The 72,089-nt window shown below is 40.6% G+C and overlaps 1 pseudogene; it reads left to right on the top strand.

The window, feature by feature from the left end:
- The first annotated feature begins 25,735 nt into the window (after positions 1 to 25,735).
- Positions 25,736 to 27,671, top strand: LOC149011473 (putative xyloglucan galactosyltransferase GT17 pseudogene; annotated as a pseudogene).
- The last annotated feature ends 44,418 nt before the right edge of the window (positions 27,672 to 72,089 follow it).

Here is a 72,089-nt window from a genome sequence, read left to right as displayed (position 1 = left end):
TTTGTACTATCTTATCATACTATCATACTACCATATCATATCATATCATACTACTATATAAAAGGAAAACCTCAAACACTTGTGGCATGTATTTTCTTAGACCAAAATACCCCTCCTAAATAGACATCAACCTTTTCGAAAAACCCGGTATCAAACGACCGCACCCCTTAAAAATCATACCTTCTCTAACAGTCACATACCTTTTGGAAAGCACCCCTTAAAAATCATACCTTCTCTAACAGTCACATACCTTTTCGACAGCACCCCTTAAAAATCATACCTTCTCTAACAGTCACATACATTTTCGACATTAACAATATCTTTCCAAACCCCCAAGCACCTGTTCCCGCTTAACGAACAGGCTAAGCAGCCCAAACGTCTCCTCCAAAACTCCCACAACGAAACCCCACGTAGGAAGCCCAAGCGACACCCTACAGAAGGCCTTGGAGGAGAGCCCAACGTGCCAACTACGCAAGATTTGATCATAGGGCGCCTTCTAGCCAAGAGAAGAATAGAATCATAGGGCGCCCATTCTACGTGCTTGAGACTACAAAATTCATCTTTGTTTGGAGTACCTTAGAAGACAGTGAGAATTATAGTCTTTTAATGGGATACACGCATGCTTCGTGCGTTAGTTTCAGTCCATCTCTGTCACTGTGTTCTTATAGTAGAGGCAATGAACTTAGTTTTCGCTCTTCATTCACAGGATTTCGTCACCATTTTTCTTCAAGGATTTCTTTTACCAGTGGAGGTTTCATAGAATTTCGCCATAGAAAGATTCTCTACTCTCAGGAGAAGCAGACGGGAAGCAACAAATTAATTGGGCTTCGGCTTCGGGCTTCAAGCGAGCAAATCCCATTCGTCTCCCGATAACCGAAGAATTATTGTTGCCTCTGCGGTAACGGTGGTTTTAGCTATTGCGAACTGCATTCTTTACAAGCTTGCCCTGGTTCCTTGAAGCAGTATCCTTTCTTCCTCGCTCAGGTCCCGACTTTTGGGTAATTGGCTTGATTCTTACTCTTTTTTGGATTCATTCTTATTTATGTTTCGTTCAATATTGCTTGCTTTATTGGTGGGTTTTGTAATGTAAATTCACAGGTATGTGGCAATTTATTTCTCTATCCTCTTAGCAAGATATAGTGCTGGGAATGTGACTGATGAAATGCTAGCAGTCCCCAAGAGCCGTTTCATGGCCACTGGAATTTTAGAAGCACTTGGAGTTACTGCTGGGATGTCTTCTGGAGGTATGTTCAACTTGTTATCTTATTACTCTTCCATTAATGTGCTCGGTGGCCATTCTAAAGGGAAATCACAACAAAATAAATTAAGAATTGTGTAGATACAAACATTCGAAAGTATGTCAGTGGGTTCTTTTATTTGATTCTCATAATCCCTTGTAACATTCGTTAAAAGTTTTTCAGTCTAGGTTTTGATAATTATTCCATTAATGTGATTTTTAGGCCATATATTAGAATAAGTTCCATATTCATCCATGATGAGGTTCTTTATTTGTCTCCCCATGTTTACGTTGCTTCAGATTTGAGTATAGATGTTGCTAACTGTTTATGCTTATTGGGACCTGAAAATCAATCCCAATTTCCTTCCCAAGAAGCTATTCTCAAGTACGCAGAGTGGACCACACCGCAACGCTGCTCCATTATGACTTAGCGGTTGATGGGTCAAGTCAAGAAACAGTTTCTTTGCGAAGAAGGTTAAGACTGAACATTATGACTGTCCTTCCCCAGTCCTGCACAGGGTACAACCTTTGTTGCGCATAAGCACACGACTAATTGATATGTGCAAATATTTTGCCTTTCTTACAGGCTTGAATAGAGTTCCAGAAATCCAGAATTTTTTTAATAGGAAACAGAGCATGATGTATTTATGACAAAGAAAGTAGCAATGCTAAACTCTTTATTGCAGCAATGCTTTCAGGACCCGCTATTCCTATTTTAAATCAGGTAATCCCATCAGTAAAATTAAGTGCAAGTCAGCAAAGGTTTCAATTTGTTTATGGCTATTTATTAGCTTTATTATTTATGATTTATTAATTTTTTTAAAAAATTTTTTTTTTTCTCATTGGCTTTGATTTATGTGTTGTTTTTTTTGGGGCCTTTTTTTTTGGGGGTGGGTTGTTTTTGGGGGGGGGGGGGAGGGGGGGGGGGTGTTTTTGAGGGCGGGGATTTTTTTTTTTTTTTTTATTAAAATAATCTAAACAATGACGTCCAACTCTGTAAAAGCAGCTTTTTGGGAGCGGGTCGGTCCAATGACGCTAAACCGGTTCGAGTTGGGCGGTTTGGGTTATCTTATGTAAGCTGAAGTATTGGTATTTCATACAAGTTTGGTTAATACGTTTTAAAAACACAAAATACCACCTGACTTGGTATATCACGAATTCAAAAACCAAAAGGAGCGCGGTTCAATTTTGCTTTTCAAAATGTTTTGAAAATACCCAAAACCCATGGCAATCACCTCGCCCAACTCATTTTACGATTTGGAGCTACGAAAATGCTGGAGAAGAACAGACAAGCCCTCTCGCTCTTGAGAGAACGAACTCGCTTCCGTTGATCGAAAACGAGTTGCTCATCTTGAGAATGAACTCGCTCGTTGATCGCATCTTGGAGAAGCATCTGTTTCATTTCAAAATCAAAAGCACGACAACTCTAAACACGAACTTGTAGAGAGAGAGAAGACGAAGACGAACTTGGGGCTTTCGGGTCGACGAGGCGAACTTGCGGAAGGAGAAATTTTGGACGAACTTGCGAAGAGAGAAGGCGAAGACGAAGACGAAGGCGAACTTGGGGCTATCGGGTCGACGAAGGCGAACTTGCATGTTCATAGTTTTAGAATCTCCAAGCTTTTTCTTGGTTTGAAGATATATGTAAATTTTCACCCATTCCATTGTACCACAAAGCTATTTGTGCGAAAGGATAGAAAAGCGAGAAGTGTGAGCGGGGATTCCGGATATTTCGTTTGTGATGATTGCGAGAGAAGCAGCCGAAGAGGAGGTGTGGAAGACAAAGATGATGAGAAGACGAGAGGAGAGAGATAAAGACGGGCCGTCAAAAGCCTGCAACCGAAATGAGTGGCACTGCACCAGGAGTAATGCTCTGTATCTGCTTGTTTTTATTCTTGTGTGGCTTCGGGCTCTTCTACCTTCTGGCTTTATTAATAAATCCATCATTCTTTGGTCAGGTTCTATGGAGGAAATTACATATTAGTTGGTGGCGCTTATTGATATGAGCAGAATGTAGCATTGAGTCAAAAATCAAGATGACGTTTGGCATGTCTATGTTCCTATTATATGGTTGCTCTGTTTATCGATGAGTACGTTGGTGTATTTGCTTTCATTTTTCTAGCATTTGATCTTTTTCTGATTGGTCTTCTCCGTTTCCTTCAGAGGTGCGTATCATAGAAAAAGGTACAGAAGTGAAGAAGCCGGCGAGAAAAGAAGAGGATATCCGGTGTCGTCCAAATCAAAGGGAAAGAAGACCGAATACGTTAAGAAAGTAAAAACACTGAAAGCTCCTAAGCCTAAGCGCCATCCTGGTTTTTATGTATGTCTCTATCCTTTTCCCCCCTTGTTTTTGTCTTATTGATTTTGATGGCTTTTAATAGTATAGTTTGGTTACAGGGATTGCTTAAGAGAATCATTGAAGGAAGAGAACCCAAATGGAAATAAATCGGTAATATTTATCTATTTATTACTTAATTAAAATGTTCGTTTCCTTTTTTTATGTGTATGTCTTGTGGATTTCTGATTTTAACTACTTGACATTTGTTGTAAATCAAATAAGAAAGGTTGCAAAAGAAGGTGGAGCTAAATTGAAATCTATGATTGATGATGTGAGTAAATAATCATATCCTCTTTGTCAAAAGTACTATATTTGTTTTGTTTATATTTTCTTGCTTGTATTCTTGAGTTAACATTTCCATGGTTCATTGGTTCTTAAGGAGAAGAAGCCTTACATTGATAGGGCACAAGAGCTGAAGGAAGATTATGAAAAGACTAAGGAAACCTTCAAGGTAGTTTTCCTTGTTGGTTACTGTTTTGTTCTGTTATCATTGTTTCAACCTAGTTTTGGGATTTTATTGAGCAAAAGATTTTGAATGTTTCTTTGGTGTCTTGGTTGTTTATTTGATTGCTGTTACGGGGAAGAAGAGAAGCAAGAGGAGTAGAAGATTTTGAGCATAATCCTGGGCACCCTATGGATAGGCATCGCTATCCTTTATAAATGCTTATGTAGGTTTGGAGTAGTGAGCTGTGTTTTGTTCATTAGACTTTAAAGTTTCAACGAGTTCATGAATTGTGAAATAATCCATTTGTCCTCTACCATGTAAAGCGGAAAGTCAATTTTCAGAAAGTCAACTTAGTTTTGGCTGCAATGAGTGATTTAAGATTTTACGAATCGGCAACTTAGTTTTGGGTGCAATGAGTGATTTAAGATTTCTCTAAGTCGGCATTCTACGGGGCTGGTTCATTTCAAAATCCCATCTGGTATTTTTCCGATGGTGGTTTCTCTTTATTCTTACGGGTTGTCGGTGTTTATTGATTGAGCCATTTCAGAATCGGCTTTGAATGCACGGGCTAGCAAGATGTTACTTGAAAATTATGAAGAGTATGCTAGGATTGCCGGGTGAGTGGTTCCAACTTCTTTTGTTTGATGACATGTGATGATGTGTTTGGATTTATTATCTTTCGAATATGAGTTGATACAATATCCTTAATTCTGTGCCCTTGTAGATTATAAGTTGTTATATGTTTGAGGTTTCAATGACTATTTGTTGCCTCTTCAATTTTCAAAGAGAAATTTATGATTTATTTGCTTTCGGGGTGACCTTGACAAATTAGAGATTCTTGGATTAACTCTCACGAATCGGTGAAGAGGCTAGACAGGTGGGATATCGCGGAGAGCTGAAGATTAGACAACGACCAAAGGCATATCTGTCTTCGAGGTCTAGAGCTTTAGGAACAATAAGAACACTGTGCTAACGAGAATAGTTTGACAATAAACCACTTGCATTTTGTTTGTTACTTACTTAACAATCTTCACTTACCGCTCCTCGCCCAAGCACCTAGAACAAGACATTCTCGTTGTGTCGGTGGTGTATTTACATCAGTGATAATCATGCAACATGCACAAATGCATTTTGGATGCATTTCAGTTTTTCTGTCTTTACACATTAATGTTTGTAGTTATTCTTTGTAAATGACTTCTTTTTATAGAATGCATGTTTTATTTATCCATCGGGTGCATCGATGGATCACCATATAATAGGTTTTTTTCTAATATGGATGGATTTTAGGTGTTTTTGGTTTAGGTATACGGGGGGTGGTTGTTCACGAGACTTCATTTCATTAAATCGGTACTTTTGACAAATACGATGCTTGGTGATGTTTTCCTTTGCATCGAGTCTTAAGAACCTTCTTTTTCCTTTAATTTGACATTTATTTCTTGAAACCATATATGGATAATCCCCCTATCAATCGTCATCTCAACTGATCCATCTTTTGTACTTCTGTGTTTATAAAATAGAGATTGGAAGACACAAATAAATGTAAGATTAGAACCTAAATAGGTCTAATCCCATTCAGCATGAAATAAACACCTCCGGAACAAGGCAAGGCGGTTGGTGTGATCCGAAAAATGGTAACCTTTGAAATTCATATGGTTGGAAAAATAATAATTATATATATATATATATATACACTCATGGTTTTATGTCTTATAATATGCATCGTATTCTTCTTTATAATAGTAAACTATCAATTAATATTCATTAAGGAATCATTTAGGATTCCTTTTAAGTTTATTAATGTATTTAAATTTTAGTCATGTGCATGAATATCGACTATATTTCACATGAATTTTGCGAGACATTACCCGAGAAAAGGAGGGAAAGTGGAATTACGACGTGATGAAGTCTCTTGTGAGACATAATCAATTGAAGCAAACGTTCCAACAATTGGGTCGGTGAAGTCATCGACAAGCTGAAACCAAAGTCCATAATCTTCAAAGGCGAATTGTGGATTTCATTCGGGGAGCGAGGCATTTGTCGGGCTTCAAGTCACGGTGAATAATATTGTCTTTGGTGTAGTGAACATTAAGGTATCGGCAATTTGCTGAACCACGACTTCTATATATGATGCTCTGGACATCCAATTCTTTTATTTGTCATATCAACCTTTCATATGACATTACAGTCTGATGAAACAAATAATTGAAACATGACATTCATATTGAAACATTGTTTATTCCCTTGAAATTTGTATAAAACAATGATAGACCATACACGTTATTGTAATTCTTCGTTTGGAAATTTCGGTGTGCATAATGGTGATTGGTTGGTCAATTATGGGATGTTTTTTAGTTTTTATTTGGGGTTTCCAATACAAAAAGTCTTCACGTAAAGAGTTGGTATGTACAGTTGTTATTCTAATTTACCAAAAAATTATGAAGATATGAAGGTTTTGTATGTATGATTGCGATTACGTTTAGGCAAACTTGGTAAAATTGAATGGTTACATTACGAACCTATTTTAAAGGGAATGATTCCGTTTCATCGGATTGATCAGATAGTGGAATCGCCCATCACCGTTATGAAGGTACTATCAAGTATATTGCTACTTCTATTATCTGTTTCTCAAAGTCCGGTGTGTCATACGAGAAGTTGGTGGATTTCAGGTTGCCACATTACATTCGGTACTTTACCAAATCGTTTCTGACGTGATGTAGTAGAGAACTTTGTCTCATTAAACAAATGTTGGTATGATTTAATTATTCTTTTAGAAGCACGTATTTGCTTTTGAAATTATTTATTTTGAGTAGGTTGGATGTTGTTTCTTATATTTTTGGAAGTTTGAATTAGGTTGGCGGGCTGGAGGTGCAAGAGACGGATCAATCTTTGCTTGATCTGTGTATAATGGGAATAACTAGGGATGACCATATTTTTGTGACATGAGCGCACAAGCAAGCTGATCAGGTTGAACTTGTATGAGAGTCGAGTGAGTGGGTTTGAAACTTTCCTTCACATGATTTGTAGAATATTCTATATTTTGTACCGTTTGTGAAAAATTCCCATTCCTCGGTACTTTAGGTCATCGGTATAGTTCAATTCATATCAACTCGGAAATATTAATCAATAGAAGTTGGATTTAACTCAATCATAACCGTTCCGTTCATTACTGTACTTTTGACTCCTTTGGTTGAGTTCAATTGCCAAAATTAATTCTTTGCAAAATTGCTAATCTTAGTCATCAAGTTTTTTATCAATCCTTTAACCTTTCGTATTATTTCGAGAAATCATTAATTTTTGAAACAAGTATTGGAATTCGGATTGTCGGGTTGTCATCAATTTAACCAATTAACGCCGATATTGCACATAATGCCTCTTGTGGTCAGCCGCCCCAAATGTTTTGTAATCATCCAAATTAGAAGTCGGCCGTCCCAAATCAAATCACCTCATTAATGCACACTGTCCGACTTCGTTGGCGTTATCTTCTTCTCCGTCGTTTGATCAATAAATATTATTTGCTTCCCATCGCACGATTGTAATGATCTCCTTAATCGTTTTTATTTTATCCACGTGTCTGGTCGCAATGTTTCCAAATCCACCGATAAACCCCAAGCGTCGATTACGACGAGTTATAGCCGTCGATCTGAAGCATCGCATATTTCCCTCCAGTTTTCAAGAGTCTTTTCGGTATGTCACCTCATCTTCATATTGTATTTATTTACTCCTGTCATCCGCTTCGGCACATAACCCTTGATTTTGGTCTTCATACTCAAGCGCAAGCGCATTCCTCTGCAACTCTTTCCATTATCATAATTCCTGAACCTTCGTTGCTTTGCATTTCTTGTTCTTCTTCATGGATCCCTCTATGAATTCATCGAGCCTGACACCTCCGAACAAGTGAATGCGCCTTCACATGTTAATGTTGATAGTCTGCTCCGTATCTTTGTGGACGAAGAAATAACTCCATATGTTCCGTTGGACACCACCAAAGCAAAGATGGACCCCGGACTTGTTTGGACCGAGAATGGTATCCAACTACGGTCAAAGAATCTCACCTTTCGTCTTACCGTCAAGATTTCCATTTTCCTTCTAATGCCAAGTTATGGGTTCTGAACATTACGTGCGTCCATATAATGCTTGCCCGGCGTTATTGCCGTTTACCTCCATCACCTTGATTACGGATTTAGAGTTCTGTGATTCCGATTGTCAGTCTTTACTTGACTACTACCGCGTCTGCCCTTCTCAACTTACTCCCAACGGTTGGAAGTTGGTTTCTTGTTTCTTTGCCTTCATCCGTCAAATGGCCCGCACCCCATCTATCGAACTTTTTAGAAATTTTCCTGAGACTCAAAGTTTCCCGTGAGCGTGGTTATCTCCATTTTGCTCGAAGAAATAGTATTGCTGCTTGAGTTGGGTGACACAACCAAAATCTTCCTGAGCACTCTATTCCTCATGACAACAAGAAATGGAGAGAAAGGTATTTTTTTTGTTCCATCCCCATTCCCAATTACCGCTCTCGATGGTGTTTCCATACAAAGGAATCCCTTCGTCCTTTGAACCAGCGTCCTACGCTCGGTGCATATGATCGGGAAACATGGAGCCTCATCCCGTCTGGAATACCCATTGATGCAACGAGCGAAGGCGATCTTTGGATTGGCAACTCACAACCTCTTACCGGTACATAAGATAGGGTTTTTCGTGTTCTTCTTCTAAATTTTTTTTTAATACTATAAATTTTGTTGCGAGTTGTTCCAAGCTTGTTTCTTTTCTGAGGACTGATGTTTATCAAATTCCTAACATTTATGAACTCCGAAAGGTTGCTTGAGAAGAAGAAAAGCGTGATTCCAAACTGTGAAGTCGAGGTCAACTTTGTGAAGTCGGGTAAGAAAAGAAAACATTACTGTTGTTCGTCAACCCACCAAGAGAAAGGTTGGTAAGAAGAGTCTTGTGAGAAAATGTCCATCGCAGTCGACAAAAGGTAGAACAGTACAAGAAGAAATTGTACGAGAAAATGCTGATGAAGAAATGCCCGATATTGAGATTGTGAAAGTGATGTCAAGTAAAAACCCTCCTGTTCGAACAAGAACCTCAAGAACCTCCGGAAGCCTCGGATGTAAAGTGAACTCACCGGGTCCCTCTTCGAGGGCCACAAGGTATCGGCTTCAAAGAAAAGAAAGGAAGAAAAGTCAACCTCTCCTGTTGGAAGACTTGACGGTGTAGGTGAAGAGACTCCTCCTCCCATGTCACCCATCCTACTGATGATGTTTGTTCTCCCAAATGTCCTGGTTGAGAATGAATATCAAGGTAAGGAAGTACTGATTATTCCATTCAAAATTTGAAGAATATGGCGAGAAGAAATTCTTGCTAATCTTTGCGGGTGATGTTATTGAAGAAATGGCTGATCTGGTGTTTGATGATAACATACATTCCCGCTCCTCCCCACTGAATTTGTTGATGAAGAGAATATCCGTAAGGATATTCACGAAAATGAAAATGTTGTTCTTGATGATGACCATGTTTTAGTTCTTTGGTCGCCCTATACATGATCCACCTTTTTGTTTTGGCTCCCCCTATACATGATGATGATTTTTGCACCTTTTTGTTTTGGCTCCCCCTTTACATGATGATGATTTATGCCCCCTTGTTTTGGCTCCCCCTTTACATGATGATGATTTGCACCTTTTGTTTTTGCTCCCCCTATACATGATCTGATTTGCACCTTTTTGTTTTTGCTCCGCCTATAAATGATCTGCTTTGCACCCTTTTGTTTTGGCTCCCCCTATACATGATCTGCTTTGCTTTGCCCCTCATTTGGCTCCCCCTATACATGATCTGCTTTGTTGCCCCTCATTTGGCTCCCCCTATACATGATCCTGCTTTGGCTGCCCCTGTTTTTGACAATATTGGTGAAGAGAATGCACAGATTGCTCTGCCAAATGAAGATTTTGTTCATCCTGCTCCCCCTGAATTTGATATGCCAGTTGATCCTCTTAATGGATATGATGATGAAGATAACATTGCGGCTGAAGTTGTTGACATGCAAGTAGATTCGAATGGCGCCTGCTGAAGATGTTAATCCGATTATGTGGTTGAAGATGTGAACCCACACCCAATTGGCCCTGGCCAATTAGAAGAAAGATGCCCAAAGTGTTCTTGACTCTGGTGACCATTTTCAGCTTTGTTTGGGATTTGAAAGAAAATCATAGTGCCAATTGGAAATGGGAAGTTGCCGTGAATGGGGGACCAAGGGTAGAATACCCCGTGACAAAAGAGAGGCTGCTGCCATGTCTGCTGATGGGCTTTACACACATGCATGGGGGTAAAAAGTTAACTATTATCGTTATTGTTAAGATAAATTTACTTTCATTATCCATTGTTTGCTAAGTCTTTATCACTTTTGCTTTGAGATGCTTTGGTCTTGCTTTCAATGCTTTTCTTTGAGGTCTTGGAAAGGCAATCTATGTCTTTGGAAAATGACAATTTGATAAAACGTAATTTTGAATTGAATGATCAGGTACGAGAGCTCAAGAATTGTTTCAAATCGTCATAAAGGAAATTTGAGTCTGCTCGGTTGAGAGAGAAAGGATTTATGTTACGAGATATATATTTTGGAAGATGATTTTAAAATTTCTTTTGATACAACCACTTTGTTTTTTGCGGGAAGAAGTTTCAGGTTTAAAGGATTCGTTAATGAAATATAAGGAAGACTTCTTGCTGATTGAGATCTTTGAAGAATAATGCATTGGAGAGGGCGGACTTGCCACTTATGAAAGAGATGAAATTCGAGGCTAAGTTGGCAAGGGCAATTGCTTGGTCCCAAGGTTTTGAAAGAGAAACAATGAGAATGGAAAATGAGATTAGAAGAAGTGGAGAAATTGAATTTGAACTTTGAAAGAAGAAATGAATTGTTGCAACAAGCATTTGATTCTCTTTCGAAGGAGAAAGAAGATCTGGAAATCCGAGAAAGAAAAATTGACTTTGGAGTGCGAGTCGGATGTCCTTGGAGAAGGACAATATGAGTACTTCTTACAATGAAGTGTGTATGGAATTAAAAAAATTATCTGTTGCCTGGAAAGAAAGTGTAAAAGAGAGGACTTCCATGGTTGCGAAGTTTGAGGAAGAGAAAAAAGAAGCGAAGTGCAATTTGAACTTGAGAAGAAAAAAATGAAGGATGATCATGAACTTCTCCTAAGTTTACATTACCTCTGCGATTGAAGAAGCGAGGAGACAACCCAACTTTCATGAGGTTACGCAAGAGTTGTAGTGAAAGTACTATTACGATAATATTTTTTGTGAGATACTCGGGATCTGTCCAAACATTGATTTTAAATCGCTTCCTCCGGAGTTTGTTCCATCTCGTAAGTTCTTTCATCTCAATAATTTGAAGCATCCGACTACGAGGATTTGCTGAGATGATAATGGAGAAAGTGAAGAACACAATGAAGATAATGATTACGAAGAGGAAGAAACCGAATGTTCAAGTAAGGATGGTGATTGTAGCGATCAATCGGCATCCAAGAAAGATGATATCCACACTCCTGCGGACCCAAAACTTTGATGTTTAACTTTGAATAGAAACATTGAAAGTCATTTGTTAAATTTTTTGTTTTAGAAAAAGTCGGTTTCACTATTTTCTGATATATTAATATATCTTGCCCCTTAGTTCCTTTTTCTATATCAATTTATCTATTGTCATTTGTAATATAACATCCTTTTTGTGTTTTAATGGTTGGTTGAGTAGCATCCACCATTATTATGACCTTCTTAGCTGTTGGCCGACCCAGAGGCTGCTTTATATAATGGAATTAAACCGATAATCTTAGATTTAGACCGGAGTGAATCACGTTCAACCGAGGTTGGGGTATTTTATTGACAAAGTTGGCCCCATCTTTGATCGGGTTCAACTTATCGAGAGTATGGTCGGGAGGTTTTTTTCGGAACTAATAGGTCATTCGAGAATGTTGTGCACGTCATCGTATTTTAAATTTCGTTTTTGTTAAGAAAATATTTTCCCCACATATCGAGACTTTTTAATATATCCTCCACCTCGCGAGGGTTTTACTTGATGAGCACGCCTGTAATTTCCATAATTAATTATATTTTAAATATTTGAAACCTCGGACTTAATCGTTTTAATTAAGTCAATTTCCCAAAAAAAAACAAAAATTAAAAAAAATCCTTATAATTAAGTCGAAAAATTGGTGATGGGGTGACCCATCACTTATTTACATTTATGAATTTAAACGATAAATTTATCGGGAGTCGATCCGTGCATCGTAACCCTAACCATAGATTCTTGTGCTCAGCCCACAAATCTCTGTAAGATCAGCCAAATCTTAGTATGTCGGACATTTTGGTTGGTTCTCTCTCTTCAATTTTACTTTTCGTCTTCTTTGGCGTTTTTCCTCCTTTGCGCGATCCATTTGATCATAAATTAAAATTTTTGCCAACATGCGGTTATCATATCTCTCTTCTTTCGTTTGATATCATCCACGTGTCCGGAGGTAATGCTTTTAAATCAACTGATTGACTCCACGCGTCGAGTACGAATACATATATCCATTGATCTGAAACGCCTTATACTTCCCTCCAAATTTTCAAGAACCCACCTCCTCTTTCGCCTTACGTCGTCCTTCTATTTATTCATCCAGTTGTGATCTGCTCTCGCTCATTTGAAAACATATTGTAATCATCCGCCATTTTCATTGCTCTTCACGCTTACAGGTCTTCGAATCTTTACTCCTCTCTTTTATCGAAAGACATGGATTCTGCAAGTAATCCTTCGGCACCCGATACTTCAAACCGACACGATACTCCTTCTCTGCCGATCAAGCGGAGGAAACCCTAAATTTTTTGTCGTCGATCTAGTCCCCTTAGGCTGGAAACCCGCTCTTTATGCTCATTATGAAGATATAGTTCCTTACACACTGTAGACATGTACGTAGAGAAGAAAGATCCAAGATATCTTTGGTCGGAGTGGTATCCAAGTAAGCTTAAAAAATCGCTTTGTCTTCGTACTTGGAAGATTATCTCTTTCCCTCCGATGCTAAGGTATGGGTTCTGAACCCTACGAACGTCCATATGATGCGGAGCACTGGAGTTATTGCTGTTTACCTGGACCATCTTGAGTCCGGTTTTAGAGTTCCTTTGCTTCCCATAGTTCGATCCTTTGCTTGACTACTACCATGTCTGTCCTTCTCAAGCGACTCCAAGCAGTTGGAGATTGGTTTACACTTTTTTTGCTTTTATTCGTAGAATGGGGCGTCTCCCTTCTATAGAGCTGTTGAGAAACTATCATACTGCGAAAGTTTCCCGTGAGAGAGGTTACATACACTTTGCGAGAAGAACTTGTATTGCGAGTGAGTTGGGTCCGAGAAACCCGTATTTTTGCTGATTCCTCCATCCCTCGTGACAACAAACAATGGAGAGAAAAGTATTTTTTCTGTGCCATTCCCACTCCTAACTATCGTTCCCGTTGGTGTTTGCACTCTACTGAGTTCTCTTCTTCCCTTGAATAAGCGTCTGAACTAAATGAGTATGACCAACGAGACTTGGGGTTTAATTCCTGTGGAGAACCGAGTTGATGCGGCGGATCTAAGAGCGATGCGGGTGCGGCCAGCCATGGGCTTCTTCCAGGTATACAATTAAATTGTTTGATAAATTGTGGGGTTTTTTTAATATAAATTAATATTTGTTTTGCACTTTTACATTTGGTTTTTCATTAGGAGCTGATGTATACGAAGTTCCCAATGTTTACGAACTCCGAAAGGCTGTTTGGGAAGAAAACAAATCCGAAAAGAAACCTCAATCCAAGTCAAGGAAGTCGGGGAAGAAAAGAAAGCGGGATGTTAAGAAAACTTCAAAGAAGAAAAGCAAATTGCCCAAAAAAGATGTTGCTAAAGAGGAAATTCCATCGATCGGCGGGAGCGGGATCGGGTAGAAAGAAATGAAGATCTTGATAAATCTGATATTGTGTTTGTCAAAGTTGTCCCTACTTGAAACTCCGATTCAAATAGCGAGGACCTTGAGAAGTCGACTTCGCTCCATGGGTCCTTCATTTGCTGAAGAGTTACATCTTTGCCAAAAAAGGCAAGAGAAAAATATCCTCTGTTTGTCCCCCAATTGAAGTATCCCCTGAGACAGTACCCATTGAAAAAGAAAGTTCAATGGAACAAGTTGTTGAAGAAGCCATTGATCCTGAAAATTCTTACTGCGGATGAGGCGTTTCTTGCCCCCATGTCACCTCATCTTCCCCATGATATTACTGTTGCCCCCTCGGAAAATACGGTTGAAGCCGAAAAACCAGGTGAGGACTTTTCTACTTACTTTATTGATCACATGAAGAGAATGGCTCACGAAATTGGTACACATGCTTGCAGGTAATATCATTGATCAAATGTACGATCAATTGTTTGGTGACAATAGTTCTGTTCCCCATCATGAAGATGAAAATGAACAAAATATCCCGATGGATGTTCCCGACAATGATCTGAGAACTTGGTGATCATCCTGGTGTTCCAAATTTAATTTTCTTGTCCTGTTATTGAAAATGTTATTCGAGATATCAATGTTGTGCCCGATGTTGTTGAAGAGATTGTCCCAAATGTCCCCGGTAAAGATTAGAAGATCTTTGCTCCCCCTTTTTTAGTTATGCCAGTTGATCCTCCCAATGGTCAACGGGAGCGAGGTAAATATTGCGGCTGAAGTTGTTGACTTACAAGTTCCTTCTAGTGATGCCGTTGTTGATGTTAACCCCCATGAAGTAATTGAACCCGCCAATCCTCTTCCGATTGGTCTTTGGCGATTAGATGATGCCCACACTGATGGTGATTCGGGGGATGACTTTAACCTGATTTGGAAATTGAAGGAAAATCACTGCTAGCTGGGCCGGGAAGTAGCACGTGAATGGGGAACAAAAGGCGAGAATTCCTCGAGATAAAAGAGAGACATCCGGCATGAGTGATCATTACGTACTCACATGCACGGGGGTAAGGAATGAATTTCCATTTCTCTTATTCAGGTTCATTGATTCAAGAGAAAGGGTTTTTTTTTCATCTTTTATTATCTAGTTTTTGTTAAGCTGTTCATCACTTTGGATGCGAGATGTTTTGGTGCTTGCCTTTAATGCCTTTTACGAAGTGTTGGAAAGAGAGAAGGTTCTTTCTTTGGAAAATGACAGTCTCATAAAGCGGCGGTTTGAATTGATTGATGAGGTAGAAGAAGCTGAGAAAAAGGTTGAAATCATCGAGAAAGAAATTTAGAGGCTGCTCATTTCGGAGAAATGGAACTATGTTCCGATATAGATGGTTTACATAGTGATTATGAAATGTGTTACGATCTATGCACCGATCTGGCGGGAAGAAGTGTCAAATTTAAGGGCATCAGTTCTAAATCATAAGGATGAACTTCTTGATTGAAATGTTGAAGAACGATGGTGGAAAGGGCCGGACTTGCTACGCTTGAGAGGGATGAGCTGAGAGAGAGAAATTAGCAAGGGCCATTAGTTGGTCTAAGCAGTTTGAGAAAGAAAGAAATGAGATTAGGAAAATTTCCGGAAGATTGATAAATTTAAGTCCGATTTGGAGCAACAACATCAATGTCTGCGAGAAAGCCTTTGATTCGGTTTCAAAGGAAAAATCCGATTTAGAGTGTCGAGAAAAACCAATTGGGATTGACCCTCTGTGAGACTTCTAAGGAGAAGGATAATCTCGAGTGTCTTTAGATTTGGTTTCTAAAGAGAAGGAAAATTTGAAATTGGAATTGGATGAGGCTGTTAAGGAGAAGACTGTTATGGTTGAAGAAATACGATCGAGAGAGGAAAAATTTTGAATTACAAAAGAAAAGAATTGAATATGAACATGAAGTTGTTACGAGTACCGTTACATCGGCAATTGAAGAAAATTTGGAGATAATCCAGCCTTTCTTGGATTCTGCAAAAATATGGTGAAGGTTTGTTCCGATCGGATATTCTCTGAAATTCATAAAATTTGTCCAGCTGTTGACTTCAAGATGCTTCCTTCGGGGATTCTCCCCTCCCGGAAGTTCTTTGACCTTAGAAATCTCAAATATCCTGACTCTGATGAATCTGAAGGGGATAACGAAGAAAGTGAAGAAGAATGTGAAGATAAAGATTCTGAAGATGGAGAGGCGTCAAGTTCAACCAAGGATGATGACTCTCCTGTGACCCACATATCTGATGTCAATCATGTTTTGGAAAGAATACTTTAAGGAACTCTTATTTTTTGTTTAAGTCACTCTTTTTCTGATGTATTGGTCAATCTATCTCCTTATTTTGAGGATATTTTGAGGAAATGAACATTGAATTTTGTATCTTTTATAAGATTGTCTTCGTGTTTCTTTGATCAAAGCTTTTGTCATTTAGTAATTGGCTGACTAGCTTATCCGCAAATTTATAATCTTCAATCTGCGTAATAACTTTTGTTAATCACATTCGGAAAGCATTATTAGGCATTGGAAGCCTGGCTACTTCAGCCTCACACATGGAATGTCGGGACAACCCACGCGGAACATATGACGCTTGGTCAGCTACGAAAAGAATGACCAGGCCTCGGAAGAGTACGGATCAGCGACCCCGACGGGGTGCACAAAGTGCTCCCCCCACGCTTCCTCACCACAAACATCACCACGCACGGTGAAAAACAATAATTCGGAAAATATGAAAAATAAAAAATTTCACCACTGGGACCACTTGATCCAGACTCGTAATGAAGAAATACATAATGGAACAAAAAGGCGCGAACCCAGAAAGGCGCGAAACCTCGAACTTTTTCGTTCTCTGTCCCTATTCAAGCTCTGATTTCTCTTTGTCCCTTGAATCGATTAAATCTCTAGGTTTTTGGCAATTTCTTTGAGGCTATTTGTGCTTCGTTGGCGCAAAACGGTTCGTTGAACCTCTCTGGTTTCTCATTTGTCACTCTCGATTTGGATGAAACTTCGATGCAAATAAGTCTCGTGATAAATTTTCGCCTCCGGCGCTTCTCCCTTACTATTCTTCAACTACCCCTGTACTGAGCCGAATCTGAATATTCCATTTGCCCTCAACATTTGAAGCGGCGCAATAGTGCAACTAAGGTCCTTGGGTGATATCCCTTTGCATTTGGTGAGTCCGATCACTTATTTTTCCAGCTTTTTCCTCTACGAGTATCTCGCATTGTGAAAGCGTTTCTTTTCGAGGCTGTTCCCTCTTTCGGTTGTTTGTGTTGAAGGTTTGGAAATTTTTTTCTTCTATATTTTTTTTTGTAAATTGTTTTGAATCAAATGTTTATAACTCTGCTTTGCATTCATGTTGTAAACATGAAAAGGCTTATTATTGCGAAAAGGCATTGGTAGAGTGGGACAACTTGTTTCAGTTCTTCTAAGACACGGTTGTCAAAATGTTCAGGCCTATATACTACTAGATCAATGTGTGATCGGATGGCAGGTTCCAACTTATCTCATCGATTTCATTACAAATGTGTCCGATGCGATGGGAAGTTGGTGTTAAATTTTTCACATCTCATAATGTTTGTTGGCTTCATCTTTGAATTTGAATAATGTTAAGTGTTTTTCATAACTAAGTTTTGTAAATGTGTCTTTATAGTGAACTGTCAACATTGGTGGACATGGATGCCGATGTGACACCTCGAATAGGCATGGAATTTACATCTTTTGAACAAGCATATGACTGTTATAACAAGTATGCGCGTATGATTGGGTTCAGCATTAGGAAAAATTATTTGCACAGGTGTACTATAGATAAGAGTATCATCGTGCAACGGTGTTACGTGTGTAGTAAAGAAGGACATCGAAGAGAGAAACAAGTAGAAGTCAAAGGACAACGTCCTGAGACTAGAACTGGTTGTTTAGCAAGGTTGATTGTCAAAAGAGATAATGATGGACGATTACTAGTAGATAAATTTTGTGAGGAACACAACCATGCTCTTCAGGTTGAAGAAGTTGCACATTTGTTGCGCTCCCAACGTGCAATATCAACTACCCAAGCCACAGAAATAGAAATGGCAGACAGATCTGGATTGGGGACCAGGTTGACATATAATTTGATGGGTTTGCAAGCAGGGGGCAATGAAAATCTGGGTTTCACAAAGAAAGACTTGCAAAATTTTTTGAATACCAAACGGCAACATGATTTGGCATATGGGGATGCCGGGAGCTTGATGTTATATCTAGACAATCAACGAAATTTAAACCACTGCATTTGTGTATTCTGTACAAATGGACAATGAGGATAAGTTGACAAATGTATTTTGGGCTGATCCACAGATGCAATGTGATTATCAACTTTTTGGTGATGTAGTTGTGTTTGATACTACTTTCTGCACAAACAAAGAAAATAGACCGTTGGCTGTGTTTGTGGGATTTAATCATCATAGGACTATGGTTATCTTTGGAGCTGCCTTGCTTTATGATGAGACAACTGAGTCATTTCAATGGTTATTTCAAACTTTCTTTGGAGTTAATGGTGACAAGAAGCCAATGACAATTTTCAACGACCGGGGATATTTGCAATGTCAAGGGCACTAACTCGAGGTTGCACCCAATACGGTCCATGCATTGTGCACTTGGCATCTCTCGGCAAAATGCAAAGAAACACCATGGATATTTGATGAGTGAGAAGTCACAATTCTCCAGAATTTTGTACAAATGCATCTACAATTATACAGAAGTTGAGGAATTTGAATTTGCATGGAGGAATTTAAGAGAAAATCATGGGGTTGTAAAACTTTGCTTGGCTAGATAGAACATATGAAATAAGGAATAAATGGGCTTGTTGTTACATGAAGGACTGTTTCACACTAGGTGTGAGGAGCACACAGTTGGCTGAAAGTTTGAATGCTGATTTGAAACAATGTCTTGGACGCAAACTAGATCTTGTAAGGTTTATGAGACATTTCAACGATGTTGTGGAGGCAAAACGTGCAAATGAAATGAAAAAAGAATTTGATGCACGAAATGAGGTTCTTGGAGGTGCACATAGGTTTAAACCTATGTTGAATCAAGCTTACCAGTTATATACTCCAACTATATTCAAAAAATTTTTGATCGAGTTTGAATTGGTGGATAGTCACGGTATCAACAGCGAGAATGTGTCAAGTAATTTTGTTGAATATGTGATTTTGAAGGCGGATGTGATTGGTTCCTATTCGGGTAAGGCATACACGGTGTTGCGTAATACTGTGAGAAGAAAGCCTAACATGTAGTTGTAAGAAATTTGAGGCTGTTGGGATCCTTTGTGTCCATATCTTAAGGGTGCTCAATTTTCACCAGCTCATGTGCATCCCGAACAAATATTTTTTGATGAGATGGAGAAGATCGGTCCGAGAATTAACACCGGTTGTCGAACAGGAAGAGAAGGGGAGGCAAGGAATGACGTTGATGGGAAATTAAGTTGCTTACAGCGAAGTAGGCTGATTACTCCGACATGTTTGAAAGTCATTAACCAAGCCTGTGAAACGGAGGTTGGATATAACATACTATGTAAGCATGTAAATGGGATTCTCAAAGAGCTTGAAGATGTAGACGTTGTGCAACCTACTCAGGCATCCCTCCGAAGAAAATGCTTGAAGACTACCGAAATTCTACGATTAAAACCAAAAGAGTCTCACAAAAGGGGATCGGGAAAAAGAATGAAGCCCCGGCATGAAAAAACACAAAAGAAGAGGTCGCATCGGGCTAGTGGAAGGACGGGGCTCCATTGACATAACCTTGCTGAGTCGATTATTTGTCAACGTTTGAGGGTTTTAATACATGGTCAACTCGGGTGAATGCATTTACACACCTTTTTGTATTGTACATCTTTTTTACCTCATTTCACAATTGATCTTAGGCATGTTTGTTGTTGAATTATACAGCATGTACATTCCTCCCAAAATTCAGTACAAAATGGTGTAACTACTAATCAATCTCAATCCTCAACCAAGGTAAATGAAAGTATGGATCTCTTTTTGTATCGCTCATTTATTTATATTTCAAAGTTATTCTTACGTATTTGTTGTTGGATTATACGGCATGTACCTTCCTCCCAAAATTCGGTGCATATTGGTCGGTCTTGATCATTGATTAACTAAGCTAAATGTATGTACGGATCTCTTTACGTATTGCTCATATATTTTTATTTAAGAGTGATTCTTACATATTTGTTGTTTGGTTATATAGGAAGTAGGTGGCTTACAAGGCCCACCACTGATGATTGGAATAGAATGTTGTCAGCGTTCCGAGCATGTGCGGTTGGTCAGGAATAGAATGTTGAGCTCATACATGAGGGATTTGTACTTCACATTTTTTTAATGGCACGTTGAATTTGTATATGGATGGTGGTACTAGTTTGAATAAAACAATGAGGGACATATGTTTCCTTCGTCACAATGAATGTAAGTCTTCATTTTAAAATGTCGGTGAGCATTACGGTGGTTGGTTGCTCAAATTGGTGAGCATATGAGTGAATAGTAAATGTGTACACTATAGGTCTCATGAAAGGATTGCCATCTTCCTAAACTCATCTTCCTCAAACAGTTATCTGTCTATGTCATGGATAATTTTTTTTTTCTGTTGGGGGTTATGGGTGGGTTAGGAGTTCCATGGACAGAGAGCGGGACCACGGGACTTTTCTTTGCTGGGGTCTGAAGCATGGTAAAGGTGATTGCAGAGGGATCTCAAAGAATTCTTCTCACCACAAGAAAGCAAAATAACCCAAACACATAACAATACTATATTATGCGATAAGACCTTCCAAGAATGAGATTGCCTAAGCTCCTAAAGTCACTCGAACTACTGACTCACTCTTCTTTGTCACAAGGTCGATCGAACAAAATAAATCATCTGCAACCTCACTATCGGTTGGACCCATTAGTGTGATATGATGACTATCATTAGCCATTACCCTGTATCCTCTCAATGTTCGTAAGCTTCCATACCGTAAGGAACAGCCAAAATAAAGGAATCAACAAACAAGCGAGAATGAGCCAAATGACACTAAAATTGGATACACTACATAACAATAAATATGTAATACTCAACCACTTGACCATTGTCCTCTTGCAATTGGTCCTCTTGTCTAGCTTACAGGTATTGACAAAAAAGTACGGCATTTACATGTTTGCTGAATAAAGTACATAACAAGAAACTAAAAAAACCCAAACACATAAGAACAATACTATATGATACAACATTGTGATTCGGGCCAACACTGTCTGATTGTGCAGTTGATGAGTAGGGGCTCGGCATGCAGCACCCAAATTCAGCTGATTGCCTAGTGGGTCGTCATAAATTATTGGGGATCTCACTTCCTTCTTACTATTCACCTTTGTCATACGAAGTTGAAGCTCTAGAATGTACGTGCGTTGCTGCTCGCTTCACTACCACACATCTTATCTACCCAAATAAAGGAATGTGGATGCTTTTCACCATTTGGGCACCTATAAAATCTGCGACCAGGATTTTTTGTTGTGTTTGAAGTCGCAGCAACATCTGCCTTGCCCGCAATAGCATAATGGAGTGGGTTGCTCCATTAACATGGAAGACTGCTCTTCACAATTGCATCCGCCCATGATTTAAACAAGGATAACACAACTGCCCCTGAAAGAACAACTCATCAAGCACAATGGTGACTCAAATATGGACATCTACAATACTAACCCCTTTCTTTAACTCAAAGTTTGATGATCAACTATGTCAAAACAAAACAAAACAAATATGATCAAACAATACAAACCGCCAAACATCATCGAAAGTCTTCAATCAATACCCTTAAATCGAGTGCAATGATACGACTAATATAATGCCTCCGTTCCCCACCACAAGTCACAAAATACTAATCCTTACATGCTTATAGGAAATTATATATTTAATTCAAAAATCATTCCCCACCACAAGTCTGTACAAACCATAGAATCAAATTATATATATCATATTGAATGGCCCCTACAACCACATAGGCACGACCCACTTTGGATTTAACATAAAGCTCCTATTATTATAACAACATTATCTCCTGACTGTGCACGAAACCATTTAATTTAAACATGGACGAAATGTTTTAATAAGCCAATGCTAAAACAGCACCATATTAAATGCAAAAAAACATGTCATAGGAAACCAACAAATTAAAACCGATAAATATTTCAATTATAAAAAGAGTGAAGCTACGTGGGATAATACTCCACGCATGATAAAGCAAATAGCCACGACAACACAAGTATTATCCCACTATTCTCCAACATATTTTATCTGAAAGTAGAAATCAAATTCCAATTTCAAAGTACAATGTCAGGCTTATAATCTGAGAGCGCATTTCAACTTTTCATTCACATGACTCGAGCCCTTGGAGCTTACAAAAGACACCAAAAATAATGTAAGGTTTCAAAGAGGACTGCTCAACCATAGTTTTGAACACTACTACCAAAATATCACACTACTTGGAACTACTTTACTAAAATCCAAATTATAGGATAGAACAGTAGAACTAGTGGCACAAATAATATTCCATCTACTTGATTCTCTAATCTCTTCCTCAATCGATATCTTCTCAGCCTCTCAGCCTCTTCCTCTAACAAAACTTGCATTTCAGATTTTAATACATATCTAGGAGGAAGAGCATGTCTGTAATTACACTCTTTACCACCAGTAGGACAAACCTACAACCAACCATATTGTTTCTTGTCCACTACTTCCAGAAAGTTTATACAAACTATGCATATAACCATGACATTGAGAATAGAGATAATGCTTTCTACTTACAACCAACTACTATCACCATTGAAAGAACTACTAATGATGGGGAAAAAATAAAATATCAAAAACCTGAAATGTTGAACAACTATATGGCACTAGGTTAGCATGCTTTAGGAGGCTATAGGCTCAACTAAAAAGAAGGAAACGAGCGAATGATGTATAACATATTAATAAACAAACAATGGTGCTGATTACTCACCTATTATTGTTGTACAATGGAACTGCTTCAAACAAATTTTCTTCTCACTTATGTTTTGGTTGTTTAACAATATCATAGAAATCCAACTGAGACCACAAGTCTGACAGCTGAAATCAAAATGGACTATGCCATAGAATTTCAGCAACATACGAAATTCAGATAAGGCAAGCAGGGTTTTTTTTTTTTTTTTTCAATCAAGGAGATCATGAAATGCAAAGTTTGTCTTTGAAGATGCATAGGTTTAGGAAAAGTGGAAACGTCATTAATTTCCAAAAATATGAAACATCGTATTCTCTATTAGTAAAATAAAAAGCCCGAGTGAAGCTATTGTGTTCAACAAAACCAACTCCGTACAACGAGACTTTGGGAACAAATCCAATCACCTTTGCCAAAAAATCTGTACCCAAGCTAATCAGAAACCGAATGGAAAGCTATAAATTCAACACTTAAGCAAATAATAAAATAATGATTTCAACAGAAATATTATAAATCAGATGTCATTACAGAAAACCCACCGGTAAATCTTACTTTCAGAGAGTCCAAAAGCAGAAGCTCCCCACTCAGTGAAAACTCAACCGCGTACGGCTCGATTCCAACCTTACTCCCATCGTTGTCTTGCTTTTCTTCTTCACCTTCACAGCGTCTCCTGAAATTAGGGTAAATGACAAAATTATCAAGAAGTGATGTGAATAATGTAAGCCAAGAGCATTTTAGGACAGAATAATTGCACCATTTCGTGTTTCTTCTTTAAGAGCAGAACGCTGAGCGAGAACCCAATCTACGGCTTCTTCTTCTTCAACCTACTTCTTCTTCTGCTGAAGCTTTAAGGTTTGCTTCTTCTTCTTCAAGAACGTTATAACCTATCAAACTGGGAAATGCTCCTCCGCAACATGTTCTTCAACAACGCTGGAACCTCTGAAATTGGGAAATGCTCCTCTTCTGTCAACAACGCGGTAACCATGAAAATTCGTCTTCGTCTTCTAATTCTCCTCTCGCAACATGAAAAATGGAATTGGGGCTTTTGATTCTGAAATGAAACACGAGATGTAGAAAACAAACGCTTTTGTGATTCAAAATATTTTGAAATTCAAAATTTACCCGCGCATTGGTTTGAAATCATTTCGTATCGTATACAAATGTATTTTGTTAAAGGTATAAAACAATTGTATGTACGTTACGTTTTATAAAACGTATTTATAACATATAGTACAACTCAAAAGTGATAACCCAAACCGGCCAACTCGAACCGGTTTAGCGTCATTGAACCGACCCGTTCCCAAAAAGCTGCTTTTACAGGTTGTTTAGATTATTTTAATGGAAGAACAATGCGGGCCGTCCGATCTAGATCGGACGGCTCGCTGGCGGGCGGCGGGGCATAAAGGGGGGGGGGGGGGGGCGAAGGGGGCGGGGGAGGGGGGGGGGGGGGGGCGGGCCGGCCCAACCCTGCGTGGGCGAAGGCCCCCGCCGCCCGCCCCGCCCCGGCGCCGCCGGGGGGGGGTGGGGGTGGCCCTCCTCTTCTTTGCCTCGTGGTTTGAAATAGGGGTGGGTTATTAAGGGGGGGGGGGGGGTGGTTTGTTTTTTGGGCTTTTTTTTTTTAAATAAAAAAAAAAAAAAAATATTAAAATAAATAAAATGGGGGGGGGGGGGGGGGGGGGGGGGGGGGGGGGGGCGGCGCCGCCTGCCTCCCCCCCCCGGCGCCGCCGGGGGGCGGGGGCGGGGGGGGGGGGGCGGGGCGCCGGGGGGCCGGGGGGCGGGCCGCCGCGGGGCCCGGCCCGGCTTTTGGTTTCCTCCCCTTTTGAAGGGTTCGGGTCATTTTGACCTGAAATTTGACGTGTAGCCTAATTTGAGGTAAATAAACACATTGGGAGTGTTATTTTGATCTAAAACATTACCTAATCTAAAGTTTATAATAAGCACATGTCCGGCTATATGCGGGCAAAACTGGAAGTTTGGAAAATTCATATAAACTATTGTAAATATGTAAACAGAACACAAATACACAACTAGTAAATAGATGTACTAAAGTTTACAATTCATTATACAATTATGTTGACTATGGCTCATGCTTCATATATTGTTGTCGACGAAGTAGAGGTCCTATGTCACTTTGGCAAAAATCGAACGAAAAACGAATGAAACAATATTATATATGCGAATTTAGCGATATATCACTAATTTTTTGGCGATATATTGCCGAAATATTGTAAATATGGTGTCGCTAGGGGGAGTCGTGTCGCCCCCCAGCGACACAGCAATATATCGCCGACAATCCTGTCAAAATTAATTACTTTATAATTAAATTTACCTTTCCAATTGAAAAGATGGACCGGTTCGAACCGACTGGTTTTATTGACGCCCCAATACTAAATTAATAATATGAAAACACTTAAATCCATCCCAATTCCATCGCTAAAATATATTTGTTTTAATGGTGACAGGCCGACACGTCCGAGTAAATTAACCTAATCTTTTGTTTCTTTCTTCTTCTTATACACAAATATATTTTTTTTATTAAGAAATATCGCATTGATTTTCGTTATAAATAAACACGTGGACGGTTAGTATGAAAGCTGGTACCAGAGGCCGTCAGATAGCTAGCTAGCAACCACATCTTTTTGCTTTCCTTCTTCCTTACACTTTATTATGGAAAAAGAATCAAGGAACAAATTTACCAAAAATAAAATGAAAATATTAAATTATTCCTACCAGTCTGCACCGAATTTAACACGCTCAAAGTCAATTTGGTTTTATATTCTATGCTTTCTTGCCTCAAATTTCCACAACCCATTCTCACTCGCTTCTCTTCTCTTTCTTTTGCACCGACAGAGTAGCAGTGGAACCCTGTTCTTCTCATTGGCTTCAAAGACCTCCAAGAGGAACTGAGAAAGAAGCAGCATCAGCTAATTACAATAATGTTGTTGAGAAAGCTTCGATCTGCAAGTTCGAAGGTAGTGTATGAAGGTAGAAACTCTTATTCCTTCAAATTCAAAGACAACAGCAACAGCAACGATCTCCTCAAAATTTCTCTCTCCTTGCTCACCTTCCTTCTCATTTGGTTCCTTCTTCTCTACTTCTGCTTCTTCCCTTCCAATTCGAACACTCACAGAACGATCCCCACTGTTACTCATGGGAAAGAAGCGATAGAGTCTCTTACAAACACAGTAATTGCAGCGGCAGCAAAAACAGCAGCAGAAACAGAAGCGAAGTCTCTTTTGAAAGTTCCTGTCTGCGATGGAAGTGTGCGAGTGTTTGTGTACGATCTGCCGGCAAGGTTTAATCTTGGCCTGCTCAGTGACTGCCGGAACCTGAATGTCTACACGGATATGTGCCCTCACGTCGCAAACAGGGGACTCGGTCAGCCTCTACCCAACATGGGTCGCAACTGGTTCGCCACCCATCAGTTCATCGCCGAGATGATTTTTCACGCACGTGTTGAAAATCACCCTTGCCGGACCACCAATCCCGACGAAGCCACCCTCTTTTACGTCCCCTTCTACGGCGGCCTTCACGCCTCTAGCAAGTTCCGAGAAACCGATCTGACCGAACGTGATCGCCTGGCCGTAGATCTTGTTGAACATCTGAGTCATCTTCCTACGTGGCAAAAACATCAGGGTAGGGACCACTTTCTCGCTCTCGGCAGGACCGCCTGGGATTTCATGAGGAACCCCAACTATCCCGACTTTGGCGCCAATTGTTTACTCAACCTTCCATTTGTGAAGAACATGTCGGTGTTGACGGTGGAGCGCCACCCTTGGGAGGGCAGCAACCAGTACGGCATCCCCTACTCTTCCTACTTTCATCCCATGCGGTCCGAAGATATGCTGACGTGGCAGGAGGAGATGAGACTCATGGAACGGCCCCATCTCTTTTCCTTTGTGGGGGCCCCACGTAAAGGTCTAGAGAAGGCAGCTATCAGGGAAGAGATTCTCCAGCAATGCGCCGAGTCGACTCGGTGTAATCTCCTCAAATGCGAGCCGGGTGCGAGCAAGTGTCATCAACCAGAGGAGGTGATGAAGGTAATGAAGTTGTCGCAGTTTTGCATGCAAGCTCCGGGTGACTCGTTCACTCGCCGATCCACATTCGACTCCGTGCTCGCCGGGTGCATTCCGGTCTTCTTCTCACCCCACACAGCGTATACTCAGTATGCATGGTACTTGCCAGGTGAGCGTAGTGAGTACTCGGTTTACATAGATGAGAAGGATGCGAAAAGGATCGAAGAGGTTCTTGCGAAGATTCCAATCGAACGGGTGGAGAAGATGCGGAACGGAGTTATCGATATGATACCAAGGATAACGTACTTGCACCCGAATGCGACTAATATAGGGTTTCGAGACGCCGTGGATGTCGCATTAGAGAAGTTGTCAAAGCATGTGCAGTCCAAGTTACTCGACATGTGACCGTTAATATTAAATATATTCTTAACAATTTTTTTAGCATTTTAAATACATGAGATTATTGATTGTTTACTTCTGTACTAAAAAAAATAAGATTATAACGAGATTCTCTTGAATAATGGCTTCCATGATGGTGGATGATCTGATTATCTTAAATAATGCATCCATGATGGGGATTTGATTTTCCTTTTAACTTTTGTTGGATTTTATCTTAAAATTCCTAAAATCATTCCCTGCCTTGTGAAAGTGATGCAGGGCCCACATGAGACGATTTTTATAAGACCGTATCAATGATTCGGGATCCTCTGCCCTGTTGCCCTCTATCCCTATTACTCTCCCTTCACATTAGTATACCACATATTTGGGACAGGAGTTTACTTTTGCTCTATCTTTTCATTGCTCAAAAGTGAACTTTCTTCTTAAATATATGATTGAGGAGTTTGAAGGGAGCTACCCTCACTGATAGAGAATCCTAATTCTGCAAATGTATTCGAAAGATTCAAATTTGAATCTATAGAGGTGGATTTCACATGGTATATTCCTCAAAGGTTTTAAGTATTTGTATTGAATTTTTACCCCCCCCCCCCCGTTTTACTTGGGTTGCTAGGCCCAATTTAACATACATTCTAACTAGTTTTCCAGAGATCTAAACTCATACCGTCTTAATTATGATTTGTTGGATGAACAAATCCTATTTTTATGATTTGTTGGATGAACAAATCCTATTTTTATTTCTCTGGCTTGAACCCATCTGAACTGGCGCCAATTCCTTGGTTCAAGTCATGGTTATATATTGTATTTGGATCGACTAGCTTGACGGTAAGTAATTTTGGGTCATGTTATATTCGTCTTCTTCATCTCTGCGTGACACTTAGGGTTCTTGGAGAACCCTGTGGAGGCTTTGTTGTGGTGGCAATTGCAACGGCTGAATGCGTAATTTCAAAGGGAATTTCTGTGGTTTGAGATCGTATGGTTGTAGTCTACCTTTGTTGGCATTTATTGTTGTAATTTGTAAGGCTAAAACTCTCCTAATTTCATAGTGCACCGGGCTCTATTCTTGAGCCCAGGAGATGTAGATCCATAAGGATGGAACTCTGTCATCAAACCCACTCGTGTTTTTGATTCTTGCAATCTCTCATTCTCTTTAGCTTAATCACTTAGGCACGTTATAACAGTGGTATCAAAGCCATAGTTTGGCTCGTTTCTTTGGTGAAAATTTTTGGGGCTTTTGCTCTGTGATGATCTGATTCATGGTTATCATTGTGGTGATTTACATATGCTTTGATCAATTATTGCAATCATATACCTGTTTGACTAACGGATTTGTTAATTGGTTTCGGTTAGGGTTTGATTTGCATAATTGATATTTCTGTATGTTATTCACCATATATATGATACCTATTCTGATTTGTGAATATCTAATTTGAATGATCGTGGCTTGTTTGTTCACAATTGGTTACCAATTAGCCTTGTGAACTGATGTTTGGTCTTTAATTTTTCATGGTCAGCATCTGTAGTGTGTCAATTATTATTGTTATATTTCAGGTCTGTATTATTTGAGTGATAGTTGTTTTATTTGGTAAAATTGGATCATAAAAGGGGTTTGAGATGTTCGGGGAGGTAAGTTCCCCAAGTCTGTCTGCTGTCAGCCCTAGTGTGACCTTAGGTGTGGGTGAAAACCCTAAACACCCTGATTCGAAGTCCCAAAGGGAAGCTCAATTATTGACATTGAAAAATTTGATGGCACTGGTGACTTTGGCATATGGAAAAGGAAGGTGAAGGCCTTAATGGCCCAACAGTGACTATTAAGAGTTATAGATGACCCAGATGCTTTTTTTGAAGGCATTGAACTTATGTTAAGAACTGAAGTTATGAAAAATGTAATTGGTTGCATGCTATGGAACATCACATATGGTGTGATCAGATGTTTAAGTGAGGATGACAATATCTCCCCCCCCCATCGAAATGTGGAACAAACTAGAACGAATCTGATAAGGGAGAAATATATCAAGTAAACCCGTTCGGTACAAACTGAACCAGCTCGGCATAAACCGAACCAGTTCGGTACAAACCTGAGCAGGTCAGACCAAGATGCCGACCAAGATAAAACCGAACTGGACCAAATAAGGTCGGCTGAATAGTGAGTCGTATTCCAAGAAGAATAGTATTCCAGTAGAATTCAACTATTCGTATTCGAGTGATACTCAATCACTAGGATTCACATAGCCGACTTACTAAGGTTTGAGTTTCAGTAAAACTCTGACCTAGAAAAGCTATAAAAAGGTATGACTTCACAAGAGAAAGGTACGCTGAATAGAACTATCACTATTCGAATTATTATTGTTCATTACTTTCTTGCCTTCCTTAGTCGGATCCCTAACTAGATCGTCGGAGGTGAAAACTCGACCTCCACGGTCGAGCTCATTCTTGCAAGTTCAACCGGCTGAAAGGACGAACAGGATTGTGTAGCAACAATTGGCGCCGTCTGTGGGAACCTTTGATCAAAAAGCCATTATGAGGACAAGATCAAGTTTGGTAATCGAAGATGGATCTGACGGAGAAAAGGAGGTCGACCAAGGCACAGTTCCGAAATGAATGGAAAAAATTCCTGAACTCCAAATTCAGCAAGAGCCTCCAATTCTTCCAGACCCTCAAGCAAGTCAATACGTGACAATGCATCAAATTGTTGAAGTTCAAAAGGAGCAGTCTGCGATGAGGAAAGAAATCTCATCCCTGGATGAGTTGATCAAAATGGCCATGCGTCACATAATCGCTCCCGAAGCAGATTCTCAGAAAAAACAAAAAAGTCCTGAAGGGAGCAGGCATGACCGACCATCCACAATCGACCATATATCTCAGAAGGAGGTTCAGAAAGAGAACAAATTCTCGAATTTCGAAAGAAGTTATTCCAAAAAAGAATCCTCCAGTCGACTAAGACGGAGATCGAGGAAGCAATACAGATCCAACAAAAGCTTCAAAGGACAAAAAGAACCACAATGGTTCAAACAAGCGGGATGAAGAGATGAATAAGCGCATCATCGACCTTGACGAAACCGTAAAAAAATTGAAGAATCCTCGCAAAGACGAGCTATACGCCGTCTTAAAAGAGAATCCTTTCATCAAAAGTGTCTCGGGAGATGCCAAAAGGTTTCAAATGCCCTACCTTCACGCGTACGATAGATCGAAGTGTCCCAAACATCACATCACCCATTATAAATTCGTCATGTCTACTTTTAGACATAATGAAGCAGCTATGTGCCGCAATTTTCTAGCCTCATTGACCGGAGCAGCATTAGATTGGTACCAGGCTCTGCCTAACGGCACAATAAAAAGTTTCGACCATCTAGGTCAGACTTTCTTATTGCGTTTCCAAAGCGGAGTAGAAACCAAAAAGAGGGAGGATACCTTGTTCGCTATAAAATAAGGGCGAACGGAGTCCATTAGAGACCTCCTTGCGAGATTCAATAATCTAACCATGTAGATCGAAAATCTGGACCAAAAGATAGCCTTCCACGCCTTATACCAAGGACTCAGCCATGAAGGTCTACTCGAAAGACTCTTGCTGGACATGCCTAAAACGTATGATGATCTCAGGGAGCGATGCCACAAACAAGCAGAGATATCAGAAACAATTGAATCTCGAAAGAAGGAGCATCCAACCACTGAAGCAAGAGCACACAAAGAAAAGCAACAACCAGTTAGGAGACCGACCACTAACCCGACCAGGGAGGGTCAATTTGACCAAGTAAGAGCACCAAATATGAGAAGGTCAGAAATCCTAATGCAAATTAAAGATCGAGGAGTTCTCAAGTGGCCCGGAAGACCACATTCTCGGCCAGAAGAACATGATAAAAACAAATACTGCGAGTTTCACAGAGATCATGGTCACTGGACTGATGACTGTCGACAGCTAAAAGCAGAAATCAATAGGATCATCTCTGAAGGACAGCTCTCAAAATACCTCCGACCTACCCAACCAGGTCAAAAGCAAGAGGGAAATAAGAAAAGATTAAGATCTCCAAGCAGAGAAAGACGACCAAATTGTCACATCCACCCAGCCGGTACCCTATCTGGCATACCCGAGTGTGTGATCCACAGTCCACAAGATCCAGTTGTTAGTAAAATCAACCTCCCACATTCACAACAATATAATCAAGAACAAGACTAAATCAAGGGTAACAATATTATTCAAATGAATCAAAGTAAAGTAACGAGATAATCATCAGAGTGCAAAAATGATACCAATAGATATATAAAATCAAATGTAGAGTGACGCGGAATCTCACTCCACGAGTACAGCGGAATGTAGTTCGAAAGTCAAAGGAGATTACAACTGATTCTAAAGACAAGAAAGAAAGATATAATCTAACTAAGCTAGAGTCTTTTCTACTTTATAAAGAACGTCTTCATAAACATAGACTTCATCAATTACGCTCAGACACTCCCACTCCACAGTAGAGCTAATTTTGGTAACTAGTGAGACCACTCGAGGAATCCTCAAAGTAATCTTCATAGTCGCCAACGCCTTGCGTATGGTACGCTTCTCCATCTTGCGCTTCCTCATATTGCACTTCATAGCCATCAAGACCTATAGAATAATCTAACAAAAAATGTGGTACAAAAAGGAGTGAGTTTCAAAAGAAACTCAACAAGGCAAGTTATTCCATAATAGCATAAATAACATAGTAACATAAACAAAGCATAAAGTGATATGATATGAGACAGACAATGCATGTATGAATCTAACTCTATGTATGCTGGTCTCTATAGGTAGAAATGCTTTAAGTCATAGCACCATACTTCTTTGGGTAGGTCTCAGATCACTCATCCTCGGTTGGCAAAGGGTCCTTCATCCCTCTCGGACAATCCATGGCTGGGGGTTAAGTAACCTCTCTCTCACATCACCGTTTGGTCTAAGTATTGGCGCATGTCAGGGTAAAGCCTAGCCCAATGCAAGTCTTCTACTTAGTTACATCAACTCAGATCTAGATATGTCCATTCCTCCTCTCTCGGGATCCTTTCCGGTATCCTTCACACTAGAGTCAGCGTATCCGACTCTCTCAAATACAGACTCATCAACCCTATAGGTCATCCACATATAGTAAACGGGAAGCTCTCATGTCCTCTCACGGGTTGGTTATCGGTCTTGAACGCCCATGAGCCCAAGTCTATCCATATGTAACTCTACCCATAAATGGCCCCCACAATGTGATTCATGTCCCCTCACGGATATAACTCACCGGTCTTGAGCACCCATGAATCCCCATTGCTACCACGGGTCGTTCGGTCTCAATACCTTTTCGAATCGGGTCTGATATAACAAGGGTATAACCTAGCCAAACACTGCTAGACAAGTCCTAGGTATGACAACCAATAATCCAGGAAAGCGTCAAAGGGCAACATTGGAAATATCCCATACTACTCCCAATGAGGTCCAAGGATAGAAATGTCAAAAGGACATTCCCCAATCCCAAATCATACCTAAACAATCACAATCATAATTCAATCATATCATCCACGACAGATATCTCATCATATGAAAGAGTATAATAAGACAAGATCAAATAAATAAGAAACATACATGAATAAGTATTCATACATGATCAAGGACATAAAGTAAATAAGGAAATAAGATCTTAATGTACTTGCAGCATTCATATCATAATAGAAACTAGCATAACAGTAGCAAATCTAAGTAGTTCCTAAATTAGAAACTAAATCTATGCAATCTATGTTAATATGGTAACAACTTTCCTTACCTTAAATAGATTCGAATATATTCCAGACGGACAAGAGGATGAATCCAAAGTTAGCAAACAAACCCTAGAATAGCATCACACAATCATTAGGAAGTAGTCCTGAAAGAATAAGCATCAATCGAATTGAATCGGACGAAGAAATCAGATTCTGTTCTTGCGGGTTGATTGGCTGGGTTGATTGAGCCAGTCGACCCAGGCAATCTGCCCAAGAGCAAATCCGAATTCAAGAATAGAATCTTGATCCGAAACCTATGCTACAATCCGGAATGTGACGAAACTTGGAGAGAATGTCTAACACAGTAGTCTAAGACTAAAAAGCATAATTTAGACATCAAACAACCATTAAAACCATTACTTACTAATTTGAAATCATAGTTTCTATTTTGGTAAAAATCATGGTTTTCATTGGAAACATGCTATGAATGAAAGAGATGAACTAGAGATGATTAGACCTCATTCTAGTACAAGAACACAGTAGATCAAAGGTATGAATAATCATAGAGAAGCATCTACAATGCTAGAATAAATCAGAATAAGAATATGATCATAGTTTAAGAAGAAATCATAAAAATCATGTTAAGAATGAATGAGATGATCATGGCATAAGAGAATGAAAAGAGATTGTAAAGATATGACTACAAGGTTGCAGCATCTTCATCATAATCTTAGTTCAAAGATGAGAATGATCATGGAAAGAATGAATCAATAACACAAAAGATTGAATAATAACCTTTGATTGAAGAACAAGAGAGAGAACTAGCAAGTTTGCAAGATTACATCTTCTTCTTCACTCTTGGAGGCTTGGAGATGGTTTCCCTTCGTTCTCTAAGTGTTTTGGAGGCTAGGGATACTAAAATCATAAAGTCATGGGGTATATATAGCAAGATACTCAAAACAGAAGATTCTGCTAGAGTTCAGGAACTCTGGGTCTATTGGCTGGGTAGCATGGCCCAGTCGACCCAAGCACTCGACCCAGGCAGACTGCAAAGCCAAAGACAAGGATTTGAGGGTCTTCCACTACTCGGAATCAAACGAAACTTTAAACACATATTCTATAACTTACCTAGCATGGAAAAATGGCTTTAAATCATATCTCACCAAGCTCTAAGGTCATCAACTAATCTTCTCTTCATCAAGGTGCAGTCTCTTCTCTATATCCAACACTGTCTTCAAGTATGGGGCATCATCTTCAATCTCCATAGGTTTGGAGTCGAACACTATGTCTTCTACTAATATGGCGCATAGTTGACTTTCACTTCTACTTCGGGTCTTCAGACCTACAATCAAAGAGTATCTGGGTTAAGGTTAGGGCCGGGTTTCACACAAATAGACCCCGACCAAGGGAGGGAGGAGACGATTAGAGACGACCACCGATGTTTATGGTGTTCGTGGCTCAACTGAGGAGTCAAGTAGACAAGCCAAAAGAAAGGCACGATATGTGGGGAACGCCAAACTTGAAAAGCCAGATGAAAAGGTCACCTTGGAACCAATCACCTTCTCGTCCAGAGACAAACAAGGGGAAAGCACACCCCACGATGATGCCCTTGTCATCAAGGTCACCTTAGTCGGAACTGAGGTCCATAGAGTTCTGGTAGATACAGGGTCATCAACAGATATCTTGTTACTAGAAGCCTTCAGAAAATTACAGCTAGACGAGAAAATGCTGGTCCCCTGTGGAACACACCTGTACGGCTTTATAGGAACCTCAACCCGAGCAGAGGGTACCATCAGATTAGATCTCCGCGGCAAATACCCTAGAGACAGGGTCATTCAATCAAATTTTATGGTCGTCCGAGATCTATCTGCCTATAATGTGATCTTGAGACGACCAACCCTTTGTACTCTAGAAGCGGTAGTGTCATCCTTACACATGAAGATGAAATTCCCTACAAAAAAGGGCATAGGGGAATGTTCCGCCGACAAAAAAGGAAGCCGACAAAGTTACGCCAACTACATGAGAAAAAGAGTAAAAACAAGCTCTACCATGGCGGTCGAAGTCAGAGATGATCGCGACGAAGAAAGCATGCAAAGGGCGGAACCAGTAGAAAAGTTGGAAAAGATTAGACTGAATTCAAAAGAAGATCAGGGAACAATGATTGGAGCAGAACAAGAGGAAAAATTCAAAATCAGTCTAACCAAATTTTTACAAGAAAATGCTGATGTCTTCACATGGTCGGTAGAATATATGCCTGGAATAGACAGAAAAGTAGCCAAGCACACGCTAAACATCGATCCTCAAGCAATTCCAGTGATACAAAAGAGAAGAAATTTTTCTCTAAAAAAGCATGAGGCCATCCGAACAAAGGCTCAGAAGCTATAGCAGTTCGGGTTCATTAAAACCATTGATCACCCAATCTGGTTGGCCAATGTGGTAATGGTAAAAAGGCAACCGGAAAATGGAGAATGTGCACAGACTATACCGACCTTAACAAAGCCTATCCAAAGGATTGTTATCCTTTGCCAAGAATATATCTGCTTATTGACGCAACGGCCGGTCATGAGATGCTCAATTTTATGGATGCATACTCAGGATACAACCAAATCCTAATGAATCCAGCTGACTAGAAACACACAACATTCATGACTGATGAGGATAGTTACTACTACAAAGTAATGCCTTTTGGCCTAAAAAACGTTGGGGCAACCTACCAACAAGCAGTCAGCAAAATATTTGAGCAGCAAATAGGTAAGAATATGGAGGTATACGTCAATGACATGCTGGTAAAAAGTACATCTCAATCCAACACCTTAAAGACCTATCAGAAGTATTTGAGGTACTCCGAGCATATAAGATGAAGCTTAATCCGGAAAAATGCGCCTTTGGAGTTGCTTTAGGAAAATTTCTGGGATTCATGGTATCCCAAAGAGGAATAGAAGCTAACCCAGAAAAGATAAAAGCCATACAAGAGATGAAACCACCAAAAAGCATCAAGGAGATACAAAGTCTCACTGGTCGGGTTGCAGCCTTAAACAGGTTTATTGCCCGATCAGGGGAGAGATGTTTCCCTTTCTTTCAAGCTCTAAAAAACATCTCCAAGAAAGGAATACCAGAATGGAGCGAGGAATGCCAACAAGCGTTTGGGCACCTCAAGGAAAAATTGACTACTCCACCTCTGCTCGTATGGCCGACCATAGGAAAAGAACTTATCATCTACCTGGAAACTTCACCCCTGGCTGTTAGTGCAGTGCTAGTACAAGAAGAAGAAAAACAACAAAGCCCTGTCTACTACGTGAGCCATGTACTCCTTGATGCTGAAACAAGATATCCTGAGGTCGACAAGCAAGCTTTGGCTTTGGTCGTGGCAGCCAGAAAGCTAAGACCATATTTTCAGTCACATCCCATCACAGTGTTAACCAACTTTCCCCTAAAGAAAATATTGCACCGACCAGACTTGGTCGGAAGATTGGTATCATGGGCGGTTGAGTTAAGCGAACATCAAATTGAGTTCCAACCAAGACCAGCTATTAAAGCACAAATCCTTGTTGATTTAATCCTCGAAACTTCAGAGCCGGAGCTTGCACAAGAGGAAGAGGCGACCTCCGAAAGTATCAAAAGATGGGTGCTTTCAGTAGATGGTTCTAGTAACGCACAAGGAAGTGGAGCAGGATTACTCCTGATTAGCCCAGGAGGATTCCAAATACGGTACGCACTACGCTTCAAATTCAGGGCTTAGAATAATGAGGTAGAATACGAGGTATTAATAGCAGGTCTTTGCATAGCAAAAGCCCTTGATATTCAAAACATAGAAGTCAGAAGCGATTCACAACTAATTGTGAATCAGATAAACGGGCTATATGAAGCGAAAGAAAAAAGGATGACCAAATATCTGGCCATGGTCGACCAATACCGACCATACTTCAAAGACATCCAAATCAAACAAGTCCCTAGAGCAGAAAATGAGCAAGCGGATGCTCTATCCAGATTAGCTACAGATGATATGGATGCAGAGCCAACAATATATATGGAAGAGCTACAATTTGCGAGCACCAGTCTGACCAACCAGATGCACGTGCAGACCGAGCAAGGTTGGATGACTCCCATAATCAATTATCTGGAAAGTGACTTACTACCAGAGGACCCATAAGAAGCTAGAACTATAAAACAAAGAGCAGCCAGATATACAGTCAGAAATGACAAGCTATACAAAAAGTCTCTAACCCAACCAGTGCTACGATGTGTAGAGGCTCCAGAGGCAGTTGTCTTCTTAAAAGAAATCCATGAAGGAACTGTGGAGGTCATATAGGAGGTAGAGCCTTAGCAGACAAAATAATAAGGCAAGGGTATTATTGGCCCACACTACAAGAAGACTCGAAAACTTATGTTCGAAAATGTGACAAATGCCAGGCACATGCCAACATACCTGTAAAATCCGGCCTCATCCTAACCCTGACTGGCCCGGATTTTATACTGTTGCAGGTCCGAAGACTCGAAGTGGAGGTAGAAGAGACTTGTGGGCCCTCTTAGTTGAAGATTTGATGCTTGATCAAGAGCCTATGGACATTGACAATGATGCCCCTTACTTGAGCACATTGTCAGTGTTGAGGGAAAATCCGTGCATCGATGAAGATTGAATTAGTTGAAGCACCTATTGGACCCCCGTGCTCAATCCGAAGGTATTTCTTGAAACTAGACTTGTAGGAGAAAACCCAGCTCAATTCGGATCTGTCTGGCCTTCCAATTCCCTGTTCTAAGTTGCTGTCATGCCTTGGTCGACTGAGAGTCGACCAGCCAGTCGACCAGCAGTAATGAAATCCTAAAAATTAAAAAATTACTTCCCATTCTGCCCCTACCTTTTTGGAACTCGTGAATGAGGACCTAAACTAATCATTGGCACTCCAGAGCACGAGGTTGGACACTCTCTTGGGCTTTTCTTGGTGTTTGTGAAGATCCTTGACTCCAATCATTAGTCTTGCACCTCAATCATCAACTCAAGGTATGATTCCACCTATTCTTCTTCTAATCTACTCATTTTTTTTTTTATTATCAATTTTTGATCTTAAGACCATGGTTGAAGTGCTGCAACCTTGCAAACACTTAGCCATGAGTTTTCCCCATTCAATTCCATGATTATCAACCCACTCTTGCTATGATATGCTTCAATTAGGATTGCTTACATTTCATTGCTTTGATTCCTTTCATTTCAACCTTGTCTTGATTCAAAACTGATATGTAAATGCATGTTAGGTCTAGATTACTATGAATTCATGATTCTAACTTGATTCTTACCATTCGCTTGATTGATTCCCATCATTCTTTACAATTTCAATGAATTCCAATTCGATTCTTGATATTTACCATATAGAACATAAGGCTTTAATTTGGGTATTTATAATTGGACCGTTGGATCGTCATGAAATTTAGTGTGTAGCATCCTCATATTGTTATAATCATGCCCTCCAAATTTCGTGTCGATCGGAGTACCAGAAGGTCAGTTTCGGACCAAGTCTTCAATTCTGCCCATGGTTAACAAGTCTTGGTCGACTGCCTTGGTCGACTGACATTCGACCAAGCCAGTCAACCAAGAGATGGTAACATCCCTGTACTTGGTCGAATTGCTTCTTTGACCTCCGATTCGATTGTTTTCTTCTCTGATGTTACTTGTATGTTGTCTAGGGTACCAACACTGACTTTTGGGAACATTCTTGGTGATCATTGATTTTATTTACGACTCGATTAAGGTAAGGACGGTCGTTAACTCAAGTACATTAATCATGTAAACATGATTATGCTATGAGAACTCAGTAGATATATTTCCTATGTGTACTCCTTAACCATGCATGACTATTATATACATGTTTACCAGTAATTGTATGTTATATGTCATTTGGAATATCATGTTTAATTATCCTTTATGATTATGTATATGATTAATCATGTTATGACATGCCTTTATTATATGATGAATTATTGATTTGATATGATATGATGAGATTGAGTTTGTTAATGACTACGTATAACTTGGGATTGAGAAGTGTCCTTCCGACACTTCTGTCCTTGGACATCGGAGGGAATATTATGGGATATTCTTCGAAGGTGTCCATCGATACTTTCCCGGGTTATTGGATGACATACATAGGATGGTCTAGGTGTATGGTTACGATATTCCTTGTCGTATCAGACCCGAATCGGAAGGGTATTGAGACCAAACGACCTGTGGTAGAGTATGGTTGATGGGCGCTCAAGACCGGTTACCACTCCGTGAGAGGACTTAACCATCTGGCGGATACCTAAAAGGGGCCATTTATTGGTAGGGTTGCAAATGGATAGACCTGGGATCATGGGCGCTCAAGACCGGTAACCAACTTGTGAGAGGATATGAGAGCTTCCCGTTTACCATATCTGGATGACCAATAGGCTTGATGAGTCCGTAGTCCGAGTTGGTTGGTGCCATAGGATACGCTGACTTTAGTGTGAAGGATACGTAACCGAGTTGGTCGGTGCCATAGGGAAAGTGTGAAACCCAGCCCTAACCTTGACCCGGAAACCCTGTTGTTTGTAGGTCCGACAACCTGAAGAAAGGCAAGAAGTCAGCTATGGGCCATCCTAGTGGAAGACATGGTGGCTGGCTTAGAATCCATGAGAGTTGATGACAGTGTTCCATTTATGGAAATTGCACCCTGATGAAGATTGAATTAGTTGATAGACTTGGAGTACTCTCTGGCTTGGTTCGAAGACATTTCTCTCTACTAGGTAAGTCATTTAGTGTGTGTGCAAAACCCCTTTATGTTTGGATTTGATCTGAGCCTTCATTTCCCTATTTTGGACTTGCTGTCCTGATTGGTCGACTCATTGGTTGACTGGGCCAGTCGACCAATCAATTGACCAATGAGATCTGATTTGCTGATTAGGTCTTTGCTTACTCTATTTAAGCCCAATCTCGAGTCTACTTTGTATTTTCTGCCTCCAAACTCTTTGGAATGTACCAGAGCCCTCTGTAAGTCATCTCCCTTGCATCCTTGGTGATTTTCTTGACGGATCTTCGTCAAATCTCGTGCTTTTACACAAAAAGGTATGTGATCATCCTCTTCTATGTTTCATCTTTGATTCTCCATTACTTTTCTTCCCTTTTTTGATTGAGGACAGTAGAGATGATGTTGTATCTCTGTTGCAACTATCTCTTTATTCATTCCCTCTCTTTTCCTAAGGATCTAAAGCTTGGTGGATGATCTTCATCAAGATCATCACTCGCTTTTGAAGGAAAGCATGTATTCATTCTCTTTCCTTATTTAGATTGATGTTCTTCAATCTTAGATGTATTTTTCTTGAAGATCTATGCATGCTTTTCATGATTTCTTTATCACATTAGTGATCCATCATCCTATTGTTTCTTGTCCATGATTTTTACTATGAATTCTTCAAGAACCTTGATTGATTTAATTATGGTAACTTTTTGTTTCCTAATTTGTAACTTGAAGACTTGATATGATTAGAGTTTTGAAGTCCTCTATATACTAGTATACTGTCATTGTAGTTTCCCCCTTGTTTGGTACCGTTTTAAACCACCAAATTCGGTTTTATATTCAAAAATCTCTGATTTTGTAGGCCACTGTCTCTGTTGGTCGACTCATTGGTCGACTGAGGTAGTAGACCAATCAATCAACCAATGAGGACAGCAACCTCATATTTGGTCTATTTTGGATGATTTGGTTTCTTTCCTTTTAGGTATCTTTCCTAATATGTTATATATACTTGTTTAGGACCTTCTTTCCAAGTTTAGTCAAGTTCTTACTAGATTCCCTAAGATCCTTGCCGAGTTATATAAGGTAAGGATGATTATTTCCTTAATTACATAGATTGCATGAATCTAGTTTCTATATTTGAATCTCCTTGATTTAATTCCTTAATTAGATTCTTACACTGATATGGTACTGATGCAACTACTTTGAATTACAGTAGCATTACTTGTTTATGTTAATTGATTCATGTATGATTTACTTACCAGTTATATACAAGTTGGATGTTGTTATTGATTTCTTTCCATAAAAGAAGTTACCATATATGTGATGTTATGGATTTATGTTTGTGAATGATTAAGTATGGTTTGGAAAGAAGAGGTGTCCTTTTGACACTTTTGTACTTGGACAACTACGGGAATATTATGGGATGTTTCCGGAGATGCCCTTTGGACACCTTCCTAAACTGTTGGATGACATATTTAGGGCTGTCTAGTAGTGTTTGGCTAGGATGTCCTGTTATGTCAGACCCTAATCGGAGGGGTATTGAGACCGAACGACCCGTGGTAGGAATGGGGATTCGTGGGCGCTCAAAACCGGTAACCAATCCGTGAGAGGGCAGGAATCACATTGTGGGGGCCATTTGTTGGTAGGGTTGCATATGGATAGACTTGGGCTCATGGGCGCTCAAGACCGGTAACCAACCGGTGAGGGGACGTGAGAGCTTCCCGTTTACCATATGTGGATAACCAATAGGGTTGATGAGTCATTAGTCAGGGACTATGAGGACTCTAGTGTGAAGGATAACGGAAAGGATCGCCAGGGGCGAGGAATGGACATATCTGGATCTGACTTGATGTAACTAAGTAGGAGACTTGCATTTGGCTAGGCTTTGACCCTGACATGCACCAGTACTTAGACCAATGGTGATGTGAGAGAGTGGTGACTTAACCCCCAGCCATGGAATGTCCCGAGGGATGCCGGACCCACTACCAAAAGGCGTTGTGTGATGAGACCTTCCTAAAGAAGTACGGTGCTATGACTTAAAGCATGTCTGCCAATAGAGACCAGCATACATAGAGTTAGAATCATAATGCATCATGTGTATCATATCATATAGCATCTTACGTTGCTTTGAATTCTTGCTATTTATGTTGTTATGGATTAACTGCCTTACTAGGTTTCATTGAAACTCACTCCTTTTTGTACAATATCTTTTGTTAGATTATTCTACAGGTACTGATGACTATGAAGGTCAATGTGAGGAAGCGCAAATTGAAGAGGCGTACTTCACGCAAGGTGTTGGCAACCATGAAGATTACATTGAGGATTCCTCAAGCGGTGTTACTTGTTACCAAGATTAGCCCTACTGTGGAGTGGGACCGTCTGGGCGTCATTGATGAAGTCTATGTTTATGAAGACGTTCTCTATAAAGTAGAATAGACTTTTTTAGTTTGTTATATCTTTCTTTCTTATCTTAGAACCAGATGTAATCTTTCTTTTGACTTGCGATCTACTTTCCGCTGTTTGTGTAGTGAGATTCCGCCTCACTTTACTTATTGATCTAGACATTTTGATTGTCTTTTATACTCTGATGATATGTGATTTATTCTTTCCTTATTTGGATCTTTTGTTCTAATTTTCACATTGATTATTTATGTTCATGATTATGTTATTGTCTATTTGGGAGGTTGATTACCTCGATACTTGATCTTTGGGGCTGTGGATCACACACTCGGGTATGCCAGGTAGGGTACCGGCTGGGTGGATGTGACAGAGTGGTATCAGAGCCTTAAGTTCAAGGAAATCCTAACAAAATAAAACAATAACGGAACATTACTGAGTCATAGATCCGAAATGACTCCTCTACTCTTAGAAATGAATAATAGAACACTCGGATTAGAAACTTAATCAATGAAGCATAACTGAATATTTCTGAATAACATACCATAATTATACTTAAACAAATGTCACTTAAAACAATAAAAGAAAAGTGCATAATACACAATAATAAAGCAAAACAAAGTGAATTTCATTAATTTTAAAAGTTTTTACAACGATTACATCAGATAATGTATAAATGGAAATCCTAGAGTACAATCTATCTAGGTGATCTCCTCTGATCTTTGAAAGCTCTGAAATCCTCTGCTAGCTGAGTCACCTAATGCTCTATCCTATCCTGCCGTGACTCCATCCTCTCATACATCTGCTCCTGTCTGACCTCCATTCTCTCCAGCATGGAAGTCATCGATCTCATTTGTGCACCGAGATCTGAAGTCTCTGGAACTGCATGAGACGGGCCACCTACCTCAAAGTGTGATGAAGGAGGAATCTCGTGATGCTCCAGCACAGCCTCGTGCATCTCTGTGTCATCTCCGGCCTGATCATCACTATCAGGATCGACATCCTCTCCTCCATCCTCAGACTCCTCCTCCTCCTTTGTCTCATCATCCTCATCCTCTGGACCAGGAGACCTCACTGTCTGTTTCAGCTTCATCTGTCGGATGTAACTAGTCCCGATAGTATACCCCAGTGCACCAGTATCCACCGGTGTATCCTCAAGACTCACTCCGAAGTGCCGAAAGATCAAAGTCAGAGGCCTCCCATAGCAAAGGTTCCGCATACTAGGCCGCAGAACCAGATCCAACATGACTTGCTGAATGATGTAGGATAAGTCTATCTGGAAGCCCATGTAGATGCGGTAGATAACCAAGCCCTCCATCACTGTGACCCGATGGTGATGTCCGGCCTTCGGCATAATGTTTCGGCCAACAATGCAACCGATAATCCGTGCCGATTCTATCATCCGCCCACTGTTCCACGGAGTGTGGCATCGACGATCATCCCATAGCATATTACATATCTCGTGCAGCTCTTACGACATCAAGTAGCTGTCTATCCTTGCCCCCGCGGGTATCCACACGCACTGCTGTGGATAGTAAGGAACCCGTAGGATCTTAGCTAATGACCTCGTGGAGAAGCGGATCCGTGTCTGAAGGACTTTGCTACTGAGGACTAACCGAAGAGGATGTCCTGGACCTCTAGACTCCTCTGTAGATGTAAGGTTGCTAAAGAACAACCTCACTAGCTTCGGATATACCGGCAAATTTTTGGTGAAGAGATGTGTCCACTCCATAGTGTCAAATCTCTGCCGAATCCTGAACACCCTAAGCTGTCGAAGGTGAAGTAAACGTCCAAGCTCGATACTGCAGTAACTGAAGTAGGCCTCGTAAAAGAACTCGGTCTGCAGAGTATCGAATCTGTCTGGTCGCTGAACCACCTGTCTAGGCTCTGAAGGCACCTGACCTCTACCCCTGAGTGCCCCTACCATACGACCTCATCCTCGTCCTCGTCCTCGTCCTCGCCCTCCTCTCTGCACGGTGTAATGTCTGTGGAAGAGACAAAAGACATTGCTAGTTAGTGCTATTTGAAGACTTCAACCAAAAAGGGTATTTTCGTAATTTTTCGGAAAATTTCAAATTTGGGGAAAATTCGATTTGAAAACACTAGCATGTGCACAATACATGGAATTGCATGATCATGAAGTTTATTTGAAGAGAATCGATCGAAAACTTGGTTAAAAGTGGAAAATTCAGCAAGAAGAAATTGGGGTTTTTTGCAAACTATGTCAAAATTGAATTTTTGAAAAGTTGGAATTGGTCAAATCAAACTATAAGGACATATCTACAATATCATCTTGAGCATGTACCATTTGATTTCGTGCGAAAACTCCAAGCGTTTGTGAGAAATCGAATTTTTTTCTAAAGTTAACGATTTCGGTACGAAAACAATGTGAAAGTGCTAGAATGTGTTAGAATTTGTTGTCTATGCATGGCATTGTGTTTAAAACCTTGGGAATATGTTTCTAAGTATTCTAAACATGATTTCTAGCATTGGATACAAGTACAACATGATTTCTATGGAATTTCAAGCATGAGAGATTGTATATGAAGGAGGAAATGAGAGATTTACCTTGTATGTGATGAATCTGTGATGTAGTTTTGTTGTTGAAGCACTAAAACACCTCAAGAACACTTGGAAGAAATTTAGAAGACTTTCCCCAGAGCTCTCTCATGTTTTAAAATGGTTAGAATGAAGTTAGAATGAGGAAATGAGGCTTAAAATGCGAATTTTCGTATTCTGTGAGCATTGGTCGATTGGGCCAATCAACCAATGAATCGACCAATGGACACAGTGTTCTCCTTTTCTGCTGAATTTTTGAAAAATGTGATTTTTGTCCTATGGATTATTGTTTGATGACTAAATGGATGTATTTAAGCATGATTTAAATTTTCAAATCATTTGGACTTGTGGATATGATGAAATTTCGAAATTCGGTGTTTCTGATGTTTTTAGTTTTTGCTGAATGGTTACTCTGAGAAGTGGACGTGGTGAATCCAGTGGTCATGGTCATAATGAGATACCTTATGGAGGTGGTGAGATACCCAATTGTGGTCATGATCAGCAGACCAACAATGACAATCAGGGTACCCATGACATACCCGGTGCCTCGAATGTTGGTAGCTTTCATGGCAATATGATGTAGCAGCAAGCAGCCCAGTTTAATTAGATGCTGACGGGTTTCATGACTCTGCATAATGAGACTCGTGCTGGTGCTAATGGGAATCCTCATGTCGCAGTTCTGAATGCAGGAGGTTTAGCTGGAAATCCTCATACTCATCTAATGGAGAGTTTCCTGAAACTGAAAGTACCCACCTTCACTGGAGTGACCAAGGACCCCTTGTTTCCTAACAAGTGGCTTCGTGAGTTAGAGAAGGCTTTTCGACATCTGCAATGTTCTGAAGCCCAAAAGATTCTGTTTGCTGAACAGAAGTTGCAACATGAAGCTGACGCTTGGTGGACCTCCACTCGGCCTGTTTTGGAAGGTTTGCATGCGGGTGTTGTAACTTGGGAGTTGTTCAAGGAAGCTTTCTGAATTAACTACTTCCCTGAGGCGGTGAAAGATGCGAAGGAAGCCGAATTTATGGTTCTTACGCAGGGATCCTTGTCTATGTTGGAGTACCAACTGAAGTTCGAGGAGCTTCATTTCTTTGCTCCTGATTCTCTAAAGCTTGACCTTGCCAAGGATAAGAAATTCTTTAAAGGACTGCGCCCTGCCATTAAAGCTTACCCCACTGTCCAGCCTATAGTGAACTATGCCCAAGTGGTGCAGAACTTGAAGAAGTTGGAAGAAACTGAGAAGGAGAATGCACGTGTGCAAAGGCCCTAGCAGCCCAGGAACCCTGGTTTGGTGGATTATAATGATCGGCGTTTTGTGAGACCTACACCCTACCCCACTCCTGCTTTTCAGTCGAGGAGTGTAGGTCAGAGCCATGGTTTTCAGCAGCCCGGCCAGTTTAGATAGTATGGCGGGAATCGACCACCAGTGAATGCAAATGCTAGGCATGTGAATGCGAATCCTAGGCCTTTGGTTCAGAAGCCCCTTGTTGCAGCTACTCCAGTGGGACCTAGCAATCCTGTTTGCTTTTTTTGTAAGAAAGCTGGTCATTTCGCTCGTGCTTGTCTGAAGTGGCCTGCCCAACAGTCTGCTCCTATAGTGAAGAATGCTCTTTCTCCTCCCTCTGGTAGAGTGTTTAGTATTTCCAGTACTGAATAGGATGCATGCCATGATGTGATTACAGGTACATTGTTAGTCGCTTCTATTCCTGCATTTGTCTTATTTGATATGGGTGCAATTCATTCATTCATATCATCTACATTCATCAAGAAGATTGACCTAATGCTTGAGAGATTATCTAGTTGTTTATTGATTAGTACACCTACTGGTCCTGTTGTGAAACTAGATAAAGGCTTAGTTAAATGTCCTGTTTTGATTGGTGAGAAGAACTTAGAAGCCAATTTGGTACTTCTCGATATGCGTGACTTTGATGTCCTTTTAGGAATCGATTGGTTGATAGCCCACAAAGCTGTTTTTCTTTGTTCCTCAAGGAAAATTCAGTTCCATATCTATGGAAGTCCGGTCTTTGAATTTCAAGGTGAGAAAAGAAGGGTTTGTAAGAAGATCCTGTCTGCACTGATGCAAGTCTATGCCCTAGTGGATGATGCCTCATCTGAAGGCAAGAGTAAAGTAGAGAAAAGAGTTGACGAAGTCAAGATTGTCTGTGACTTTGTTGATGTCTTCCCTGATGATCTATCGAGAGTGCCTCCAGATAGGGATGTTGAGTTTTCTATTGATCTCATCCCTGGTGCCGCTCCGCTATCTAAGGCTCTGTATAGGATGGTTCCTACTGAACTGAAAGAGTTGCAAAACCAATTGAATGAGCTCACTGATAGAGGTTTCGTACAACCTAGTGTGTCACCTTGGGGAGCTCTGGTTTTGTTTGTCAAGAAGAAGGATGGTAGTATGTGTCTGTGCATTGACTACCGTGAGTTGAACAAGCTGACCATCAAGAATAGATACCCGCTGCCCAGAATTGATGATCTCTTCAATCAGTTGAAGGGTGCAGTGGTGTTCTCGAAAATTGACTTGAGATCTGGATATCACCAGTTGAAAGTGAAGCCAAGTGATATCTTCAAGAAAGCTTTCAGAACAAGGTATGGTCACTATGAGTTCAGAGTCATGCCTTTCGGTTTGACTAATGCTCCTGCAGTGTTCATGGACCTCATGAACCGAGTATTTCATGATGTGCTTGATAAGTTTGTGATTGTCTTCATCGACGACATCTTGATCTATTCGAAGAATGAAGAAGAGCATGCGAGACATCTAGGTTTCACTTTGCAAAGACTGCGTGAAAAGAAGCTTTACGCCAAATTCAGCAAGTGTGATTTCTAGCTCAAGAGAGTAGTATTCCTCGGCCATGTGGTTTCAGCTGAAGGTATTCGTGTCGATCCTGAAAAAGTCCAAGTAGTGGCTGATTGGGAAAGACCGAAGACGGTTACGGAAATAAGAAGTTTCCTTGGATTGGCGGGTTACTACAGAAGGTTTATTGAGAACTTTTCTAGGTTGGCTGCTCCTATGACTAAGCTGACCAGGAAAGAAGAGAAGTTTGTTTGGTCTAACGCTTGTGAGAAGAATTTCCAAGAGTTGAAGGATAGATTGACAAGTGCCCCGGTTTTGGCTATACCTGATAGTTCCGGCGGTATGACAGTCTATACTGATGCGTCAAAGATTGATTTGGGTTGCGTGATGATGCAACATGGTAAGGTCGTAGCCTATGCTTCTCAGCAATTGAAAGATTATGATCGGAATTACCCCACTCATGATCTAGAACATGTCGCTGTTGTCTTCGCTTTGAAAATTTGGAGACATTACCTCTACGGTGAGAAGATTGCCATTTTCATGGATCATAAGAGTTTGAAATACTTCTTTACCCAAAAGGAGTTGAACATGAGGCAAAGAAGATGGTTGGAACTAGTCTCTGATTATGATTGTGATATTCAGTATCACCCTGGTAAGGCAAACATTGTTGCTGATGCTCTTAGTAGGAAGAGTCAGAAGAAGACTTTGGATTTGAATACTTTGAGTCAACCCTTGTTGTCTTCTATTGAGAGTTTTGATTTGGAAGTTGTCCCTGAGAATTTCGATTTTGTTCTTTCTGCCATGACGACAAGATCTAACCTCAGAGATAGGATTGTTGCCTTGCAAAGTTCTGATCAAGAATTTAAGGACAAAGTTGAGAAGATTTCTTCGAATCCTGAGTCGGACCCTGACATCGGTATATCCATGGATGGTGCTTTATTGTTTAGAGGTAGACTGTGCGTGCCAGCAAATGAAGAAATTATGAAGGAAATATTGAAGGAAGCACACCAGTCAGTCTTTACAGTACACCCTGGAAGCACCAAGATGTACAAGGACTTGAAGGAACATTTTTGGTGGATTGGTTTGAAGGCTGATGTTGATAATTTTGTTGCCAAGTGTGAGACTTGCCAATGTGTGAAAGCCATTCGCCAACCTCCATCTGGATTACTTCAACCCCTTCCTATTCCTAGTTGGAAGTGGGAGGATATCTCTATGGACTTCGTGACTAGCTTGCCTCTGACAAGTAAAGGCAATGACACTGTGTGGGTGATTATTGATAGGTTGACCAAATCAGCCCATTTCATTCCTATGAAGATCACTCATACTCTGGATAAGCTAGCTAGGCTTTATGTGGACAATGTGGTTTGTCTGCACGGAGTGCCAATGAGTATTGTTTTTTATCTTGATCCTAGGTTCACTTCAAGGTTTTGGAATAGTTTGCAGAAAGCCTTGGGAACCCAATTGAATTTGAGTACAACTCATCACCCACAGTCGGATGGACAATCTGAGCGAACAATTCAAACCATGGAAGACATGCTCAGATCTTGTGTTGTGGATATGGGTGGTAATTGGGATGAACACTTAGCTTTGGTTGAGTTTGCCTATAACAACAATTATCAATCAACAATAGGCATGGCTCCATTCAAGGCTTTGTATGGTAATACTTGTAGGACACCATTGTACTGGACTGAGACGGGTGAAAGAAAGGTCTTAGGTCCTGAAATGATTGAAGCTATGAGTGTGATGGTTGATATGATCAGAGAAAGGATTAAGTCTGCCCAGTCAAGACAGAAATCTTATGCCGACAAGAGAAGGACTGATTTAGAATTTCAAGTTGGAGAAAAAGTTTTCTTGATGGTTTCACCAATGAAGGGTGTGATGAGATTCAATGTTAAGGGTAAGCTTAGCCATCGTTTCATTGGACCTTATGAGATTCTGGAGAAGGTTGAATTTGTTGCATATCAATTGGCATTACCTCCGTCTCTTGCTGGAGTTCATAATGTGTTTCATATTTCAATGCTTCGGAAATACATAGAGAACCCGAAACACATTTTACAACAAGCACCTGAAGGACTTAGTGCTGATCTTACCTATGATGAAGAATCGGCCGAAATCCTGGATAAGAAAGACAAACAACTACGGAATCGCACCATTCCTTTGGTGAAGATTCGGTGGAAGAACCATACCCCTTAAGAAGCTTCTTGGGAGAAGGAAGAAGACATGAAGGAGAAGTTTCCTCACCTCTTTGGAAGCTCAGGTACGCTTTCAATTTCAAGGACGAAATTTCTTTAAGGGGGGAGAATGTGAAACGCAGCCCTAACCTTGACCCGGAAACCCTGTTGTTTGTAGGTCCGACAACCCGAAGAAAGGCAAGAAGTCAGCTATGGGCCATCCCAGTGGAAGACTTGGTGGCTGGCTTAGAATCCATGAGAGTTAATGACAGTGTTCCATTTATGGAAACTGCACCCTGATGAAGATGGAATTAGTTGATAGACTTGGAGTACTCTCTGGCTTGGTTCGAAGGCATTTCTACCTACTAGGTAAGTTATTTAGTGTGTGTGCAAAACCCCTTTATGTTTGGATTTGATTTGAGCCTTCATTTCCCTGTTTTGGACTTGCTGTCCTGATTGGTAGATTCAATGGTCGACTGGGCCAATCGACCAATCAATTGACCAATGAGATCTGATTTGCTGATTAGGTCTTTGCTTGCTCTATTTAAGCCCAATCTCGAGTCTACTTTGTATTTTCTGCCTCCAAACTCTTTGGAACGTACCAAAGCCCTCTGCAAGTCATCTCCCTTGCTTCCTTATTGATTTTCTTGACGGATCTTCGTCAAATCTCGTGCTTTTACACAAAAAGGTATGTGATCATCCTCTTCTATGTTTCAACTTTTATTCTCCATTACTTTTCTTCCCTTTTCTGATTGAGGATAGTAGAGATGATGTTGTATCTCTGTTGCAACTATCTCTTTACTCATTCCCTCTCTTCTCCTAAGGATCTAAAGCTTGGTGGATGATCTTCATCAAGATTATCAATCGCTTTTGAAGGAAAGCATGTATTCATTCTCTTTCCTTATTTAGATTGATGTTCTTCAATCTTAGATGTATTTTTCTTGAAGATCTATGCATGCTTTTCATGATTTATCACATTATTGATCCATCATCCTATTGTTTCTTGTCCATGATTTTTACTATGAATTCTTCAAGAACCATGATTGATCTAATTATGGTAACTTTTTGGTTCCTAATTTGTAACTTGAAGACTTGATATGATTAGAGTTTTGGAGTCCTCTATATACTAGTATACTGTCATTGTAGTTTCCCCCTTGTTTAGTACCCTTTTGAACCACCAAATTCAGTTTTATATTAAAAAAACTCTGATTTTGTAGGCCACTGTCTCTGTTGGTCGACTCATTGGTCGACTGAGGCAGTAGACCAATCAATCGACCAATGAGGACAGCAACCTCATATTTGGTCTATTTTGGATGATTTGTTTTCTTTCCTTCTAGGTATCTTTCCTAATATGTTATATATACTTGTTTAGGACCTTCTTCCCAAGTTTAGTCAAGGTCTTACTTGATTCTCTAAGATCCTTTGCGAGTTATGTAAGGTAAGGATGGTTATTTCCTTAATTACATAGATTGCATGAATCTAGTTTCTATATTTGAATCTCCTTGATTTAATTCCTTAATTAGATTCTTACACTAATATAGTACTGATGCAACTTCTTTGAATTACAGTAGCATTACTTGTTTATGTTAATTGATTCATGTATGATTTACTTACCAGGTATATACAAGTTGGATGTTGTTATTGATTTCTTTCCATAAAAGAAGTTACCATATATGTGATGTTATGGATTTATGTTTGTGAATGATTAAGTATGGTTTGTGAATGATTAGTTTGTTATATCTTTCTTTCTTATCTTAGAACCAGATGTAATCTTTCTTTTGACTTGCGATCTACTTTCCGCTATTTGTGTAGTGAGATTCCGCCTCACTTTACTTATTGATCTAGACATTTTGATTGTCTTTTATACTCTGATGATATGTGATTTATTCTTTCCTTATTTGGATCTTTTGTTTATCTTTTCACATTGATTATTTATGTTCATGATTATGTTATTGTCTATTTGGGAGGTTGATTACCTCGATACTTGATCTTCGGGGCTGTGGATCACACACTCGGGTATACCAGGTAGGGTACTAGCTGGGTGGATGTGACAGAGTGGTATCAGAGCCCAAAGTTCAAGGAAATCATAACCACATAAAACAATAATGGATCATTCTTGAGTCATAGATCTGAAATGACTCCTCTACTCTTAGAAATGTATAATAGAACACTTGGATTAGAAACTTAATCAATGAAGCATAACTGAATATTTCTGAATAACATACCATAATTATACTTAAACAAATGTCACTTAAAACAATAAAAGAAAAGTGCATAATACACAATAATAAAGCAATACAAAGTGAATTTCATTAATTTTAAAAGTTTTTACAACGATTACATCAGATAATGCATAAATGGAAATCCTAGAGTACAATCTATCTAAGTGATCTCCTCTGATCTCTGAAAGCTTTGAAATCCTTTGCTAGCTGAGTCACTTGATGCTCTATCCTATCCTTCCGTGACTCCATCCTCTCATACATCTGCTCTTGTCTGACCTCCATCCTCTCCAGCATGGAAGTCATCGATCTCATCTGTGCACCGAGATCTGAAGTCTCTAGAACTGCATGAGACGGGCCACCTACCTCAAAGTGTGATGAAGGAGGAATCTCGTGATGCTCCGGCTTAGCCTCGTGCATCTCTGAGTCATCTCCTGCCTGATCATCACTATCAGGACCGACATCCTATCCACCATCCTCAGTCTCCTCCTCCTCCTCTATCTCATCATCCTCATCCTCTGGACCAGGAGACCTCACTGTTTGTTTCAGCTTCATCTGTCGGATGGTCCTAGTCCCGATCGTATACCCCAGTGCACCAGTATCCACCGGTGTATCCTCAAGACTCACTCCGAAGTGCCGAAAGATCAAAGCTAGAAGCCTCCCATAGCAAAGGTTCTGCATACTAGGCCGCAGAACCAGATCCAGCATGACCTGGTGAATGATGTAGGATAAGTCTATCTGGAAGCCCATGTAGATGCGGTAGATAACCAAGCCCTCCATCACTGTGACCCGATGGTGATGTCCGGCCTTCGGCATAATGTTTCGGCCGACAATGCGACTGATAATCCGTGCTGAATCTATCATCCGCCCACTGTTCCACGGAGTGTGGCATTGACGATCATCCCATAGCGTAGTACATATCTCGTGCAGCTCGTACGACATCAAGTAGCTGTCTATCCTTGCCCCCGCGGGTATCCACACGCACTGCTGTGGATAGTAAGGAACCCGTAGGATCTTAGCTAATGACCTCGTGGAGAAGCGGATCCGTGTCTGAAGGACTTTGCTACTGAGGACTAACCGAAGAGGATGTCCTGGACCTCTAGACTCCTCTGTAGATGTAAGGTTGCTAAAGAACAACCTCACTAGCTCCGGATATACCGTCAAATTTTTGGTGAAGAGATGTGTCCACTCCATAGTGTCAAATTTCTGCCGAATCCTGAACACCCTAAGCTGTCGAAGGTGAAGTAAACGTCCAAGCTCGATACTGCAGTAACTGAAGTAGGCCTCGTAAAAGAACTCGGTCTGTAGAGTATCAAATCTGTCTGGTCGCTGAACCACCTGTCTAGGCTCTGAAGGCACCTGATCTCTACCCCTGAGTGCCCCTACCATACGACCTCGTCCTTGTCCTCGCCCTCCTCTCTGCACGGTGTATGTCTGTGGAAGAGACAAAAGACATTGCTAGTTAGTGCTATTTGAAGACTTCAACCAAAAAGGGTATTTTCGTAATTTTTCGGAAAATTTCAAATTTGGGGAAAATTCGATTTGAAAACACTAGCATGTGCACAATACTTGGAATTGCATGATCATGAAGTTTATTTGAAGAAAATTGATCGAAAACTTGGTTAAAAGTTGAAAATTCAGCAAGAAGAAATTGGGGTTTTTTGCAAACTATGTCAAGATTGAATGTTTGAAAAGGTTGAATTGGTCAAATCAAACTATAAGGACATATCTACAATATCATCTTGAGCATGTACCATTTGATTTCGTGCGAAAACTCCAAGCGGTTTGTGAGAAATCGAATTTTTTCTAAAGTTAACGATTTCGGTACGAAAACGTTGTGAAAGTGCTAGAATGTGTTAGAATTTGTTGTCTATGCATGGCATTTTGTTTAAAACCTTGGGAATATGTTTCTAAGTATTCTAAACATGATTTCTAGCATTGGATACAAGTACAACATGATTTCTATAGAATTTCAAGCATGAGAGATTGTATATGAAGGAGGAAATGAGAGATTTACCTTGTATGTGATGAATCTGTGATGTAGTTTTGTTGTTGAAGCACTAAAACACCTCAAGAACACTTGGAAGAACTTTAGAAGACTTTCCCCAGAGCTCTCTCATGTTTTGATATGGTTAGAATGAAGTTAGAATGAGGAAATGAGGCTTAAAATGCGAATTTTCGTATTCTGTGAGCATTGGTCGATTGGGCCAATCAACCAATGAATCGACCAATGGACACAATGTTCTCTTTTTCTGCTCAATTTTTGAAAAATGTGAGTTTTGTCCTATGGTTTATTGTTTGATACTAAATGGATGTATTTAAGCATGATTTAAATTTTCAAATCATTTGGACTTGTGGATATGATGAAATTTCAAAATTCGGTGTTTTTGATGTTTTAAGTTTTTGCAGAATCGTTACTCTGAGAAGTGGACATGGTGAATCCAGTGGTCATGGTCATAATGGGATACCTCATGGAGGTGTTGAGATACTCAATGGTGGTCATGATCAGCAGACCAACAATGACAATCAGGGTACCCATGACATGCCCGGTGCCCCGAATGTTGGTAGCTTTCATGATATTGCCTATATCATGGGCAATATGATGCAGTAGCAAGCAGCCCAGTTTAATCAGATGCTGACGGGTTTCATGACTCTGCATAATGAGACTCGTGCTGGTGCTAATGGGAATCCTCATGCCGCAGTTCTGAATGTGGGAGGTTTAGCTGGAACTCCTCATACTCGTCTGATGGAGAGTTTCCTGAAACTGCAAGTACCCACCTTCACTAGAGTGACCAAGGAAATCCTAACCATAGAAAACAATAATGGAACATTCTTGAGTTATAGATCTGAAATGACTCCTCTACTCTTAGAAGTGAATAATAGAACACTTGGATTAGAAACTTAACCAATGAAGCATAACTGAATATTTCTGAATAACATACAATAATTATAATTTAACAATCATAACTTAATGAAATGAAAAAGAAAAGTGAATAATGCACAATAATAGATGAAACAAAAATAACTTCCATTAACTTAAATAAGTTTTACAACGGATTACATTTGGAAGGCATAAACTGAAATCCTAGTACAATCTATATATCTAGGAGACTGTCACCTATCTTTAGGTGCTCTGGACATCCTCAGAATCGAGTGAGCTGAGACTGCATCTGATTCTGTCTGGACTCTATCTGTGCAAGCCTCACCTCAAGCCTCTCATACATATGTGTCACATCCTCCGAGCCGGTACCCTATCTGGCATACCCGAGAGTGTGATCCACAGCCCAAAAGATCAAGTTTAGGAACGATCATATCCATTTCGCACAATAACATAATCAAAAGCAAGAACAAATCATAATGTTCAAGTAATTTATAATAAAAGTCAAGAAAGGATCTCAGAAGGATCACTATAGAATATCAGAGTGCGGAATAACAAGATACCAAATCAAAAGACAACTGTAGAGTATAGCGGAAATACACCCTACAAACACATGCGGAAGGTAGATCGAAATCTAAATAAGGCTCTAAGCTAATACAAGTAAAGTAAAAGATAAGTCTAGAAGAAACAAAAGAAATCTAATCCACATCTTTAGTCAGCTCTTATTGTTCTTCAGTCTTCATCTTCTTCACCTTGCGCTTCCTCATACGTACCGTCAAAGAAATCCGAACCTGTAGAGAAGTCTAACAACAGATTGTACAAAAAAAAGGAATGAGTTTCGAAAGAAACTCAGTAAGGCAAGTTAATACATAACATCATAGGTAACATGTGGCAAACCATAACAAGATGCAATGCAATATGAAACAGATAATGTATGAATGCATCTAACTCTATGTATGCAGGTCTCTATGGCAGACATGCTTTAAGTCATAGCACCGTACTTCTTTGGGTAGGTCCGCTCACATCCTCAACCATTTAAGATATCTTGGATTCCCTCACCCATTTAAGGTATTCTTGGGCAGCCGGTTGGTAATGGGTAAAGTCCACATCAAACCATGGTAAGGGGTTAAGTCAACACACTCTCTCACAACCGTTTGGTATAAGTACTGGCGCATGTCAGGGAAAAGCCTAGCCCAATGCAAGTCATCTAGTCAGTTATATCAACTCAGTTCCAGATACGTCCATTCCTCGTCCCTGACGATCCTTTCCGGTATCCTTCGCACTAGAGTCAGCGTATCCTATGGCACCGACCAACTCGGACTACGGACTCATCAACCCTATTGGTTATCCACATATGGTAAACGGGAAGCTCTCATGTCCTCTCACGGGTTGGTTACCGGTCTTGAGCGCCCATGAGCCCAAGTCTAGCCATATGCAACCCTCCAATAAATGGCCCCCACAATGTGATTCCCGTCCTCTCACGGGTTGGTTACCGGTCTTGAGCGCCCGTGAATCCCCATTGCTACCACGGGTCGTTTGGTCTCAATACCCTTCCGAATCGGGTCTGATATAACAGGGGTGTATCCTAGCCAAACACTGCTAGACATCCCTAGGTATGCAACCATTGATTCGGGAAAGTGTCGATGGGCAACCCCGGAAACATCCCATACTATTTCCGATAATGTCCAAGGACAGAAGTGTCAAAAGGACACTTCCCAATCCCAAACCAAACTTAAGCAAACACATTCTCGGATCAGTCATGACATACACAACCAGTAGTTCATCATATAAAAGAGAATGTAAAAGCAACATCGATTAAGCGAGTAATAAGTAATTCATATAACATAAACAATGAAAAGTTGATATAAATAAGTGCTACTGTTCCCACAGTAGGAGATCAGAATTAAAATACAATATCACTAGGTAATCTCATAGTTTCATAAAGTAGAAACCAGAGAACAAGCAATCTATGTAGTTAAGGAATCAACTGTCCTTACCTGATTATCGCCGAAGATAATCCAAAGATCAAAGAGAGAGACACCAAACATGGCAATTAAACCCCTAACAACCATAGATACAACATTAGGAAAGATACCTAAAAGATCAGAGAGCAAACGAATCAAACTGAGCAAAAATTGAAGCTACTGACTTCATTGGTCGATTGCCTTGGTCTACTGACCTAGTCGACCAATTAGTCGACCAATTGAGTCAGTACGGAATAGTGAAAACTGATTTGGCCATAACTTCTTCGTTTGAAGTCGGATTGATCCGAAATTCGAAGGGGAACTTCCTAGGATGTATTAGAATCATATGGGAAGATAAAATCATCAAGTCATGGTAAAAAGATGGGTTCTTGAGTTGACCCAAGAAACTAGGGTTTCAACCTTTATGGTTCTCATGAAAAGGTTATGATCACAGGAAGAAAGGGAATGGTTGCAATCAAGAACATAATAAGAAAATCTTGTTTAGGTTAATAGAAACATTATGGGAAGATAATCATGGTCAAAAGATGGGTTCTTGATCTAACCCAAGAAATTAGGGTTTCACCCTTATGGTTCCCATAAAAAGGTTAAGATCACAGGAGGGAGGGAATTGATGATTGGCCAATTACAACAAGAAGAATTAAAGAATATTGAATTTAGATCAACCTCCACATTACCCATGAGGTTTCCCTCACATGGGAGGTTACCAAAAAGGTTCTTAGATAATCACCCAGGTTAGGGTTTCAAAGGATTAGGGTTAGGGTTTCGAAGATTTCACTGGTTGAGGTTAAGATCATGATGATGATCATGGATCTTAAAGATCATGATGAGATCATGGAGTGGATGGTTGCAAGGGTGCATCATCTTCTTCCTGATCTCAGCCAAGAACAGATTAAAGAAAGAAAATCAGAGATGGAGAAGAAAGAAAAGAGAGTAGACATACCTTTGATGCGAGAGGAAGAAGATTACTTCAAGTCTTGTGAGAGATCACCAAGGAATGCAAGGGAATTGATTAGATTAGGGTTCTAACTCATTCCAGAGGCTTAGGAGGCATAGGAGGCGAAGTAATCCCGAGATTTGACTTAAATAGAGGAGACAGGACCAAATTGGTAAATTCAGACACCATTGGTCGATTGGATTGGTCTACTGGTCCAGTCGACCAATGAGTCGACCAATCAGGACAGCAAGGTTCAAACAGGGATTCGGAGGGCTATACAAGGTCAAATTGAGTGAGGTTTTCTTCTACGAGTCAATCAAGAAGTCTAGTTTCCAGAAATACCTTCGGATCAAGAATTGTAGTTTATTAGGTTCACCAACTAGGCTCATCTTCTTCGATGCGCAAGCAGGATTTGACAGACATAGTTCAGCAACTTCGGACAGGGATTTGGAAGGTTATATGGGGTCAAATTGAGTGAGATTTTCTCCTACAAGTCCATCAAGAAGTCTAGTTTCGGAAAATATATTCAGATTTTGCACAGGAGTTCATTAGGTATTTCAACTAATTCACCCCTCTTCGGTGCGCAGATTCAAAACTAACACTGACAATGCTCTCAAGTGAGGGGCATCATCCACAATGTCCATGGGCTTGGGTTCCGACACCAAATCGTCAACCAAAAGGGTCTACAAGCAACAAGATAAGATCAAATCAAGGTCCAACTTTAAGGTCAAACATTTAAACTAACCCTTCTTTACCCAAAACAGATAGGGTGCCCTGGCTAGGTTTGGGCTGGATTTCACAATATGTGCCTGACTCACCTCCATCCTCTCGTATATCTGAGTCTACCTGGCTCCTAAACTCTTGAACAACGGCTCTTGTCTGACCCACATCCTCTCCATTATGGAAGTCATAGACAACATCTGAGCATACAGATCCGGTGCCTCTAGTGTAGCCTGTGATGGACCCCCACCTCAAACTGTGGCGCAGGAATCCCCTGATCATCGGGACCGACATCCTGCATACCTATGTCATCCCCAGCCTGTTCCTCTGCTGGAACATCCTCATCATCATCATCATCCTCGGACTCCAACTTGTCCCCTAGACTGGGAGACCTGTCAACCCGATCTAACTGCATCAGTCCAATGGTCCTCGTGCCGATGGAATACCCTGCACCTCCAACAACTCTCTCCTCACCATCCAGGTCTACCCCAAAATACCTAAAGATGCGTGTCAATAGGATCCCAAAGCAAAGGTTCCTAACACCCGGATGCGTGAGAACCTCGATCATAACACTTTGTATAATGTAAGCCAGATCAATCTCGAATCCCATATAGATCCGATAGATGAGCAAGGCATCCATCACCGTAACCACATGATGATGTTCCGCTCTCGGTATGATGTTGCTCCCTACAATCCGCCCAATGACTCTGGCTGATGGAATCATCTCGCCGCTGTTCCTAGGCCGATAACACCGATCATCATTCCAAAGTGTCATGCATTTCTCGTACAACTTGTATGGAAGCATGTGTCTGCTGAAATCCTCCCCTACTAATATCCACACACATGCATGTGGGCAATGTGGAACCCCGAGAATTTCTGCTAGTGTACGAGTAGTAAATCTAATCTGAGTCTCTCTGATCTGACTCGCTATCACTAACTCCATCTAATCAGCTGGATCCTCCACAAAAGAAGTCAAGTTGCTGTAAAACAGCCGCACTAACTCTGGGTACACCGGTAAATCCTCAGTAAGTAGGTGTGTCCATCCCAAAGTGTCGAATCTCTCCCCGATCTGAAATGTCGTCAACTCTCCAGCCCGAAATGGTCGGCCATACTCTATATGACAATGCCCAAAATATACCTCGTAGAGGAACTCGGCCAATGGTGTAACGAAGCGGTGTCGGTCGATCACCTCCGCTTGTGGCAGCAAGGGCACCTGACCTCTACCTCTCCTGGCTCCCACTACCCTACCTCGAGCTTGACCACTTCATCCTCGTCTCTCCATAGTGTATAAATATCTATAGAAAAGATCAACAAGTCAATGTTAGAAGTTTAACCAAAATTAGGCATGAAGGGCGTTTTCGTATTTTTTTCGGAAATTTTCAAATTTGGGGAAAATTCAAATTGAGTATACTGACATATGCACAATACTTAGAATTGCATGATTATGAAGTTTGTTAGAAGAAAACCGGTCGAAATCGCTTCCTAAAGTTGAAAATTCAGCAAGCTAGAAAAGAGGAATTTCGACGTTTAGGTCAAATTTGGGGATTTTTGATATTGTTGAAATTGGTTGAAACGAATTGCATGGTAGTGTGTAGCATGTCATTTGGAATGTGTTGCATCAAATTTGGTGTTAAAACTCCTAGCGGTTTGGGAGAAATCGAAGTTTTACTATAGTTTGGAAATTTTTGGTGCAAGTTGAGATTTTGTGTTTGCTTGATGTTTAAGCATTGTTGTTGCATGTAAACTATGGGATTATGTTTCTAAGCATGCATAAACATGTTTCTAACTTAGAACAATGAGTTTAACATGGTATTTTGAGAAACCTAAGTGAAGAGATCAATTGAGAAGATGATGAATAGTAATTTCCTTACTTGGTTGAGTAATGATGGTTGTGTTGATGTTGTAGAAGTCTCAAACCACTTGAAATCTCCTTATAAGTGATTGCTAGTTTGTTCTCTAGAGCCCCTCCACAAGGAAAATGAGTAAGAAATGAGAAATGAAGTGGAAATGAAGCTAAACACCTGATTTTTTTGTTACTGTTGAGCTTGGTAATGGAAGTGAAAAAAATTGGATTTTTGGTGAAATTTTTGGATTTTGACCAATGATTGATTATTTGCTTATTATATTGATGAACCTATGCATGATTTGAGCATTTTAATCATATGGTCAAGTGAGTTTTGATGAGTCTTCGTGTCTTGATGTGGTTGACTTTCTTTTGTAGAATGGTTCTACTGAGAAATCGTCTTGTCGGCTCTAGTAGTACCGGTAACGAGGAGACACCTGACCAACAGACCCAAGAGGACAGCCATACTACAAATGGCATCCCCAATGCCCCTTATATTGGAAGCTTCAAGGACATTGCCAGCGTCATAACGAACATGATGCAGCAGCAGCAAACTCAGTTCAATTAGATGATGGTTGGTTTGTGAATCTTTGGGAGGAGAAGCTTGCGGTGGGCATGGTAAACCCTGGCATGGCAGCCCCGTATGTGGAGAGGTTCACTAGAACCCCGCATACCAGGCTAATGGAGAGCTTCTTGAAACTGCAGGTGCCATCCTTCACTGGTGTATCAAAGGATGTGCTGTTCCCTAACAGATGGCTAAGGGAACTAGAAAAGGCCTTCCGGCATTTGCAGTGTACGGATGTACAAAAAGTACTCTTCATCGAGCAGAAGCTTTAGCAGGAAGCGGATGCATGGTGGACTTCTTCTTGCCCTATTCTGGAAACCCTCCATGCTGGTGTTGTCTCATGGGAAGTATTCAAGGAAGCCTTCTGTAAGAACTATTTCCTCGAGGCAGTGAAGGATGCCAAGGAGATAGAGTATATGGCATTAGCTCAGGGTTCCCTTTCAGTGCTGGACTACCAGCAGAAGTTTGAAGAGTTGTTCTTTTTCGCCCCTGATTCGATAAAGCCTGACAATGCGAAGGCAAAGAAATTCTTCAAAGGACTGTGGCCATATTTAAAGACATACCTCACCCTTCTCCCTCTTGAGAGTTATGCCTAGGTGGTTCAGAATGCTAAGAAGTTGGAAGAAGCAGAAAGAGAAAATGCGTGTGTTCAGAGGCCTTGGCAGCCTAGGCACCCTGGTCTTGTGGATCGCATCGAGCGTCAATTTGTGAGGCCTTCACCATATCCCACTCCTGCCTTCCAGCCTAAGAGTGTGGGTCAGAATCTAGTGCTACTTATGTGGGTCCTCGTGGCCAACCTAGTGGAGCTCGACCTACGGGATTTGTGCAGCCCCCTCAGCCTGGTATGGTTCATCCTTGGCCTGCTTTTCAGAGACCTCCTATGGCAGCCACTTCTATGGGACAAAGAGATATCGTGTGCTTCCTTTGTAAGCAGCCTGGACATTTTGCTCGCTCTTGTCCGAAGAAGTCTGCCTTGCCTGGTGTTTCTACTCCTGTCATGAGAGGCGCTCCTGCTCCCGTTCCTGCCCCTGCCCCTCCTTCTGGCGAGTATTCAGCATATCTGGTACTGAGCAGGACCTTTGTCATGAAGTTGTAACAGGTACATTGTTAGTCTCTTCTTTTCCAACATTTGTGTTGTTTGATATGGGTGCATCTCATTCATTCAATTCATCTACTTTTTCTATGAAGACTAACCTAACACCCAGATGTTTATCTAGTCGTTTGTCAATTTGTACCCCTGTTGGGTCTGCTGTTAAACTAGATAAAGTGTTAGAAGAATGTCCTGTTTTTGTTTGTGGTTTGAACTTGAAGGCAAATCTGGTATTGTTTGATATGAGGGATTTCAACATGATCTTGGGAATTGATTGGTTGACATCCTACAATGCCGTGATCTTGTGCTCTTCAAAGAAGATTCAGTTTCGAATGGAAGGGAATTCAGTTTTCGAGTTCCAAGGCAAGAAGGGAAGAGTGAGCAAGTCCACACTTTGGTGGAAGATGCTTCATCTGGAAGCAAGGTCAAAGAAGAGAAGAGACTTGAAGATGTCAGAGTTGCTTGTAACTTTGCTGATGTGTTTCCAGACGATCTATCAGGACTACCCCTGATAGAGAGGTTGAGTTCTCCATAAACTTGACTCCTGGAGCTTCTTCGGTGTCTAAGGCTCCATATAGGATGGCGCCTACCGAGCTAGAGGAGTTGCAAACACAGCTGAATGAACTCCTAGATAGAGGTTTTGTGCAGCCAAGTGTATCACCCTGGGGAGCTCCGGTCTTGTTCGTGAAGAAGGACGGTAGTATGCGCCTATGCATTGACTACCGGGAGTTGAACAAGTTGACGATCAAGAATAGATGCCCGCTGCCCCGGATAGATGATTTGTTTGATCAGTTGAAAGGCGTGACTGTGTTCTCAAAATTTGACTTAAGGTCTAGGTATCACCAGTTGAAAGTGAAGTCAAGTGATATCTTTAAGACGGCTTTCAAAACAAGGTATGGACATTATGAATTTAAAGTTATGCCTTTCGGTCTAACCAATGCTCCTACCGTGTTCATGGACCTCATGAACCGGGTATTTCATGATGTGCTCGATAAGTTTGTAATCGTTTTCATTGATGACATCTTGATCTACTCGAAGAGTGAGGAAGAGCATGTGAAACACTTGAACTTCACATTGCAAAGGTTGAGAGAAAAGAAACTCTATGCTAAATTTAGCAAGTGTGACTTTTGGCTCTCAAGGGTAGTGTTTCTTGGCCATGTTGTTTCGGCCGAAGGTATCCACGTTGACCTGGAGAAAGTGCAAACTGTTACCGATTGGGAAAGACCGAAGACCGTGACTGAGATAAGAAGTTTCCTTGGATTGGCAGGATACTATTGGAGATTTATTGAGAACTTTTCTAGGTTGGCTGCCCCTATGACTAAGCTAACTAGAAAAGAAGAGAAGTTTGTTTGGACCTAAGCTTGCGAGAAGAATTTTGAAGAGCTGAAGTTATATAGAAAAGTGCCCCGGTTTCAACTACACCTGATAGTTTTGGTGGGTTGAAGTCTACATTGATGCTTGCAAGATCGGTTTGGGTTGTGTGTTGATGCAACACGGCAAGGTTGCGGCTTATGCCTCTCGGAAATTGAAAGATTATGAGCGGAATTAGCCCACTCATGACTTAGAGCTTGCCGCCGTTGTTTTTTCTTTAAAGATTTGGAGGCATTACCTATACGGTGAGAAGATCGCTATCTTCACAGATCATAAGAGATTGAAATACTTCTTCACCCAAAAAGAGCTGAACATGAGACAAAGAAGATGGTTGGAGTTGGTTTCTAACTATGATTGTGACATTCAGTATCACCCAGGTAAAGAAAATGTAGTTGCGGATGTTCTTAGTAGGAAAGCTCAAAGGAAGGAATTGAACTTGTAGGCTTTGAGTCGGCCTTTGTTGTCGTCAATGGAAAGGTTTGGTTTGGAAGTGGTTCCTGAGGGTTCGGATTGTGTTCTTTATGCCATGACGGCAAGATCCACCCTTAGAGACTGAATTGTCGCCTTGCAGAGTTCTGATCAAGAGTTGAAAGAGAAGATTGAAAAGATTGCCACGAATTCAGAAATGGACCCTGCTTTTAGTACATCTTTAGATGGTACCTTATTGTTTAGAGGTAGACTCTGTGTGCTTGCTATTGATGAAATCAAGAAGGAAATATTGAAAGAAGCACACCAGTCGATCTTTACAATACACACTGGATGTACTAAAATGTACAAGGACTTAAGGGAACATTTTTTGTGGAATGGTTTGAAAGCGGATGTTGAAGATTTTTTTGCTAAGTGTGAGACTTGCCAACGTGTGAAATCCGTTCATCAACCTCCATCCGGATTGCTTGAGCCCCTTCCTATTCCTAGCTGGAAGTGGGAAGACATCTCCATGGATTTCGTGACTAGCTTGCCTCGGACAAGTAAGGGAAATGACACTGTGTGGGTGATTGTCGATAGGTTGACCAAATCAGCCCATTTTATTCCTATGAAGATCACTTACACTTTGGACAAGGTAGCTAAGCTTTATGTGGACAATGTGGTTCATCTGCACAGAGTGCTTGTGAGTATTGTTTCTGATCGTGATCCTAGGTTCACCTCAAGGTTTTGGAATGGTTTGCAGAAAGCCTTGGGAACCCAATTGAATCTGAGTACAGCCCATCATCCACAGTTTTGTGGTCAATCTGAGCGGACAATTCAAATCTTGGAGGATATGCTTAGATCTTATGTTGTGGACATGGGTGTAAATTGGGATGAACACTTAGCTTTAGTTGAGTTTGCCTATAACAACAGTTATCAAGCAACAATAGGCATGGCTCCATTTAAGGCTTTGTATGGTAACACTTGTAGGACACCTTTGTATTGGACTGAGACGGGTGAAAGAAGAGTCTTAGGCCCGGAAATGATTGAAGCTACTAGTGTGATGGTCGACATGATTAGAGAAAGGATTAAGTCTGCCCAGTCAAGACAGAAATCTTATGCCGACAAGAGAAGGACCAATTTGAAATTTCCAATTGGTGAGAAAGTTTTCCTTAAAGTGTCACCTATGAAAGGGGTGACGAGATTCAATGTGAAAGGAAAGCTTAGCCCTCGCTTCATTGGACCTTATGAGATCCTAAAGAAGGTTGGACCTGTTGCTTACCGCTTGGCCTTGCCCACATCTCTTGCTGGAGTTCACAATGTGTTTCATGTTTCGATGCTTCAAAAGTACATAGAGAACCTGGAACACATACTACAGCAAGCACCCGAAGGACTTAGTGCCGATCTTTCTTACGATGAAGGACCAGCCGAAATCCTAGATAAAAAGGACAAGCAGCTGCGGAATCGCACCATCCCTTTGGTGAAGATTCTGGGGAAGAACCATACCCCATAAGAAGCTTCATGGAAGAAGGAAGAAGACGTGAAGGAGAAGTTTCCTCATCTTTTTGGAAGCACATGTACGCTTTCAATTTCGAGGACGAAATTTCTTTTAAGGGGGGAGAATGTTAAATCCGGCCTCATCCTAACCCTGACAGGCCCGGATTTTATACTGTTGCAGGTCCGAAGACCCGAAGTGGAGGTAGAAGAGACTTGTGGGCCCTCTTAGTTGAAGATTCAATGCTTGATTCAGAGCCTATGGACATTGACAATGATGCCCCTTACTTGAGCACATTGTCAGTGTTGAGGGAAAATCTGCGCATCGATGAAGATTGAATTAGTTGAAGCACCTATTGGACCCCCGTGCTCAATCCGAAGGTATTTCTTGAAACTAGACTTGTTGATTGACTTGTAGGAGAAAACCCAGCTCAATTCGAATCTGTCGGCCTTCCAATTTCCCTGTTCTAAGTTGCTGTCATGCTTTGGTCGACTGACAGTTGACTAGCCAGTCGACCAGTAGTAATGAAATCCTAAAAGTTACAAAATTACTTCCCATTCTGCCCCTACCTTTTTGGAACTTGTGAATGAGGACCTAAACTAATCATTGGCACTCCAAAGCACAAGGTTGGACACTCTCTTGGGGTTTTCTTGGTGTTTGTGAAGATCCTTGACTCCAATCATTAGTCTTGCACCTCAATCATCAACTCAAGGTATGATTCCTCCTATTCTTCTTCTAATCTACTCATTTTTTTTTTTTTTATCAATTTATGATCTTAAGACCATGGTTGAAGTGCTGCAACTTTGCAAACACTTAACCATGAGTTTTCCCCATTCAATTCCATGATTATCAACTCACTCTTGCTATGATATGCTTCAATTAGGATTGCTTACATTTCATTGCTTTGATTCCTTTCATTTTAACCTTGTCTTGATTCAAAACTGATATGTAAATGCATGTTAGGTCTTAGATTACTATGAATTCATGATTCTAACTTGATTCTTACCATTCGCTTGATTGATTCAGATCACTCTTTACAATTTCAATCAATTCCAATTCGATTCTTGATATTTACCATATAGAACATAAGGCTTCGATTTGGGTATTTATAATTGGACCGTTGGATCGTCATGAAATTTAGTGTGTAGGATCCTCGTATTGTTATAATCATGCCCTCCAAATTTTGTGTCGATCGGAGCACCGGAAGGTCAGTTTTGGACCAAGTCTTCAATTCTGCCCATGGTTAACAAGTCTTGGTCAACTGCCTTGGTCGACTGACAGTCGACCAAGCCAGTCAACCAAGAGATGGTAGCATCCCTGTACTTGGCCGAATTGCTTCATTTGACCACCGATTTGATTGTTTTCTTCTCTGATGTTACTTGTATGTTGTCTAGGGTACCAACACAAACTTTTGGGACCATTCTTGGTGATCATTGATTTTATTTACTACTCGATTAAGGTAAGGACGGTCGTTAACTCAAGTACATTAATCATGTAAACATGCTTATGCTTTGAGAACTCAGTAGACATATTTCCTATGTGTACTCCTTAACCATGCATGACTATCATATGCATTTATACTTGCCTTGTTGAGTTCTTTTGAACTCATTCCTTTCGTGCAATTTGTTAGATTATCCTGCAGGTGTAGAAGACTCTGATGGCGCACTCTATGACTCGAGCTATGATCCCGCATACTACCCTTCGGGTGATGGCTACGATGAGAGTCAAGATTATTGTGCCGAGGAGGATTATGGTTCGTACCAGGGTTAGCCCCACCATGGTGAGGGAGCGGCCACGCTAGGTTCACTTCATTCACACTTATGAAGAAACAATTATTAGGATAGAAGAAACGTTTGCGTAGTGCCCCATTTCCCTGGATGACTGTTAAACATTTGGATATATTGTCTTTAACTCTTATGGATTTACTCTTGATACTGGTTGTAACTAAATTTGATTAACCACTTTTCCACTATTATTGAAGGAGTGACTCCTGATCACTCTTTCCCTTTGAGACTACTTTATGTGAAATTAATACTTGATAAATTCCGCACTCTAATTGATTATCTTTTTTTATTCATTTGATCTATTTATTTCTTACTTTAAACATTGATTATATTGTTCACGATTATGTTATCGTGTATGTGGGAGGCATGGCCGCTCGATCTAGATCTTCGGGCTGTGGATCACATCCCGGGTATGCTAGATAGGATACCAGCTAGGTGGATGTGACAATACCTCACGCCCCTGCAATGCCCCTGCAATGCCCCTAACATCAACCCTCTCCCCAATTCCATTTGCTAAGTGGGAGATAGACCTGGTAGGAAAACTACCAAAGGCTACAGGGAGCAGAGAGTATCTGGTGGTAGCGGTTGATTACTTTACTAAATGGGTGGAGGCTGAAGCACTGGCATCAATTAATACCGACCAGATGAAAAAATTCGTCACACATAATATCATATATCGGTATGGTATCCCAGAGACCATCGTTACAGACCATGGAAAACAGTTCGAAAATGCTGAATTCGAATGATTTTGTAAAGAGCAAGGCGTGGAGCATCGTTGGTCTTCTGTAGCATACCCACAGAGCAATGGTCAAGTAGAAGTTACTAATCGATCAATGCTCGAAGGATTGAAGAAAAGATTGGATCAATCTAAAGGCAGATGGGTCGAGGAGCTACCTAAAGTTCTCTAGTCTTACTGAACTACGCCCAAACGACCACCTGAAGAATCCCCTTTCCGACTAGCTTACGGAGTTGAAGCTCGGATTCCCGTAGAAGTAAAGGTCGGATCTATTAGAGAAGAAGAATTCAATGAAGAAGCAAACACTGAAGGAATGAGGGCAAACATAGACTTCATTGAAGAAATCAGGGATAAAGCATAGTATCGCCTGGAAGAATACCAAAGACGCATTGTAACATATTACAATGCGAAGGTTAAACCACGACAATACCTTCCTAGAGATCTATTTCTCTGAAAATCATCTGATTCCAATCCCACAAATCAAGGGAAGCTAGCTAGCTCCAAATTGGGAAGGACCATACATCTTAGTACAATAGGTAGTACCTGGAGCATACAGACTGCGAGATCCAGAAACCGAGCAACTAATACCTCGGACCTGGAACTCGAACAACTTGAGGAAATACTATCAATAGAACAATATTAAATCCTCACCAAAATTTTGAAGTTTTCAATACTTGAATTTTCTAGTCTCTTTAAATTTTTAGATGTTCATGTCATAGGCTATGACACCTCGAATTTTATCTTCTTCTATTATTGAATAAAGTTTTTGAAGTTTGTCAATCCTTTGAATTTCGAGCATATCATCACAAGCTCAAGTTAGAATACCAAGTTGATCGGGGAGTACAAACAGGAGTTCAACTTCAAAAATCGACCAACTAAGGTTAGCAACAAAAAGCCCTAAGCTCCTTAGGCACAAAAAGCCCTAAGCTCCTTAGGCACAAAAAGCCCTAAGCTCCTTAGGCACAAAAAACCCTTAGCTCCTTAGGCACAAAAAGCCCTAAGCTCCTTAGGCACCGAAAGCCCTAAGCTCCTTAGGCACAAAAGCCCTAAGCTCCTTAGGCATAAAAAGCCCTAAGCTCCTTAGGCACCCAAAGCCCTAAGCTCCTTAGGCACAAAACCGACCTACTATGGTCGGTCACCAAAAAAGACCTAGAAATCCACTAGGCAACAAAAACCAACCTACTCAGGTCAAGAAGAAAAGACCTAAAAGTTACTTAGGCACTAAAAGCCCTAAAACCCTTAGGGCCCAAACGGGAAAAAAAACCCCCCCCCGGGGGGCGGGGGGGGGGGGGGGGCAGGGAGGCACTCCACCAAAACACAAAACTTTTAAAAAAACACCCCCCCCCCCACGAAAAAGGGGGCCAACCAAGACAAACATATATAAAAAAAAAAAAAAAAAAAAACCTCAAAAATGGCGGGGGGCAGCCCCCCCCCCCCCCCCCCCCCCCGCGGCGCCTTTTTTTTTTGGGGGGGGGGGGGTGGGGAGGGGGGGGGGGTGGGGGGGGGGGGGCCCGGGGTACCCATTAGGCCAACAAAACCCACCCCTTTGCCCCAAAACCCTTCTTTTAAAACCCCCCTCTAAATATATTTTTTTTTTAAAAATTACCCCCCCCCCCCCTCCCCCCTTTTTTTTTTTTTTTTTTTGTGTGTGGTTTTTGGAGGACTTGGTGTCCGGCTTTGAATCCATGAGAGTTGATGATGAAGTTCTATTTATGGAAACTGAATCTTGATGAAGATCGGATTAGTTGATGGACTTGGAGTGCTCTCTATCATGGTTTGAAGGCATTTCTACCTATTAGGTAAGTCACTTGTTATGTGTGCAAAACCCCTTTAGGATTGGATTTGATCCGGGTCTTCAATTCCTGTTTTGGAATTCTTGTCGACATTGGTCGACTGATTGGTCGACTGGACCCGATCGACCAATCCACTCGACCAATGAGTGCTTGTCTTTGGCAATTAGGTCTTGCTTGCTCTATTTAAGTCCAATCTCGAGTCTACTTCGTATTTGCTGCCTCCAAACTCTTTGGAACGAACCAAAGACCTCTGCAAGTCATCTCCCTTGCATCCTTGGTGATTTTCTTGACGGATCTTCGTCGAAACTCTTCCTTTTGCATCAAAGGTATGTCTACACTCTCTTCTTCTCCTCCATCTCTGTTTTTCTTTCCTTTTTGAGTTGAGACAGTAGAGGAGATGCTGCATTCTCTGTTGCAAACATCTCTGGACTTGTCTCTCATGATCATCCTAAGGATTAATGGCTAGAACAATGATCTTAACCATGATCATTGCAAGCTTTTGAAGGAATCATGATCAAAGCATGATCTAGTCTTTGTTTAACTTCTAATTTGAATTCTGATCTCCTTGGATCTTCTATATTGATCATGTTAGTAGTCAATTGCTGTGTTTTCTTTTCATGATCCATGATCTATCAATCTCTAGTTGTTCCTCTTCTACCATACCATGTTTTCTTCATGAATCCTGATAGTTACATATATGGTAGGTTTTGTTTCCTTATTTAGATTTATGCTTTTAAGCCTATTTCCTTGAAGATCTAAGTATGCTTTTCATAATACCTTTACCTGAAGCAATGATCCATTCTTCTATTGTTCTTGTCTTTGATTTCTATCTTGAATTCTTCAAGATCCATGGTTGATCTAATTATGGTAACTTTTTGTTTCCTAATTTGGATCTTGATGGCTTGATTGGATTAGTGTTTTGAGGTCCCCTTTATGTTAGGATACTACTGATGTAGTTTACCCCTTGATTAGTACCCTTTTGAACCACCAAATTCGGATTTTATATCTTAAAACTCTGTTTTTTTAGGCTACTGTCTGCATTGGTCGTTGATTGGTCGATTGGACTGATCGACCAATCCACTTGACCAATGAGTATAGCAACTCCAGAATTGGTCTGTGTTGGATGTTTTGGTATCTTTTCTGTTAGGGATCTTTCCTAATATGTTTTATACACTTGTTTAGGACCTTCTTCTCAAGTTTGCCAAGATCTTACTTGATTTCTTAGGATTCCTTTGCGAGTTATAAAAGGTAAGGATGGTTACTTCTTTAACAACATAGATAGCATGAATCTAGTTTCTATATTTGAACATCATTGATTTGTTTCCTTAATTAGATTATTACAATGGTATACTACTGTTGCATAACTTTGATATCAGTAGCATTACTTAATCATATTGAATTGACTCATGTATGATTTACTTACCAATTATATACAAAGTGATTGTAATTATTGATTTCTTTCCATATATGAAGTTACCATATATGTGATGATATGAATTGATGCATGTGTATGCTTAAGTATGGTTTGGAAAGGAGAGGTGTCCTTTTGACATTTCTATCCTTGGACTACTACGGGAATATTATGGGATGTTTCCGGAGATGCCCTATGGACACCTTCCTAAACTGTTGGATGACATATCTAGGATTGTCTAGTAGTGTTTGGCTAGGATGTCCTGTTATGTCAGACCCTAATCGGAGGGGTATTGAGACCGAACGACCCGTGGTAGCAATGGGGATTCATGGGCGCTCAAGACCGGTAACCAACCCGTGAGAGGACAGGAATCACATTTTGTGGGGGCCATTTATTGGTAGGGTTGCATATGGTTAGACTTGGGCTCACGGGCGCTCAAGACCGGTAACCAACCCATGAGAGGACGTGAGAGCTTCCCGTTTACCATATGTGGATGATCAATAGGGTTGATGAGTCCGTAGTCAGGGACTATGAGGACTCTAGTGTGAAGGATACCGGAAAGGATCATCAAGGACGAGGAATGGACGTATCTGGATCTGACTTGATGTAACTAAGTAGAAGACTTGCATTTGGCTAGGCTTTACCCTGACGTGCGCCGGTACTTAGACCAATGGTGATGTGAGAGAGTGGTGACTTAACCCCCAGCCATGGAATGTCCCGAGGGATGCCGGACCCATTACCAACTGATGATGAGTGATTGAGACCTTCCTAAAGAAGTACGGTGCTATGACTTAAAGCATGTCTGCCAATAGAGACCAGCATACATAGAGTTAGATTCATTCATTCATTGCTTGTCTCATACCATATTGCATTTATGTTTGTTCTGAAATCCAATTAATGTTATTATGGATTTAACTGCCTTACTGAGTTTCTTTGAAACTCATTCCTTTATTGTACAATTTTTGTTAGACTATTCTGCAGGTACTGAATATTATGACGGCCCCTATGAAGAAGCGCAAGGCGAAGAGGCATATCTCCAGGAAGGTGATTGCGGTTACAACAATTACACTGAAGATTCCGCGAGTGGTTATGCTCCGTACGATGCTTAGTCCGACCATTGAGTGGAAGCGCCCTTGTGC

Source organism: Hakea prostrata, chromosome 7 (assembly GCF_041222555.1).
Source record: "Hakea prostrata isolate BN-2017 chromosome 7, UWA_Hpros_2, whole genome shotgun sequence".
NCBI lineage: Eukaryota > Viridiplantae > Streptophyta > Magnoliopsida > Proteales > Proteaceae > Hakea > Hakea prostrata.
Note: the sequence above shows the minus strand (reverse complement) of the source record. Positions and strands in the feature narration are given on the sequence as shown.